This window comes from Cyprinodon tularosa, unplaced genomic scaffold (assembly GCF_016077235.1).
Source record: "Cyprinodon tularosa strain WSP-4 unplaced genomic scaffold, ASM1607723v1 ctg222, whole genome shotgun sequence".
Taxonomy (NCBI): domain Eukaryota; kingdom Metazoa; phylum Chordata; class Actinopteri; order Cyprinodontiformes; family Cyprinodontidae; genus Cyprinodon; species Cyprinodon tularosa.
The window spans coordinates 226,243-289,682 of NW_024038830.1; the positions used below are offsets into that span (position 1 = coordinate 226,243).

A 63,440-nucleotide genomic window follows, 5' to 3' on the forward strand; every position below is an offset into this window, starting at 1 on the left:
AGACGACACAACTTCTGGTTCAAGTGTCAAACGACGCCGTCATCAAATCAGCGATGTCTCATGTTTCCCACTGGTACCTACCTTTTCCCGTAGGTTAATGTAATTGTGTTTTCCTTAATGTAGATAAAGCTTTACTTTATGTAGTTTTGTTTTTCTTAATGTAGTTGCGCTTTGCTTTATGTAGTTTCGATTTCCTTAATGTAGTTGCGCTTTTAGATTTGTAGTTGCAGTTTGCGCTTCAGGGCCACCGTAATTTTCACTTTAATCTCACTATTTAAAATGGCTTTTTTACAAATTTGCTGTCTCACTGTTTAAGTGATAAACAATTTCAGATTATGTAGCTTTGGTGCAACATGCATTATTAAAAAAATGCTTTAACCTTATGGCTTTCACCTTTTATAAACCCAACTTCCCACATCACAAAATGTCAAGAACAATCAAAATTATTTTTTATAGAAAATATTTATTTTGAAAACTGCTGGCCTGACAGAACACAACCATTTACATTCTAAGAGGGGAAGCCACAAAACATATTTGATAACAGAGCTTGAGAAAGATAAGAGGAATGAAAAGCAGGATAGAAAAAAGGGAACATTCAAACTTAATTACAGTAATACTTGCAGCACTGAGAGAACTTTAAAGCAAAGATCGTTAGACAGTAGGATGGAGGACAGCAAATGACTTCAACTGGAAGAAGTCCTTCAAAAGCAACTCATCAAAAACAGACATCATCATATCTGGACTAAAGAAAAAATCCCTTTTTGTGTAAACTTAAAGTTTATAGAAAGAGTGGCAAGCTATAGAATCCAAGTTGGTTTGGATTCATCATTAGGCCTTTAAATATGGTGATGATTTGGGAGGTATTGCATCTGTTTGTGTTTTTCTACTGTGGTTTATGTCTAAAGTCGGGAATGTGGTCTACCAGTACCTTTGGTACTGATGCAAAAGTAGCCTATATAACGTACTGAGGGAATGATTTTTACTCTACACGGTGCCTAAATCAACTACTTTCTGTAAGCTCCTAGCAATGAATTTGATATTAGTAAGTTGTTTTATGGAATTAGACATTATCTGACATCCAAGAATCCAGATAGTTTTAGTGAACCTTTTAGTTATCCAGATAAAACAATTAAACCTTTTAGTCTATTAGTCATTAATGAGTTTAATTTCATTAAAGGAGGATCAAATATTCCAAAAAACAAATAAAAAATATAACTTCAGAATAGATTAATAACTCGTTTGGAGGTGTAGCAGTCCAACTGAGGCTTTGAAATTAAATTAAACATTTAGGACCTCTAGAAGTTGTAAACACATTTAACAAATGCAATTCACTGATGCTCTTGCAGACAAAATAACCAGAGTCTTAATGAGCACGATCCTGCACACTTTCTTTCCTCACAGTCTGGTGAATGGTCGGGCCACCCAGGTCTTCTGCTTTCCAGCTGATTCCAATTAGATGCTCCCATTAAATAATACTGTAATGCTGTGGTTTACTGAAAAGAGAACAGGAGCAAGAGGAAGAGAACACATTAAGAAAGCCTCTCCTCTCCAGAGGTTAATCTTCCATTTTCAGCCTAATTTACAGAACACCAGGAGATACACATGCAGGGAGAATATGAAATATAATCAGATAGATGTGGTTTGATCAGAAGGGAGGATGCATCTGAGCCAAAAATAAGAAATGAAAAAATCAAAAGGACAGAGAGAGAAAAGAACATTTACAAGAAAGGGAAATTAGAAGAAAGGCTGCAGCATCTCCTGAATTCTGACCACGCAGCGACACCACGTGTAGCTAAAACATTTCATTTGATCTCTGTTTGAGTGGAAAATGACTGGTTGTGATCCAATCAGATGGCCTGTCACTGGGAAGTAAGACTGAACGAATATGAGGAAACGTTTACAGACCGGCCCACCCAGCCGCAAGCATCAATCTCCTCTATCAGATTACGAGCTCTGAAATAAATCCAGAGAGACTGGCCGATATGCAGATCACACCGCTTTATGTAAATGACAGAGGAGCTGTCTCCAAGGTGGGTGGAAACTATGGCAGAAACCCTAGCCGGCACAGTCACTTTGAGAGCAGGAAGACTGCTGCAGATGATTGTTAATTCATGACATGAAATGTTTGGGACACAATGCATCATACACATGTCAGATGAGCGAACAATAATGTTGTGTTTATCTTGAAATAGGTCAAGTTGAGTCCAGCTGATCTGAGGTCTTTGTGCAGAAGGTTGAGCTGCATGTATGAGGAGAGTGCATTCTGCTTTGATGAAAAGCCTTGTGTCTGGGTAAACAGCGCCCCCTAGAGGATAATCCCAAATACAAATTACAGGTGCTGGTCATAAAATTAGAATATCATGAAAAAGTTGATTGATTTCAGTAATTCCATTTAAAAAGTGAAACTTGTATATTATATTCATACATTACATACAAACTCATATATTTCAGATGTTTATTTTGTTTAATTTTGATGATTACAAATGACAACAAATGAAAATCTCAAATTCATCATATCAGAAAATTAGAATATTGTGAAAAGGTTCAAAATTGATGGCCCCTGGTGCCACACTCTAATCAGCTAATTAACTCAAACCACCTGCAAAAGCCTTTAAATGGTCTTTCAGTCTAGTTCTATAGGCTACACAATCATGGGGAAGACTGCTGACTTGACAGTTGTCCAAAAGACGACCATCGACACCTTGCACAAGGAGGGCAAGACACAAAAGGTCATCGCTAAAGAGGCTGGCTGTTCACAGAGCTCAGTGTCCAAGCACATTAATAGAGAGGCGAAGGGAAGGAAAAGATGTGGTCGAAAAAAGTGTACAAGCAAGAGAGATAACCGCACCCTGGAGAGGATTGTGAAACAAAACCCATTCAAAAATGTGGGGGAGATTCACAAAGAGTGGACTGCAGCTGGAGTGAGTGCTTCAAGAACCACCACACACAGACGTATGAAAGACATGGGTTTCTGCTGTCGCATTCCTTGTGTCAAGCCACTCTTGAACCACAGACAGCGTCAGAAGCGTCTTGCCTGGGCTAAAGAGAAACAGGACTGGACTGCTGGTGAGTGGTCCAAAGTCATGTTCTCTGATGAAAGTAAATTTTGCATTTCCTTTGGAAATCAAGGTCCCAGAGTCTGGAGGAAAAGAAGAGAGGCACTTCATCCACGTTGCTTGAAGTCCAGTGTAAAGTTTCCACAGTCAGTGATGGTTTGGGGTGCCATGTCATCTGCTGGTGTTGGTCCATTGTGTTTTCTGAGGTCCAGGGTCAACGCAGCCACATACCAGGAAGTTTTAGAGCACTTCATGCTTCCTGCAGCTGACCAACTTTTTGGAGATGCAGATTTCATTTTCCAACAGGACTTGGCACCTGCACACAGTGCCAAAGCTACCAGTACCTGGTTGAAGGACCATGGTATCCCTGTTCTTAATTGGCCAGCAAACTCTCCTGACCTTAACCCCATAGAAAATCTATGGGGTATTGTGAAGAAGAAGATGCAATACACCAGACCCAACAATTCAGAAGAGCTAAAAGCCACTATTAGAGCAACCTGGGCTATCATAACACCTGAGCAGTGCCACAGACTGATCGACTCCATGCCACGCCGCATTGCTGCAGTAATACAGGCCAAAGGAGGCCCAACTAAATACTGAGTGCTGTACATGCTCATACTTTTCATGTTCATACTTTTCAGTTGGCCAACATTTCTATAAATCCTTTGTTTTTATTGGTCTTCAGTAATATTCTAATTTTCTGATATGATGAATTTGAGATTTTCATTTGTTGTCATTTGTAATCATCAAAATTAAACAAAATAAACATCTGAAATATATGAGTTTGTATGTAATGTATGAATATAATATACAAGTTTCACTTTTTAAATGGAATTACTGAAATCAATCTACTTTTTCATGATATTCTAATTTTATGACCAGCACCTGTATACAAAATGTGTGTGTGCTAGATTGTACAGAGGAAAATATTAGCATGTGTATTTGGGAACACACTAAACATCAGGTTAGACTTAACTGAGACTCAATGACTTTATACTTTGGATAATCTGGATTAAACCCTCTGGGACTGTATTAAACACCGCTGGTCAGGCACACACACTCACGCACACTCTCTGTATTTTCTAAGATTACATTCCTGCTTCTAATTCCATCTTTATGGATATTTATGTGGATTAAATCTTTTCATCTCTTGCCAATAACCTTTTTTTCTCTCTCTCAAACGTTTGGGCATAAATATTTCATCGCATGATTACACATACCACCTATTTCTGTTATTCATTTATTCCTCTGGGAGGTGGCACCTCAAACAAACCTCTGAATGATGTTGCATTTGATGGTGCGTTTGAAGGGATATACAACTAAGAGGTAGGCAGTGCTCTGCTTGGCCCAGAGGGAGCATTATAGGTTTGATTGGATTGGGGATTTGTGTTTTAAACTGAGATTAAGATGTGATCCAGCATTTCGCAGGGAAATCCACTCAACAGTAGGAGTCCACTGACCTCCTCTGCGGAGCCTGATTCCTTTCACTTCTGTGCTGCCCAACTGGGCTGTGGGCTACGGATTTATATTTTCAATTAACATGTGAATTTTTTCACATTTTGTTGCTTCAGTTTTCCTTTTACACAAAAACCCTCTGATTTCAGTTTCAACCTTGGATGTTCCACTCAGTTTAATAACACAACAGTGGATAGCAAAACTTTGTTTTAAATCACAAATTTAGCCACTATTTTTTCAGAAAATAAATTTTAAAAAAGTAAAAGACATTTTGACTTTAATGTACTTCTAAAAATTAAGCTAATGTAAAAGGTGTCAAGATGTGAGATCTATTAACAGTATATATTACGGTCTCATTTTATAAATTAGAATAATATAATTTCTTTGTATCCTCAATCAGTTGATGAAGCACATTGAATAGATTAAACACAGACTGTTTTAAAGCCTTTATTTTTTATAATTATGACTTTCTGCTGACATCTAATAAAAAAAAAACATTTAATATTAGACCAAAGAAAAGGTTTGCACACACTGTCTGCTAAGTAAAAATGCAAATAAACCTTCTTTGAAGATATGAAATGCATTTACAAACATGTTTTCACCTGTTTTAGGACAAAGACCTTCTAAAGATCAGAGACAAATACTTTATTTCCATGTGTGTTTCTGTCTAACGTTTTAAAAACTCTTTGAGGCTGCAGCAGCCATGGTCGCTGACCACCTTACCAGCTTTTGTATTTTTTTCCATTCCACCAATTACTCATTATTTAGACTGTTTCATTTCTTCCTGGCTGCTCTATTACCAAGTCTGTTTCAAGGCTGTTTTTTTCTGTTGTGTTTGTTCAGTTTTTTTTTTTTTTTTTTTTAGTTTGTGTCATTTTGTTAAATCCTTTCAGTCACCACAATCTGCTGTTTTCACATCAATATTCAGGTCCTTCAACAGCTTTACCAGTTCTGACAAAGGTTCTGCTTGCATAGATGTGCACAACCTTGAGCTGGTAGTTTTCTGAAGCAAGAAATTAGACAATTTTTATGTTCATTTTCTCTGAAGTTTATAACCGTCATCAGTTATATTTAACTGGAGATAAAACTCTGCTGTCGTATAAGGACATTCCATGCCTTGAGTGGAAGGTTTAATATTGGTTTTAAGGATCAAATATATTAAAATCAACCAAAGTATCTTCAGTCCGCTCACAATTTGATTATGAGGCCGCTTTAAATAAATTACTGAATTAAAATGTTCCATTGGGCACATGACATTCAAAATCACTATTGACAGTCACAGATATTTTTTGGTAACAGTGAAAATAAACTTTGTAATTATGTTCACCTTCAGGGGGAGCTTTGACATTAACACCTCAAAGGTTTCTCAGTTCACAACAGCAGGTAATTTCCGTTTTATTTTTGTTTTTAGGTAGAACATTTAATAAAGTTTCTTATGTCTAGTGGCTGTTGTGCAAATCATTCTTGCTTTAATCCAGTCGGTGCTTAATGCAGTACACATGATCACTGTAAAGATTATTTTGCCTTATTTAAATTCAGTTGAATCTAATGTAATTCATAAATACGCTTAGCCTAGTAAAGTAGCCCCACCTGCCAGCAGCCCAAATCATTTTTGCCTGCGATTGGTCTAGCCTTGATTAATTCCCCTAGGCCCTAGAACTGGCGGGCCAATCACAACATGTGGTTTGAATTTCTGGATGCAAAGCAGGTCAGGTTTTAAGGGCGGGACAACAAAGCTGTGCGACGCTGGAGAAAGCACAACAAGGAAGATGGCAACTATTGAACAGTTCTCGTTTAACTCAGCTTTGGAATCAGTTTTGGAAGTATAAGACTGGGTTTTCGTTGAAACATGAGCAAGAAGAGGCTCTACGCTCATTCATTTTTAAGAAGGACGTATTCTTTTTTAACACTCCCCCACCAGCTTTCTGTCGCGCTTACTACGTTACAGTCAGTTGTGCTCATTGGTCAGAGCGTTGGCCAAAAGGCACAGACATGGTTTGAAAACAATGTGACACCGATGTCTCCTTCATCGGTGCGGTGCCAGACTAAATTACACATTTAATCTCACATTTAGTCTGGTTTATCATGCTGAAATACATCAGTAATTCTGAAGGTAAAGTAAATTAACACAGAACAAATAAAGTTCAAATTAGAAAAGTACTCAGAGAGCACCGACCGCCTCCAAGCAGAAAATTTTGCCTCATATTGTGACTTACACCTATAGCTAAAACTCAAACATGATCTGGATCATTACATATGTATAAACAAATATTCAAAATCAGTGCCATGATTTCCATTTTTTATTATTTTTAATACCTTCGCCAAGGAGGACATGTTTTTAGTGAAGTTTGTGTTTAGGATAACTTGAAGTTATTTTAATGACATTTTTTACAAAGGCGCATCTAAGTCCAAGAAACAATCCATTAAATTTTGGTGATGATCTGCAATATAATGCGGATTCAGAGATTTTTTTTTCAAATTCTTTATCATAGTTTGGCCTAACAAATAGTGTATTGGAATCTGTGCTTAAATGACAACCAAACCCATGTGCACAGGGACAGATAAAACCTTTCAATAAACCAAACATTACCTGCCACTTATCTGACTCAATACCCTATTAAAACTATTTTCATTCATTTTAGATGGAACTATTCACATGCTAAACTGCACTTAAAATATTCAACACTTCGGTCTAAGTACCATTTTCTTTTGAACACGGAGCAGCCAGCTTGCCGGAATCGCGCTGAATCATGGGATACCCAAGGCTATATGTCGGACACACCGGGCTGACAAAACTGGCCTATGGAGAACACGGCCCCTGTATTTGAACTCAGCAAAATACTCAGGAAAGTTAAGCCATGCCTCTCTCAAAGTCTAGATCTGCTGATCAAACACGAAAGCAGAGTGAATAAAGAAGGTGAGAGCAGAACAAACACCAGAGGCTGCAGACACATGCTGTGCCTTATTTGTAAACTTTTGAAATTATTTTAAAGAAATTCTTACCAAAATTGCACCTCATACCAATGAATAGTTGATTTAAATTTGGTAATGATCCAGAACATGTGCAAGTTTTAGCTACCGGTGTAAGTCACAATATGGGGCAAAATTTGCTGCTTGGTGGAGGTCTTTTCTATTTTATTATTATCTTTATCACTTTAAATTTATTTTACTGACTTTTTTCTCTCTTTAATGGAAGGATATGTAAACTTCCAAGCTCAACTTTGACTCATAATACATTCAGGTTTATTTGCCTGTAATACATGCTGTTGTCCGTGGCAGTCTGTCTTCAAACAGAACAGAAAAAAATGTCTTGCTGAAAAGACTCAAAAGCTGTAAGGGAAGGGAAGCTTTAAATATCTAGCATCATTGTCCCTCCATGAATATATGGAAAACAAAGAAGGAAGGCCAAGAAGAAGAAGAATCTAGATCTAAAGCTGAGGGAAGATCTGAAAGGTCACCTGATAAGAGGTAAAAGCAAGCCCTGTTACCCTTGTCCATTGTTACTCTCCCTCTTAAAGAAAAAGTCCCGTCATATTCAGAAACTTCTGAAAGTACTTTGAATATGTAATTATTAAATACTGTTCAATAAATGATAAGTGTTTTTAATTAAGAGTAATTTCATTTGAATGTGTTTTACTGGAGACATCCATGTTTGTCACTGAACACTACTGCCACCTACCGGTTTATGACATCCGGTGGTGTATCGTCTGTTGAGCTAGTCCTGTATCTGGTGTTTGTCACAACGCCCTATTATCCAAGTCATCTTGAAAACATTCTTCTTCGAAATTTTGGCAACGTATTACATGTTTTTTCCTCTGGCCAGAAGTTCGATGGCAAATCCTCCCTCTTCAAGTAGGCAATCCAACGATGAACCAATCCGTGGAGGATCATGAATCACAGAGGTGAAATAACTTCAATCAGTGATCTAACTTCAGACTCAGTGATTGCAACAAAAATTATTGTTCTTAATTTTTTACTGATTAACGCTAAATTCATTAAATCACAGCAAACGTATTGGTTATAGGCATAGATAATGATCCATTGATCATTCCTTGCAGACCAGAATTTTCCTCTAAACCAATGTAAGCATATTTGCTTACATTGAGGGGTTTATTGGTAATAACCCCCCCCCCCCCCCCCCCCCCCCCCCCCCCCCATGGAACTGCAAGGAACAGAGACCAGATATTAAAATGGAACAGAACAGTTAAATCAGAATTTAAAAGTTGTTTTCAACTTAAAAATTAAAGAGTCTATATTTATGCAACCACATTATGCAGCTATTAAATGTTTTAAGTTACAGGATAAACATTATGTCCCATAAAATGTTCTAAAAAGGTTACAATTTATCAGGCAGCTGCTTGTGAGCCGTTTCATCACTTTCATTAGATTTTTATTTTTTATTTTTTTGTGCTTAGGGTCTTTAACTCACTTCTATTTTTGAATAATTAAACTAATTTGGTCCATAGAGATTAATGTTCCTAGCATTTCAGACACAATTGTACACGTTCTTGTATTGACCCATAGTTTGGCAAACAGCTCTTAGCTTCAGTGCAAAGTCACTGCGCAGACCAAGTTATTGAGATGCATTGTTATTGATCTTCTTGTCTGAGTCTCTGCAAGCAAACTATTGAGCATATTTGCAAAAATATTGAACTCTGCCTTCAAATGTAATACCATCGAAGCTGGGTGGAACCACTGTTGACTGCAAAGTAGAATTTGGGGGTGGGGGGCACCAAACAATAACCTATTTTTTTCCCTTTGCAAAACGTTGTTGATCTAACTGATCACACAGCAGCTCTCTGCCTAATAACAACAGTAGTAATTTGAGGCTTCAGTCATATTTCAAAAGGTTTCTAACCACGCGCTCTTTCCTCATGGCAAACATCTGTGTTCATGGCTAAAAACTGGCACTTGCTCAGCTTCTATTAATCAACGACTGGATCGAAGGTGCAGCACACTCAGCAGAGGCATCTAGACTTCCCTTTCCCCAGGCAGCTCCTCTGAGGTCAGCCCGAGGCGTTCCATGGCTAGCTGAAAGACATAGTCTCTCCTGTGAGTCCATTTCTTTCCCCTGGGCCTTCTCCCTGTGGGAGGCGCCTGAAGCACCTTCTGACGGCAAAAACTCCAGGTAGCATCCAAAACAGATTAACGAGCAGGCTCACCTCACTCCTCTCAAAGTGGAAGAGAAATAGCTTTACTTGAGCTCCACCCGGACGGCAAATCTCCAAAAGGAGTGCCATGCCACTCAGAATAGGCAGCTGGTTTTGGCTGCTTGTATCCAGGATCTGGTTCTTTTGCTATGACCTTTGAGAAAGGTAGAAACTTAGATTAATCGTTAAATTGGGTGCTTCTCCTTGTGGCTCAGCTCCATTTTCACCACAGCTGACCAGTGCAGCGTCCATGTCAGCCACATCAGTCCATCTGTTCGTTGATCTTCCACACCATTCTTCCCTCTCTCATGAACAAGACTCCTAGATACTTGAAATTCCCCACCTGAGGTATTAAGTGCTCAAAACTCCTAACATTAATATTAGTTTCTATACACACAACCAGAACCATTCACATTCTTATTGCCTCTGCCAAACACCAATTGAAAGATTTTGAAAATAATTATTTTTTAGTTAAATACTGTAAAACATTAACCATGCTATATCTTTATACATTGTCATGGTAGTGCCCTTTGTTGACTTCCTTCTAGTTACTTCTGTCCACACCTGCTCCCTATCAGCTAATTAGTCCTCCCAGAGTTTTCGTCTCCCGTATATACACCTCCTGTTCAGTTACCCTTTGCTGGGTCCTTGTCATTCTTTTGGTTTATTCCCCACTCCTGTCTACTAGCTTTTTTGGTTCTTTAGTTTTCCTTGTCAATCAGTTTTGGACTTTGGATGTTATATTTTTATGTTTATTTATTAAATCTGCAATGAACCACCTCAGCTTCTGTCTATGCATTTGGGTCCTCTAAAAACCTCCACACAACCTGACATATATGATATAAGAATGTTGTATTTCACATTAGATTTGGCAAAACAATATATTTCTTCCTACTTGCATTCAAAATATAGTTTAAATCTGCAACTATTTTGTTAATGATTCTATAGATTATTATTCAATTAATACGTTTTAACTGTTTCAGACCCATTAAAATTTAAAATAAAAAAGGAATGAAATAATTAGCATGTTTATCAAAGATTTCTTGACAAATCTGATGACAATTGATGCAAATACATGCAGTTGTCACTGTAAAGTCACTGTAGTTTATACAGCCTTGCCTTTAACTTAATATGATTCCTAGATGTCACCTCACTCTGCTCTGTATTCTTCTCAGTTCTCATATTTAACAAGTTATTCAAATTGTGTTTTGCTGGTGAATAGCCTTGCCTATCATCCCATTGGGACTGTAAAACTAATTTGATTCCATTGCATCTGGAAACATGTAATATCCCATAGCCCTTGTGTCATATTAGCTAGAATCAGAATGCAGGGTACACCCAACATAATCTCCATTCAACATTAGTTAATGTTATATTTTCTGCTGTGCTCTTTTACTTGATCTGACTCTTCAAAACACTGAAGTGATGCAATTAACCCAGCCACAGCCAAAATTCTCCAGCCTGATCTTTCTCAGAAATATGAGAACTCTGCTGCACATCTGTTGCCCTGATCTGTTTGTTGTCTAAAATCGGCGAGGTCATGAAAAAGTGCAAGAGTCCCGAGAGAGGATTATCTCTCAAAGAAAATCAAGATTTATTGTAAGAAGAAGGGTGACAACTCTTTATTTCTCTCCTATGGATTCATGTCTTCCCAGGCATGAATCCATAGTATTTACCGTGGGTCGACCTACCAACCCCCCCACTCTCCTATCTGTCTCTAAACAGAGGCAGAAGTATTGGGTCTACAGAGAGCAGCATTGATTTCCTGTCAGAAATGCAAGGGCTGAGGGCCTATTAAGCGAGGACCAGACTGACGGACGGACGCACACGCGCGCGCACAGCCCCCCCACACAAACACACACACACACCCCACTCACACACACAAGATGTGCCCCTTCATGCATCTAAATGACACAGGGTACAAAGTTTGCAATATTCCAGAATTCAAAAAAGTCCTTTGCAGTGAGTTTCTTGAGATAGAATTACTGAAAGACTGTTATTGTTGCATTTCAATGAAGACAGCTATACAGTGTGTATAAATAGAAGCTTGAAAAAAAACATTCAATGTTTTTTCCAGATTGTGCCATGTGTGTGTTACCTCTGACTGCCCCTGTTCTCTGTATGATGAGAATGTGCCATGTTGTCCATATGTCTCACAGGGAACAGCATGAGTCAAAGATGGACACAGTCTCAGAGGACTGCAGTGCACCGTGTTTTGTTTAAGTCATGATGGAGCAAAGCAGAATTTAATGTTTAATCAATTTTGAAAGAAATCCTCTGAGATCTGAAGCAGCAAAGCAGGTAACAAAACCATCATACTACCACCACCACATCTGATGCTGTGAATTTTAAAGAACCAAAGTTAAACTAAAGCTAGAATTCAACCTAAACATGGAACACAGACCAACTCCTTCATCTGCTAATCTTACAGAATGTATTTTTAATTTTGTTTGTGCTATTTTTATTATTTTGTACATTTTTCCATTGCAGATATTTTTCAAACGGACAGGTAATAATTTTACCTGTTTTACCATTTTACAAGTTTTTTTCAAAGATGAAAATGTTTTCTAGTTAATATGAGAAAAGTTTTTATTTTATTTATTTTTTTATTTAAACTAACCTTCGGATTCTGTCAAAGCTCTGTCAAATTGTCGTAACTTCACACATTGAGTTTGCATGTTGTTTACAAGTATCAAAAAGTGGAGAGTATTGTGATCATCTTAAGATATTTCACTTACTTTCTTCATATGTTTCTTAAAACGGCACATAAATAAGTGAAAGTTGGTTTCAGCTCTGCGTTGCATCGTTTCTCCTCTCCAAACTCCAGACACCTTGCTTGTCTTTCTCTCTCTCTTTCTCTCTCTCTCTATCTATGAAGGACATTTGGTTGATTGATGGTGGTCCAGGCATTTGTAAAGAGGCTCCAGGTGGAAAGCTGTTATCAGCTGCAGGCCAAAAGATTACCTCCAACAGCTTCCTGCTAAAACTTCTCTGGACTAAATCCACCACTACACTGGCTGTTCCAAACATGGCACACACAGCACTCATATGTGCTGCAGCTCAAGCTACATCCATGAGCACCAACTGCAAAATACTACTGCAGAAAATACCTACCTGTATGTTTGCATGTTTTTCTTTTAATTCTCTTGAGTCTCCTGTAAAGTTAAATAATTGTTGTCCAGTGAATTTTGTGACCAAATTAAAAAAATGTTATTCAAAGAAATACATTTTCAATGGTTTAAAATTTTAACTGATCTCTGGACAATAACATTAAATTGTTAAAGTGGAATAAAGTCTTCCATTAGAAACTAAAAATAAAAAAAAAAATACACTATTGTAGCACATGGCAGTGTTTGGGTATAAGCCCCAAAACATATGGAGGTGAGGACATTTTTACCAGTCACACAGAGTACAGGTCAAAAAATACTGTATTTTTTATTTTATTTTTAACTCCTGTGTCGATGTATACCTCGATGCAGATGATTGATTGCGGCTAGGGATGTCAGAGGGTCCCTTTGTTAACTGCATTGGCCTGAGGGAAAATACTGCTTCCTGGTTCTTGTTCTTTCCTTACTGGAAGCTCTATTTAGATAATGCACTGTGACCAGTGATGCAATTCCGTCTTTGCCTAAGTGGCTTTACCGATTGAGGTATTCAGATCAAACCTCTGTGTCTCCTTGCAGCACCTGACTTAAATTAATGGATGATTAATCAACCTCTGCCCTTGATAGCATACTGAAAAGGAGCAATCATTTTATGCAATCACACTGGAATAGGGACACACCTAGAGCATCCAGGACAGGGATCCCTTAGATTCAGGGTTGACCACCATGCTAGAGGTAAATTATGTCAAAATATGAATTGAAATCTTGGCACAAACACAAAATAGCTTCTCAGTGCTCATAAATAGCATAAAGTGCAATGTGGGGATAGTTTTTTTTAGAAATCTTTCGGCATACTGATGATGTCAGTCTGTTTTAGGGATGTTACAAAGCTACACAATTTGCTGAACTTTGAGTGATGATGATTTGGAGGTTAGAAATACCAAAAATACCCCAGGGTCTCATAAAAAACAAAACCTGTAAAATGTAATTGTTCTGTTAAATTCTGTTATTCAGCGGTAACAATCTATCTATAGAGAAAAATGAAAGGTGAGAATTACACTTTTATTGCTGATTTTGTGACACGACTCTGACAAGACTAAAAAGCTCTTGCTGCCAGATCTAAAGACATAAAACAATACCAACCAATTTATTCGGCTTTTGAATACAGCAGACCTGTACAGCTCAACAGCACAGGAGTTTCTTTCCTTCATAGTTTGGAAATAGGTGCATAACTATGTTGCATTGAATCAGTTACAGGGATTGGCAGCCTTATGCTTAGAGAGCAGGTGATTGCATCCTGGGTACTCTGGTCTCTTTTGAGTTCAGAAATAATGCTTTTTAGATAAATTTTTGCATATAAATTTGCCCCCTGGAAGTTTGTGGTAATTTCTTTAAATTGGAGAATCATCAATTTAGGGATTCTAAATAAATCTAAAACTGAGTTATGGTTCTTTTCAGGGAGAAAGAAGTCATCTTTCAGGGTGCATTCCGATATATCTTGTGACAGATTGTAATGGTGATATAATTATGTACATCAATATACTTCGCTGAATCTTATTAACTTGATGATAAATCAGCTGTTACTTTAAAGCATCCTGGTCGCATGGCTCCAAGCAGGAGAATGTTGATATGATTTTGTGGATGCAACATATCTGCATCCGGCTTTAACTGCAAACTCTTCATCTTCCTAATCTTCATCCGGCTTTCCTTTTCTACCGTAACGACAGGCAGCTGCTCAAACTTGAAGGAAGATTTAGCACATAAAAAAAGAAACAGAAACAAAAACAGAAGAGCACAAGTGCATGCAGAGAGTAGGGATGGATGAAGAGAGGAGACATACGGTGAAATGCAGTCCAACAGATGGAGAGCTATAGGGATATTTGGAGGATACATGAGGCAGTTATCAGCCTATTTGGTTTCGTCTACAGGAGCGCCCAAGTGTCACTAATGGCAAAGTAGGGGCTGGTAAACACATTTCTGTGACAGCATGACACTGCTGAAAAACTAATCAAGCTCACCCTGCTCCCATTTCACACCCTCTCAACCCTTTTCTCTTTATCTTCTTCAATTACTCATTATTGTAATTCTGGTTTCTGTCTCTATCAGTTGTCTGTCTGTCTTCTCTTCCTGGTCTACTATTTTACAGTCCATTCTTTCATATTAACTTTTGCGAAGATGTCACTCAGTATTTTCTCTTAATTTACCTCCTTTCCTTAATAATTTTTGGTATGTGCATCCAGTAGCTGAAAAACAAGGCCATATGTTAGGGGACAGCAGGCAGTGCTGCTCACCCGATGTTCCTGCTGAGACGGTTAAGAGTCTCTCAGCAGGCCACACCCACTTCATCCCCACACAAGATGTGGACAATCGACAAAGCAACAAAAAAAATAGGATGCAGTTATCTGGTTGCATTTCTTGTAATGAGACTGTAAGCAATAAATTTCATAAAGGTCATTGTTTTAAGTTTCTTCTCTCTGTATGGTGGCTGTTTGAGCTGCTGGTGCAGATCTGGAAGAAAAAAGGTGATGTTTTGTTTTTTCCTTATGAACGTGTACTCAGTTGTCTCATCAGGGTTGACTGCTTATCTCGTTCTTTCAAGGGGCTTAAGCGAAATTTCACCTCTAGGTGGGCTGTTGAGAACTGTATAAGACCAAAACAAGTGACAAGCAAAATCTCCCTCAACCTCCCCTCCAGCTTTAACTAGTGTTGCGCTGATGCCATTTTTTTGGCCCCGATAACGATACCCGATATCTGAAGCAGTATTGGCAGATACCATGTATTTGAAATTGATGTGTGTGTGTGTATATGAAGAACTACATACTACTTGGATGAAAAATAATTGCAATCATGGCTTTGTCAAGCTGCTGCCTACCTTTGTGAAGCACCAAAAAGACTAATACAAAGTGAATCCAATCGAACTTTTTATTGTCTACCTGGAATGGTTGACAATAGTTGAATAAACTTTTGACTCAAAATAGTATCAGTACCCATACCACCATTTTAGTGCTGTATCGGGGCCCCCGCCCAGTACTGGTTTTGGTATCGGTGCAACACTAGCTTTAACCCCACTCTCTGTGCACAGGAATGCACTCTTTGCCTTTTTGCTCCTAGACTATGCTGCTCTCGCTGCATGGGCTTTTAGGGACTAAGCCCTGAGTTACAGTCATTCACATGTGCATGAGACTGAAGAACATCATACAGAAAGGGTTTGTGAAGTCACACCATATTCCTTTAGTTCTTCACATCCTTAATTTTTAGGTCTTTCTACCTAAAGTAATAAATTATCCCTTATCACTTTTTAAAGATGCTTGAATTCCATATAATTTTAACCCGTGTTGCAGAAAATATTGTCATAAATTCAAAGTCTAATTAAAGCCTCTGCTGGCAGAAAACATGCTTAAAGCCACAGTGTGTAATTTTCATTAACATCTAATGTTCAAACTACAGCAACATGAAGATCTACAGCTCAGGTAGATACATCTGTTAGCAAGACAACTGTCATATGTTCACTTCAAAAATCTGCTCATTATGGTAAATTGGCAACAGACTAGCAGTGCAACTGCGGTTTTGATTGAAATATTTTCATCTGTATCTAGATGTGCAAATCTGGAAGACTTCCTAATGTAGTTGTAAAATATGTTTAAACAAAGTATTATTTTAAGGTAATAAAAAGATATATAAGCCACATTTATCAAATTTTAAAGATGAACAAGCATTATCAAATACTGTAACATATGCTACTCAGAACAGACATTACCATAGATTATCCTTGCTAATATAAGGAACTCTAGATGTAGACTCGGATTTTTATATCACCATCGATAAAATTGAACAGGTATAAAAACATTTGTGTTAGAGATGTAACACAAATAAAATGAGATAACTAATTTAGTTTTGGATGCCTAATGATTGCAACTTTTTAATCAGCTTGTAAAATAGAAGGAACAGCAATGGAGGATAAGAGAAGAAAAGTCCAAAACACAGATTTGATGGCAAGAGGGAAGCAGATATACAGTAACACAGAGATAGACAAATAAATTCGCACCTGAAGCAAAAAGCTGATTTGTCTTCAGTTTGGTTTTGAGCTCTTCTTTAGCCATAAAAAAATCTCTAACAGTAATTAAGTGTAAGAAAATGAATGGCAGAAAATGTGTGAGTGCTCTAAACTTCATTTTAAGAAATTTGAGATGTAATCCTACTAAAGTATTTTTATCCCTAACTATCACAGTAGGTTTGATTTGATACAGGTTCATTTATGCAGTTATATGGCGATTACACAGAATGAATGATAACGAACACAACTTGGGCATTTCATTAAGTCGATTCAACAAAGTGGAACAATTGAAAGATTTCCGCCAACATTGACAAGGTAGGTTGTTAGGAGCAGTTATTTCAGCCAAAGCTGCTATTCTGTCATTTCCAACCAGTCAGCCAAATGTCCTCTGACCTTTGACACCAAGAAAAGATTTGTATCCACACAGCTGGTGCTTATTGAATTTTCTCTCCTTTTTTTGACCTCTCTCTGTAAACTTGAGAGATATTTTTGCTTGAAATGTTTCTAAAGTTTCCTTTCTTTTCAGCTGTGATGCTACAATTGAACCAAGTCTGGATGACTAAATACCTCAAGGAGCTGCTTTTCTAGCTGCTTTTACTGTATAATTGACCAAAGTATTCCTTTTTTGCAGAGGAACTGAAACTTCAACTTTTATATGTTTTGAACCACATATAGTGTCACAAGTTCCCAAAATCACAGCAGCACCAACTCATTACTTATATATTCAGTCCACAACAATTTCAGCACTATTTAACAGCTGTGTTGAAAATATTACACACTGGGTTTTAGCTCTCTATCCCTTTTTCATTCTCCATCTCCTCTGTATATAGCACCCTTCATCTATTCTCTTATCAGCAGAGGTGTCAGAGGAATGAGCTTAACACTTAATAAGCGGGATGTGTGTGTCTGTGTGTGAATTTAGAAGGGTGACACTTCAGATCAGCCATGCGGTGCTACAGGGGCTGATGTCTGTGTGTTTGGGGGCTTGCACGGGTCACTAAGTTACTAAGTACTGCAGAGAGAAAGCCAGTAGGGGGCTGCTAATGTTTACAAGGGTCCGAGGTTACAACTGCCATGATCTGACAGAATGCGTGTATGTGTGTGTGTGTGTATCTTAGTGTGAATGTGTTCAAGCCTCTTCATGGACTTTAATTCTTGTGAGAAACATTAGTAACAGACCAGAACGTTCCCATCTGCCATGATCATGTCCTTCAATCTGCTTTCAAACCATTTTCTCTCTTTATTCCATAATTTCTGAGCTTCTCCTTCAAACACTCCTTGCATTCAGTCAAAGGCCTCCATTTGCATTTTATTTTGTTAGGCTATCTATTTATTTTAAAATAGCTGAACCGGTGTCTGTATTTATTTGCCCCTCTTCTGCTCTTGCCTGTCATTAACCGCCTGTTCTTCTTGAAGGCACTCCATGTACCAACGCTCTCAGTGTGCTGTCACCCGCTCCAATCATTCACACACAGAGTTTATTGCACTCATAAGTGCAGAAATCTAAACATTTTTTTTATTATTTGCAACTGAAATACATCCACTGGTGAGAGCTACCTATTTCTTCTACCTCTAAACATCTGTCCATCTCCTTTCCTTCCCTCTCCACATTTCTTGCAGTTGTACACACCACTGCCTCCAACAAGGGGAATAGTCAGAATGAAAAACAATAAGCGTTATCACAACAGCCACTGAATTCAGCGAGATAAGAAATTCATTAAGCGCCGGCTTGCTAATGACGTGCAAAGAGATGAAATTATGGCAAGGACAAAAATGGGTGGGAGGGATGGGGACGCAGGAAGAAGGAGGGGAAGAAAATGTTCTCCAAAATGGGGAAAATGCTGCCTGGCATTCAGGCTCCATCATTTTATAACCTCTGAGTGCCAATGATTGAGAGCTACGTATTATCAAGAAGTTTCCTTTATGTCTTTCTCACTGATATCTGGAGTGCATATCAACTATCTAAAAAGATAGTGGTTTTATAACTCATTTAGGCACATAGCATCTTCAAGATAGAATCGCTCCTATAACTTATCAGCATAATTCAATGTTCAAAATGTTTAGCTTTCAAAAGAGTATTTCACTTTGACAGTGTACTGTACATGGTTAGGGAATGCATTAGCCTTACAAATTTTCCTCTCAATTTCTCCATCGACACTGCTTTTTTCTTACCTTATGAACACAAATCATTTGTCTTTAAAGGTTGAAAAGGAAGTTCTGTCTTCACTTCACAGATGGACAGTGTAGGTAGATCTATTTTGCCCCTGCTGCTAACCTCGCAACACCACTCAGACAAACTGTACATTACATTTCCTTTGGTGACCTAAAGTAGCCGAACAAACAGTAAAAAAAACAATCATTCTCAATCTTGAAGGAAAGAGCTGTGTTCTAAAAAAAAAAGCCTAAGCATTGCCATTTATAAAGATGATGCTAAAAGTTTCATTTCTTCTTTTTATTAGTATCTGAGGTCAGGGGAGGACAAATTGAACATCAGACAAAGAAGGAAGTTCATGGAGATTTTAGACAAAGAAAACTTCAGTTATTCTACTTGTAGAAAACCAATGGTTGTTGTTGAAACAATGTTAAAAGTCATGTAGTTTTATTTGAATAACTGACCTACTTAAAAGAGAGTAACCTTTTAACTATTAAGCAAAGCTAGCCAGAGTACTACCCAAGTTTGCCCTACCATTTTCTTGCATTTATTTATTTCACCAAAACATGTTTGTTTTTGTTTTCTTCAGTTGTGTTATCCTTCAGTTAAAACTTCACTGATCTTTAGACACATCAACACTACAGGTGTGCCAGACTCAGCACACATTATGTCAGTTAATTATGTAATTGTGGCAACGTTAAGCCAGTCACAGTAAAGAGAGGCGAGATGTTTTTTCCCACCTGAGCAATTCCTGTATGGAGAACAAACTGATGGACATGTTACAGTATTGCAGATATCAGGGGTGGAAATAAACAAACTACATTTACTCACGTTACTGTAATTGAGTACTTTTTCTAAGTAATTTGTAATTTTCTGAGTAGTTTTTGAAATATGTAATTTTTACTTGTACTCGAGTAAATTTTAACCTAAGTAGTTTTACTTCGCTACATTTAAAACCCCCTCACGTTACTGAGTAAAAAAAATAAAAAACACTGATGGTGAAAACATTTTACGCGGCCGGAAATTTAAACCCTGTGTTAAATTTCCGGCCTTAATCACCATTAAAAAATAGAAGAAGACTTTTGACTTTTAACAGCACTTTATTTACACAATTCAAACACATAAACAATTGATGTAAAAACAAGTGTCAGTGAAAACCATTAAATGAGGAGCTTGTTAATAACAGTGGCATCGTGTTGCGTTTTAGTTTGATTTCTGGTATCTTTTGGGCATTTAATTTTGTGTGCATTTTGAAAACTTTAAAATGTAGTTTAAATTTCTTTATTCCTGTCATGGTGTTGTCTGTTGGACAGTAGGATTGAAAATTGTTTGCACTTTATGGTACAGGTTGTGACTGTCCTTGTGCTATGAGGAAGTACAGTGGGGCAAAAAAGTATTTAGTCAGCCACCAATAGTGCAAGTTCTCCCATTTAAAAAGATGAGAGAGGCCGGTAATTTTCATCATAGATATACCTCAACTATGAGAGACAAAATGAGAGAAAAAAAATCCAGAAAATCCCATTGTCTGATTTTTAAACAATTTATTTGCAAAATATGGTGGAAAATAAGTATTTGGTCAATAACAAAAGTTCATCTCAATACTTTGTTATATACCCTTTGTTGGCAATGACAGAGATTAAACGTTTTCTGTAAGTCTTCACAAGGTTTTCACACACTGTTGCTGGTATTTTGGCCCATTCCTCCATGCAGATCTCCTCTAGAGCAGTGATGTTCTGGGGCTGTCGCTGGGCAACACGGACTTTCAACTCCCTCCAAATATTTTCTATGGGGTTGAGATCTGGAGACTGGCTAGGCCACTCCAGGACCTTGAAATGCTTCTTACGAAGCCACTCCTTCATTACCCGGGCGGTGTGTTTGGGATCATTGTCATGCTGAAAGACCCAGCCACGTTTCATCTTCAATGCCCTTGCTGATGGAAGGAGTTTTTCACTCAAAATTTGATGATACATGGCCCCATTCATTCTTTCCTTCACACAGATCAGTCGTCCTGGTCCCTTAGCAGAAAAACAGCCCCAAAGCATGATGTTTCCACCCCCATGCTTCACTGTAGGTATGGTGTTCTTTGGATGCAACTCAGCATTCTCTCTCCTCCAAACACGACGAGTAGAGTTTCATCTGACCATATGATATTCTCCCAGTCATCGTCTGGATCATCCAAATGCTCTCTAGCAAACTTGAGACGGGCCTTGACATGTACTGGCTTAAGCAGGGGGACACGTCTGGCACTGCAGGATTTGAGTCCCTGGCGGCGTAGTGTGTTACTGATGGTAGCCTTTGTTACTTTGGTCCCAGCTCTCTGCAGGTCATTCACTAGGTCCCCCCGTGTGGTTCTGGGATTTTTACTCACCGTTCTTGTGATCATTTTGACCCCACGGGGTGAGATCTTGCATGGAGCCCCAGATCGAGGAAGATTATCAGTGGTCTTGTATGTTTTCCATTTTCTAATAAATGATCCCACAGTTGATTTCTTCACACCAAGCTGTTTACCTATTGCAGATTCAGACTTCCCAGCCTGGTGCAGGTCTATAATTTTGTTTAGGGTGTCCTTTGACAGCTCTCTAGTTTTGGCCATGGTGGAGTTTAGAGTGTGACTGTTTGAGGTTGTGGACAGGTGTCTTTTATACTGATAACAGGGTCAAACAGGTGCCATTAATGAAGGTAACGGGTGGAGGACAGAGGAGCCTCTTACAGAAGAAGTTACAGGTCTGTGAGAGCCAGGAATCTTACTTGTTTGTAACTGACCAAATACTTATTTTCCACCATATTTTGCAAATAAATTCTTTAAAAATCAGACAATATGATTTTCTGGATCTTTTTTTCTCATGTAGTCTCTCTAAGTGAGGTATATCTATGATGAAAATTACCGGCCTCTCTCATCTTTTTAAGTGGGAGAACTTGCACTATTGGTGGCTGACTAAATACTTTTTTGCCCCACTGTATGTTCTTTAGCCCAGCTGATCTTTTGCAAGTGTGGATGTCCACTGAAATATGCCTTGAAATCGATTAAAACACCTTGTGGTCAATTCGATTCATGACTCATCCTTTTTTGCATTAAATAACTCAAAGTAACTAAGTAACTTTTACTCAAATTCCATTTTAAATGAAGTAATTTTGTACTTTTACTTGAGTAAATTTTGAGATGGGTAATTTTACTTTTACTCTGAGTAGAATTTAGGCAAAGTAAAGATACTTTTACTCAGTTACAATTTTTTAGTACTCTTTCCACCTCTGGCAGATATGCTTAAGAGAAAGTTAAACTGTGGATAAAGCTTAGCTTATCTTAAATTCAACTAAAGCCTAAAACAAAAAATCTGTCCTAATTTGGAAAGCTGTTCAGCAGGCAAGAAATAATAGAAAAATTAATGTCTCACCATGGGTGATTGGGAAAAAAGTTCAGATCAATATATTATATAATATAGTATGATTTTAAAATCCTTAAAAGTACCAGTCTTACAGAAAGAGTTACTGAAAAATCATCTTTCTGTTACATTTCATATTATCTTATTTGTTTCCCATCTGGTTGTTATGTGGGAAGCAAAAGAAGTTAAATCTGCAGGTCCATCTGCAGCACTTTAGAAACAGACCACCATAATCCCAATGTCGATGCCTAAAATTCACTCTGAAAACACACACACATACACATCTACCATCTGGTGCCTATTCTATCCCACGTTAAACCATTTCCCACACACACACACCTCTGTGCCCTGTGTTGGATTACCCTCTCAGTAGTTACATCTTGCAAATCCAGGCAGCATCCTCTGATAGGGGCGATGTGTAATCTGAATGTTTGCTGTGTGTGTGTTAGTGTGTGTATGTGTGTGGGGGGTGCCTGTAATTTGTTCCCGCTCAGCAAAGGGACAGTATCAGCATCCGTGACATCTGTTCAAGACAGGGCCCACACTGCAGAACTGAGAGCATTATCTGCACAGGGCAGCGAAATACACACACATACATACAGCATTCATTTTTCATTGATTGTTAATGGGCTAATCCTAACCCTAAACACACATACACACCATACACCCCATAAGATGGTTCCCAGCTCAGGTTAGGAGTTGATATACAGTGACTGTACACTCCATTGATCTTCACACCATTGGGCGGCCTGTGCATATTGTACCAAACACTAAACCTAACTGAACAGAATTTATACCTTAGTCCTAAATCAAACTCTAACCCAAAAACATCCCCTTTCCCCACCAAATATTGTTCCCAACCTGGAGCACTTGGTCCTTACAACACAGTATGTGTAGAAAAACTGGGCTTAAGTATGTAGCAAATGCAAGAGCATCCACATACAAAAACCCCTCATGCAATTATTTACAAGCCTTTACATGGAGGCAGGAATAGACAATGGATAGATTTTTAGTACAATTTTTTTATTATTATTTGTTTGTTTTTTTACAATAGTTTAAAGGAACTAAAGGCCGGATGAGGAAATGAAACACAATTGGCGCTGAGGGTAACTGCAGCCACTAGCCAAGCCGACACAGGAGCATGCAGAAACGCTTCACAGACAGACTGCAGTCACAGCTCTGCTCTGCAGGAGTTATGGTGTAAACCTGCTCACTACATGCCTGTATAAATTCTCAGTCATCCAGGTCATGGCAACCACAAACAGGCTGTTTACTATGTGGCGGTTTACTACAAGACCTCCGCACATATTTTATGACAGTAACAAGAACGTCAAGCAACAAATTGTTTGAAACAACTGCTTCTTCTTCCACTATTACTAATGAAACAACTGCAACTCCCAGTATCAAAGCTAATGGGGTTAGTTTGGGGGGCCTGGGGGGCTGCATCAACTAATGTCACATCCATGGGACTGCATGGCAAATCTGGACCCCAAATTGCAGCACTTTATGCAGCACACTTCCTATTCAAGGCAATGGATGGATGGGCTCGTGGGTTTTAGTTTTTAATACTTCATCATTCATTGGCATTAAAAAACTCACAACTCCTACCCCTAGTTCATTTAAATATGGATCTTTTCAGGAGACATGAATTGCATGCATTTCCCAGGTGTAATTTTGATCCGAAAAATCTGAATAACCAGCAATCTTATGTTGTTTTTACATACAATAAGGGCAAGAACATGTTTCTGGTACAATGTTGTGGTCAGCTCATTAGTTTGCCATTATTAAATCCATGAAGAACCTTGGAGTGCTGATTATCTAGATTTGTGTTTCTCCAGAAACAACCCATGTAGCCTACCTCCTGAGTTATGTGCACCCAATTCTTTCAGTTATTTGCTTCCTGATCTTGTTTTCTTTCTCAATTTTTATTGGCTTCAGATCAAGTGTCTCATAACAATATTCTAAGAACTTGCTTTTTCCATAGTGTTTCATCTGCAGTTGGTTTTAGATTTCTGTTAATAATGTGTTGTGAATAAATTCCTTCTTTAGAAGTTCAGAAGAATATCATCTCTAGTATCACGTTGCAGGGTGGTGTGGGGGGCCATTTCTTTTCTAACCATGGTGTCCCTAATGACACCCAAAGAGTTATTTATAACTCATGTATTTTACCAACTATTCCAAATGTTTTACAGATAACTTTAACCATGCTTTCTCTTTGGCTTTTGCAGCAAGCATGCATCACAGGCATTGCAGTGAAAAGAGAAACTTAATGTATTCATAAATATATCCTATCTGTTATTTACAGGTCTTACTGAAGCTGACTGAGTTATACTCTGTTCTAAGACAACCTTATTGAAGGCAATCCATTAGAATTGATACATCAATTTATCCCAAGTGTGGGGAGGATTGCTTTCCGTTACATCAGCAGGCTAGATGGGATCTATATTTAACGACCAACAAGTTCTGGTTCTTTGGTGACGTCTCCTCCCCATGGGCATGAATGGAAAACATCAAAGGGTAAGAGCTGAGAAAGTATCCTGATGGTGTGGTCTGACTTAAGTGACCAGATGATGTTCCGGGGCGCTGCTGAACCTTTTCTAACTCCGCTCTGCACAGTACAGTGCTGCAATGTAATGAGCAACTCAGTAAAAAAAAAAAAGTGAGCAGCACTGGCCACTTTTTAAGTCGAAGTATTAAAGGGTTAATAGAGCTTTACACATAAATGTCAGAAAACTCCTAAAAGGTTAAAAACAATATATAGGAGTTTTTCGGTTTTCTGTCATGTTGAAGCATCGTGTACAAAAGAAACTTCACTAAGCTGAAGCCCATTTATCAGTTCGGTTTCTGTGCACTTCAGCGCAACCGATCCACATACAGACTGTTTGTCATCGCTACTCACCACATTCTAGCCACATTACACGTTAACCCGCTCACAAAGAGCTGATGCAGGGCTGTGACTACCTGAGTCAGAAGTTAGTAGGGGGGGGGCTGGTATGACCTGTCAAGTGGCAAGATCACAGCATGAAAGATGATCCATCTTCTGGACAAACCTCAAGCAGCTCCATGACATAACAGAGCCGTTTTAAATAATTTATTAAAAGTGTAAATAGGCTTTATTACACTATGACAGAAAGGAAAAGGGGCAGGGTTTAATTAAGGATGACCATTGCTGCAAAATAACAACAAAAAGAAAAATTCTTGCAGCAGGTTTGACTGTTTGGGTTGGGGAGAGGATGGATGTTAATTGTTGGCATCTTCTCTATGCTTCTCCTTCATCACGGTAAATAATCAGCAGTCAGTGGTTCTTAGGGAGATCCACCAATCAAAGATATGCACCTTCACTCCACTCTTACATCCATCCATTCATCCACCCATTTTATGTCATGCTTATCCCAACAGGGGTGCTTTTGTCTATCTCTTGTCTTGTCTAGGGGCGAGAGGCGGGTTCCACCCTGAACAAGTTGCCAGTCTATCGCAGGGCAACACAGAGACAAACAGGACTAACAACCATTCGCACAAACAATCACACCTAAGGAGAATTTAGAAAAGCCAATTAACCTAACAGTGAAACCCGGAACCTTCCTGCTGCAAGGCAGCTGTGCTACCCTCTGCCTACCAAGCAGCCCACTCTTACAGTGCATATTAAAAATAAAATCATTCAGAATCTTACAACTGGGGTCTCAATAGAAGATTATTTCAAACACTCAACTTCTCCAACTTGATCCTTCTTCTAAAACCAGTTGTAGCAAAATGGTGTTTTAATCGAATCCCCATGTCGCTTTTGAAACTCCTTACAAGAATGACTGTCTGTAAACGTCTGAGTAGACCTGTGTTTTTTTATTTACTACAGTTTTTATTTGTTTTTTGTTTTTTTTGTTTTAGCCGCAACCAAATCATTTTCTTTCCACTCAGAAACACCAACATAAGCGAATCAAGAGCTTGAACAGTGGTCTGATGGCCTGTCAGTTTCTCGTCAATTGTGTTTGGATGCATACAGAGAACACAAATAAATAAATGGATTCACAGTTCATGCATTCAGGGGAGTGTATGTAGCTGGGATGAAGTGATGATCATCTCTGTTCTTCTCTATAATGAAAAATGATGGCGAGGGAGCTCTGTGCCATTTCCTGCCTGGCACAGGAAGCGCCCATCTGGAGCAGAGCGCCGTCTGTACTCTCTTGTTTTCATGTATGCTGTTGTAATAATTCTTGTTGCTGCTGTTCTTTCTCTCAGTATTGTTTTAATTTCTAAAGCTAGCCGTCAAAGGGGAAACTATGTTTGAGTTAAGATGCTGTGTTGTAAGAGGAAAGATTGAAAGGACAATCAGTATGTAGTGACTCATTTGAGCTGGAATGGTGAACATGCCGGGGGGGGGGGGGGGGGGGGGGGTGCATGTTGGCAGCTGTCTGTAAGACTGTGATGTCCCACCACCCGCCAGAAAGGCAGGAGGAAGCCACTGATCACCAGCGTGAAAACTAACGTGTGGCAAGAGGAGGGAGGAAAGTTATCCATCAACACACGATGGAGGGATGACTGCACCCTCAATCACGCACACACTCACTGCTTTCATATTTCATTTGAGTCATCAGGAGCAACTGTCTCCGAAAGGAAATCTCTGACTGTACGTCGCGCTCTCCTCGCTCGACAACATTATAATGCATTTTCTCTTGTAATGAAGTGGCTGCTGCTGCTCCCCACAGGGCGAATGTTCAGAAGACGCACACAAACTGAAGGCACCAGAGGAGGGAGGCAGCAATTCAAGTGTGAACAGAAAAACAGCCCAGAGCCAAACACTTTCACAGAGACACTGGAAGCAAGAGCATGAATTAATTTAATGGAACCTAACCAGTGATTCCAGAATTTATAGATTTAATCCATAAATACATTGGTGTGTGTGTTTCTTTACAAACATTAAAACAGACTCCTTTAAAAAGTGTTTCCAAAAGTGGCATCGGTGTTAAATTCCTATTCTTGACTGATTCCAAAAAGAAAATAACTGAAAAATTAATGATTTCTTGTAAAATATATTCAGGACATGATGAATGACTACAAATGGGGTTTTGCTGCATTACCCAGGCTTTCATGCAAAGCGTAGAAACTTAGCCCCATCCAGTGGTTGACTTTTGTACTGTCCAACTTTTTCACTGAGCAACAGGCTTGTGTTTAGATAGTAAGTGTGCATGTCATACACACTGCTTTCTTGTATAAGCTCAAGAGGAACTAAAACATCAGCCAATATATAAGAAGTAGACGTGGAGACATTCTTTGTCATGTCCAGACACCTCAAGATGCCACAGTAATCTATTTAAACAAAGATATGCTTGCATTAACACCATGGGAGAGTCCAGCCATCATAAAATTCAGAGAGAGGATGTGTTAATTGTCCTAAAGATGAATGCACTATGTCTGATTCAGACCCAGAAATTAAACAAAAGGCCAAAATAAAAAAAATGTAGAGGAAGATATTTGTGAAGATTCTCTTTCATTCAGGTCATGGTCGAGCTTCTCGGTTTCACGTGCAGTATACAGTATTAATCTCTGTGCACCACCAGTTAAAACTGAAGACGCCTCTAGAAAACTTCTTGTCCAGTTGCCTAAACTGAAATTCAATACAGAGGAAGGTTTTACTCCAAAATTAAAATGAATAGAAAAAGATGAAAATGATGATCATGAGGAAAGACCATCGATATTCAGAAGCAACATCTCAAGACACCAAGGTAAAAGAGAGATTACCGGCCTGTCGCACTGACTCCAATCAGCTTCCAAAAGCTGGTTAAAGAACACATTGTCTAAAGTCTGCCGCCAACATTCGACCCGTTCCATATTACCAACCGACGCAACTGCTCCACTGAGGACGCCATCTCCCCTGCTCTCCACCTGAGCCTGGCACACCTGGAGGAGAAGAACACCCACATGCGGATGCTGTTTCTTGACTTCAGTTCAGCTTTCAGCACATTCATCCCACAGCATCTGATAGGAAAACTGGAACAGCTGGGCTTCACTACAATCCTTTACAATTGGCTGCTAGACTTACTCAGAAACAGACCACAGTCAGTCCGGGTTGGACAGAACACCTCTGATGTCATCAGTCTAAGCACAGGCTCTCCTCAGGGCTGCGTCCTGAGCCCCTGCTGTTCACCCTGATGACACATGACTGCGTCCCCAGGTTCACTACCAATCACATCATGATGTTTGCAGACAACACCACGGTGGTGGGCCTCATCAGAGACGACAACGACCAGAACTACAGAGAGGAGGTGGAGCAGCTGGTGGACTGGTGCAAAGATAACAGCCTGATCCTGAATGTGGAGAAGACGAAGGAGATCATCTTGGACTTCAGGAAGAACCGGCCTAACCACGCTCCACTGCTCATCAACAGCTCAGCTGTAGAGGTGGTCAACAGGACCAAATTCCTGGGGGTGCACAGACACCCTCACCTGGAGTGTAAACACCACCTCAATGATCAAAAGGGCACAAAAGTGCATGGACTTCTTGCAGAAGATGAGGAGAGCCCGCCTGCCCCCACCCATCCTCACCACCTTCTACAGAAGCACCATGGAGAGCGTTCTGACCAGCTGTCTCACTGTGTGGTGTGGAGGCTGCAGCATCTCAGACTGGAAGAAAGTGAGGATGGTGCTGAGAACAGGAGAGAAGCTCATCGGGGCTCCTCTGCCCTCCATAAAAGACATTTCATCCCAGCGCTGCGTGTCCCCCAAATGACCCCTCACACCCCCACCATGGACTGTTCTCCCTGCTGCCTTCTGGGAAGAGACTTCGAAGCATTGGATGCAGGTCCAGCAGCTTCCATAACAGTTTCTTCCCCACTGCCATCAGACTGCTGAATGTTATGTAAAATTGTTTCTTTTATTTTCATTAAAAAAAATATATGTTAGAACTGTAAATATACAGTCATATGTTTATATCAATATTTTTTATGTATTTATTACTGTTTTCAAGGCTGCACTTTAAAATATGAAATTGCCTAGAGCTGTTCTAAATGAAATTTCTTTTTGTTTACACTCGTGTATACAAAATGACAAAGTAAATCTGTCTAAGTCTAATTCTAAGAAGGGCCATGACCCTGAAACCTGCAAAATAGTTACAAAGGTGACAGATTTTATCTTAGGATGTGGGCTGAGCTGAAAGCTTTCTTTTAAATAAACCCAACACCCACAGTCTTTATTGCATCAAATCTTTTTAAAACTCTGAAATTATGATATTATCTCCCATTTCACAATCTGTTTACTAATAAGAATTTAGATCTCTGTAGTGCTGGACTTTATTGTTACACTTCATAGCTAATAGAGTATTCTATTTCTATGCAGAATAGTGCAAATAGTGAGATAATGACTGCTTATTACGGGGGAGCATACTTCCTCACTACCCCTCTTTAAACTCTGCCTACCCTGAGGAGAAGTTACATAGTGCCTGCTTTCTCATGTGGTGGGACATTGCTTCCCCATGGACATTAATGATATGTAAAATTCCACAGAAGTAGTCATTTTTATTACTTTTTATTGTGTGTGGAAAAAGATAAAGATCTCAAATGGAGTGAGCGAGAAAAGCCTGACCTCAATGTTTTACTGGCAGGAAGCTTGCAGGGGTTTATGCAGTGATAACCAACAGGCAACCCTACAGCCTGAGGAACAGCTAGAATAATGAATGAGTAATGAATAATAGAGGAATAATGAAGAATAATGGCTCTTTGTTAAAATACACGATTGTGGAAACACAATCGGATGTGCACACTCCTGAGAGCAGCTCATTTTACAGGATTACCATTTGTCTTTCTCTTCTAAACAGCATGGTTCCACTCTCACCTGTGGTGTCCTGTTCAGCTGTTTTCCAACACGGGATGGAAACAACTTTAATTTTACTCTTTTGACCTTATTTTTAGAAGCAAAATTTGAAAATCCTCATTTAAGGTATTTGTTTATAACTTAAGATGTTTATTTAAAGGATGTTAAAGTGATGTTTCATTTGCTCCAAGGTCAATAGAAAGTTACAGTGAGGTAGTAGGAAAGGCCACGGCTGCAGCAAAAAAAAAGGAAATTGTGGGTGTAAGCATAAAAAGGTTCACAGTGCAATCGACAGAAGTAATGGAAACAGTTTTACAGAAAACAACTTCTGCTTCAAAAACGTGCCTAAATAAAGCTTTACCGATTTCAATGGAATTTTATGTGATATACAAACAGAATGTGATCCACAATTGGAAGTCAAATTACACATGGGTTTCTGTAAGTTTTTGAAAACATAAAAGGAATAAAATAAAGAAAACCTTTGCATTTACTTCAGTCCATGTGCATTGGATTCAATCTCAGTATACTTTAGCTGTTCTATGCAGACCTATGAGGTTTGTCAGAGATTAGCTAAAACAGCATGAAAAAGAGAAAGGAAAAATCAGGAAAGGAGAAGACATGTTTGGAGAAGTTCAGGGCAGTTTCTGCTTAGTATAACAATCTTCCAAACTTTGTTCATACTTTTGTGCTCATAGAGCCGTAAAGAGTATGGAACAATTGCAAAACCATGGCGTTTTAGCCAAGCTAAAGGAATTGCACAAAGGTCCATGGTATCTCTTGTCTAAATGTAAAATATGCATTTTTTTTCATATTATTATTTGCAAGAAGTTCAGATTATTATCTTTGATAGGCTTCCTGCTAAAGAAAAGCTGCTTCACAGCATCGTCTTTTGCATGTATGGTTTGCCCCGTAAAGGTCTGATATTGATCTCCCCTTTCCAGAATACCTGAAATTACCTGATATTACCTGAGACCTTAAATAACACTCAGTTTTATATCTATTAAAGCAACTAGAGAACTAGAGCCCTGGTTTATAGTGGCTTAGTGGTTTCTGTGTACAGGGAGATAAATAGATATTCACACTTTACTTTTACCATTCCTTTCCGTTATGCGCTACCTTTTGGTTCTCCACCACACACCCGCCCCCACAATACATTCAACTTTGTGGCTGTTGTTTTAAAAAAAAAAAGAAATCTAGGTTTCATGCATACCCTGTCAACGAACTGCAGACTGTTTCAAGCAAAGAAGTGCTTTGAAGATTCAAACTGAGTCACAAAAACATAAAAGTAACTGAGCTATTTTAGGTTCTGATTAGGACGGTCAAAGGATAATAGAGATCATGTCTAATACTCTGCAACAAATTATTTCAAAGACTTAAACACCCTTAATACTAGAAAGGAAATGCACATATAAACATAGCTCCAGTAGTTTCATGTTGAAGTCTTTAAGTTGGAAATCATGTACAACAGTTCACAGAGAACCATTTTTTTTGTGGTTTGAGGGTTGTTTTTCTCATGTTCTGAACAAAACCATAAAAACCTACGTGCAATGCATGAGCAAACATTGTAAAGTGGTGCAGCTTCTAATGACCTGTTCTCTTTAGTTTAACCTACTTAAGAAGATTTGAAATGAGTCGAATCTTAGAAGAAAAGCAAACAAGTGCTCAGTACAATGTAACAAACCTAAAAGTCATTGAGTTAACATACATTAAACTAACTTTTAACACTGTTGGTGTTAGCTTAATATGAACTTATTTGGGTCTTTTGCCACTGTGTGTTATGAAACCTATATCTGTCTTTGGACACTATCTGTAAGTTTGTTTTAGCAACACTTTACTGATGCAAGACAAACCACTTCCTTTATTGTAGGAACATTACAATATGACAGTAACTAACATCTAGGGCAGTTCCTCTGATAATTACACCTTTTATTATATTTAGCTAGTTCTGCATGATTCTTCTTTTTTTTTTTTTAAGAGTAAGAGAGATATTTCCCTAACTACTTCAGTGCAATATTTACATCTTTCAACAACATGATACCTTAAATAGAAGATCTTCATAGTCTGGTTGAATATATTCCTGCTGCATAAACCAAAAGGGTTTGAAGTTAATGTTATTGACAGACTTTTAGGATTTCTGCTAAAGAACAGGAATGATGATTCCATCAATAACAACAAGATGTTGGTCTGAGTTCTTTTGGGATGAGCTGTTGATGTCATTGTCATAAACGGACAAATTAGGACTTTAGAAATGGCTTTGTAACCCTTCCAGACTAGATGTCAATAATTGATTTTTTAGATCTTTTATTCTGCTTCATGTTGCAAGACAGGTCCTGCTTAGCTAGTTTCTTAAAACTGGTTTTTGCAGTAAGGTGTAGTTTTTAATATCCAAGAAAGGTTCCAGTAAAAACCTTAATTACAGGTAATTTGGGATTTTTAACATAGAGGGAGATAAATGTTTTGTGACGAGATAATTTAAAAACAGTTTTTTTCAGCGTATAAGATCTTTTAAAATTACAAAAGTTTGGTTTACAATTTATTTCAGTTTATTTATATTTCACCAATTTACAAAACATGTAATCTCGATGCACTTTTCAGATCATACGATCAGATTGGTTCCAAGTTTTCTTAGGAAAACCAGCTGATTGCATTGACTCGAAGTCAATCCCTCACATCTAGCATGCTTGTAGAGACAGTAGAGAGGAAAACTCCATTTTAAAAAGAAGAAACTTCCAGCAGAAGCAAGCTCAGTGTGAGCGGCCCTCTGCTGAGCACAACTGGGGTTCAAGGAGAAAGAAGCAGACATGCAGAAAGAAAAAAGATACTAAAGGTAACTGTCAACCAGCTCCACAGGCGGTTCCGTCCAGGAAACACACAGAATGCAGACAAGCTCCAAGCCGTCTTCCACAGAGCACAAGTTAGTTACAATCAGAGAAACAGGACTGCACAGAAAACAGGCCGAGCTTGAACATCTATAGACAAGGGCCTTGATGGCAGCAGCAGAGCTGATATTTCTCTGCAGGATGGAGTCACAGCCAAACAGGAACACATCAGATGAAGCTACTATGATAAAATATTGAATAAGCAAATACTGTGAAATGGGAAATTAACTTTTTTTCACAGTTATATACATAACAGATGTTAAGAAAATATATTTTTAAAAACTGTTCTAAAAGTTCCTGAATGTTTGAGAAAGTGCAGACCCAAAGGCAGTCGCCCTGCAAATGCACATCCATTCTGAATATTCTGGATTGGAATTTTTTGTTTTTGTGTAGAGGCGTTTAAAATCCAGTTTACTCGTGGCAGCCAGTAAGCAGCTGCCTCAGGTGATTGCTCTAACCAGCTACTTGCCAGCTACAATCTGAGCTCCCATCTCAGCCTGAGGGGACTTCTGTCAGAGACTTTGAGACCAAATGTGATCAGCGTCTGATACACTTGTCTGCCAGCTTTTAAAAACAAAAAAAAAAGTGCAATAAAAGATGGTTGAAAAAATAAAAACTGTTCCTTCTGCAGGTTATAACTAATTGGCAGATTTTAAATGTTAGAAACTGGCAACTATATTGTGTTTTTCTAAAAAGTCTCGTCACTGCACATGGAAATCACCTGCTACTGTTTTGCTCCCTTTGTGGAAACTTGCATTGTTAATCATTGTATTGTTTTAATACTTTTTTATAAAGGGAACTTAATACTTCTCTTCTGATAGTTTCCCTGTCTCAAACTTCCTCCTGCCACACCAGGATTTGGAGTACAGCTATAATTCAGTGTTGGGCATCACACACGGATGAAACAGCAGCATATTTATCAAATACAACATGCTTCTTGGCTCGGTTCTATTTCTTTCTCTGTGTATGATCACAGGTAAGCAAAATGTTTACACAAGTAAGGTAGAAAAAGAGACTGGCTGAGACTGTTTTGGTTCTTTCTAACCTGTATTTGGTTTCTTTTCAGTCAAATCCCAGCAACTAACTTCCAGTACCACATCCATGCCAAGTACCATGACTAGATTGCCCACGACTACAACAGCAGGTAGGACAGAGTTGGATTTTGCCTTTGGCTAATTTTAAACACAACATAGCTCTAAAGCGTAAACTGATCTTCTAAGATTTAGAGCCGCTGAGATTTGTTGGGAGTATTATCAATAACTAGGAATGTTGGAAAGCTTCCCTTTGATGGACAACCTAATCATGAATGTTTTTTGAGAAATGAGGAATCTTTTTAGTTTTTTTCTGGAAAACTGACTATGAAGTTTTAGTTTTTTTAAATCACTTTTTGCTATTTAATTTGAAGAGGTGATGTTGTTTTCATATTGAATTTTAATCATCTTTATTTTTCATTTGCAGCATCTGAACTTGTTTAATTCAAATATGAGTTAGCTCATGCTGAACTGACTCAGCAGTTTCATCTTTGCTTGATTTATTAAAAATATTTCTAAATCAAACTTTGAAATTAACAAAATTCTAAAAAAAAAAAAAAAAGCGATGAAATAGTAAAATAATCTGTTTTTGATGTTGAATAGAAGTTAGTTAAGGTTTCATGGGGTTGCATGATATCAAGGAAACATGAGATAATGTTGTTAAATGTTACAGTGATGATATGTTACAATAAATCAACAACTTCACAAAATATTACAGCAATATTGTTCTTCTTTGTATTTATTGTAGAATGTAAGCAAAGCATGAAAATAGTCTAGCCCTTAGACTTGCTAAAGAAGGCACATTATTATATTATTTACAGTTCAACCACATGGTTTTGATAAACATATTGCATGCAAGTACATCCACTCTATTGGCATAGATAGTATAGCTTCTTTGTGGTTTCATAGATAGATAGATAGATAGATAGATAGATAGATAGATAGATAGATAGATAGATAGATAGATAGATAGATAGATAGATAGATAGATAGATAGATAGATAGATAGATAGATAGATAGATAGATAGATAGATAGATAGATAGATAGATAGATAGATAGATAGATAGATAGATAGATAGATAGATAGATAGATAGATAGATAGATAGATAGATAGATAGATAGATAGATAGATAGATAGATAGATAGATAGATAGATAGATAGATAGATAGATAGATAGATAGATAGATAGATAGATAGATAGATAGATAGATAGATAGATAGATAGATAGATAGATAGATAGATAGATAGATAGATAGATAGATAGATAGATAGATAGATAGATAGATAGATAGATAGATAGATAGATAGATAGATAGATAGATAGATAGATAGATAGATAGATAGATAGATAGATAGATAGATAGATAGATAGATAGATAGATAGATAGATAGATAGATAGATAGATAGATAGATAGATAGATAGATAGAAGTAAACTTATAAAACTATTAGATGTGCTCAATGTGCATGAACTTGACTTTTTCACCAGTTTGATAACCTACTGTAACAGACAAAAATCTTTAGTGCTTTCAGATTATACAAGGTGATTTTTCACAGACCATTCTATACAAACCAACTAAATTTGGTGTTTGAAGTGTAGGTCAGACACAGAGCTGCTTTGACTTTTTTGTAAAATACTGCAAATATCTTTTCAAAATAGGACTGATAAAAAATCCTTAAGGATAGGCTTCTCTAAAAATGAAATATACCATACTTTAAGCTGTAGAAACCAGCAAGGTGGGTTTTGACAAAATATATTACAGTTACAAATCAAATTGCTTTAAAAAGAAAAAGAAAAAAACACAGCTATTGTGAAGCATACCATAAAAATCCTCTACACATCCTATCTTCTGTATTTGTTTCTCTCCACCATAGTTCCAACAACATGGATGATGGATGTGCTGCACCTTGAAGCCATACCCGACTACCCAGTAGCTGCTGGTCAAACAGTCCAACTGAGCTGCAAAAACATCTCATCACAAATCATAACCTGGTCCAGGTTCCACCTTCAAAATCAGAGCTGGGAAAATGTGGGTTCAGGTATGGTTCTGACTCTCACTGAGCCAAAACAAAGTGGAAAGTACCGGTGTGAGACCCACAATGTTTTCAACGTGAAGAGCATGAGCCAGAATCATACTGTGTACATCGTCTCCATACCAACAATCGGTCAGTTTTTTCCATCATCTAAATGCCTTACGTTTATTATAGCCAGATATTTTATAGTAACACTTGGGGCCTGATCTTAGGAGCGCTAAATTGCATAGTCAGATTCTAAAGTTGGCCCGTGCAGAAAGTTTGTGTGTTGTGGGTGATCTGCAATGGTTGCAAATAAGAAAATAAGATGTGAAAACTGGCAGGCAGCGTAATTTTGCTAACTATTTGAAAAAGTCATAATATTTATAATATTTAAAATTATTTATAGTGCACTTCACGTGAGTATCTCAATGTGATACAAATGAAAATAAAAAAACTGATGAAAATAACAAAATATAAAAGAGAAAATGTCTTTGTCTGCTTAACTAATACCCCTGGAACAAGCAGTTCCTCACTAAGCCTGTTGGAGGCAGCAGTGATACCATCATGTTGAATTTCCTACTTTTAACGCTGATTAATTAATCAAAACCGATTTAAAAAATTCAGCAAAAAATCATTCACAACAATATACTACCAATAAAGAGGACTAATACAGAATGTTTGCTCTTTTATGAATTATTTTTTATGTTTTATAGGCGAGAGTTGGTTTCTGCATTCATCAAGGAGTTGCTCAATCCATTTAATGTATGAATTATGTAGAACTATACATTCATTGAAACTGCACCAAGGTATAAATATGCACATTATCAGGAAGGTCTCTAATGAAAATCTGGTCTGTCTTCAGTGATTCTTCTTTCATTTTCTTCTTGGCTTATTGTGATCAATATAGATTGACCATAAAATGTTTTTGGTGCCTATCAGATTTTTAGCCACCTCTCAGTTTGCATTGGCCCCTGCCTGACCACCCATATGAACATTTTCTGGAATCAATCAAACCAAACCATTGAAACTAACTAAATTCACCTGAATATAAATAGTAACAAAACCCTCTGCCAAATAAACCTGTCGATATATACAGCCAGAGAAGTGACATCAATTTATGTAGATTGTCTGAAAAGCGGTATGAAGAAGTAAAAACTTAAGAAATCCTAACCTTTAACTACAATCTTTAGATTTTAAAGGTTGCAGATTCCTGCTCTGAATAGATTTACCTCCATCAACTCCTCATAGCAGATGCTTGACCCCATATGCTGCAAACAAGGTACACCCATAATAATCTAATATCAACCATAACAGTGTTACCCCATAACTTAATGTGGGGGGAAAAATCCTTTTGATACAAGTTAGAGACGCACAGCGCCCCCCAAACGAGTGTCCTCTTCACAGGTGTTAAATATATTCCATGATCCATCACATGACCCAAGGACATGCTGCTGTTGATTCTCCTCACGAACCTCCTATCTGCTAATTAAGTTCACAGGACTCATACCTAACCCAAAAGAAGTCTATAGTCAAATACAAGCAGCGCCCCCTACGGGGGTCAGGATATTTGAATGATGTAGATGTTTTTCTCTACATCACTATTCTACTAATGTTATTTCTGACTTTCCATATATGCTTTCATGTGCAGAAACTTTCTCCATCATCTGTCATTGTAACAATCCCTCCTTTAAAGCCACAGTGACTGCAGAAAGTTTTTGCACTTAATGCAAAAAATGCACCTGGATTTTAGTGAAAAGCAGTACCGGTAAATATAGATTAAAAACCTGCATCCCTTAACGAGCTTAAGTTGAAAAACCACTTTGCATGTGGTGAGTAGTTACATTTTCACATCCTCCACCCATATATTTTCATAGTTTGGTCATAAGAACATGTTCTGCATATTAGTAAAGGCCAACATGCAAATAATATTTCACACATTTAGGCTAAATTGCTCTCTTCGCATATTCTAGTGGGAAAAAATATTCAACTATTTACCCCAGTTAAATAAACAAAGATCGATGGATTTCACTCAGTCTGCACTTTATTTTCATATCTTTGCAAAGAGAGAACAGTTCATCATACGGCCCTTATGCAACAGTAATCTGCCCTGTTCTAATTTAGACAGAGTTTGCCTCCCTTACTCAAAATGAAAGAAAATAAGTGAAGGTTGTGTCAGCGTCAAAACAACTTTGGTTAAACAATAACAATTCTTGAGAAAGAATTTGGCTTGTTATTGGATAAGTTTTCCTTGTATGCAAAACACTTCTCACTCAGACAGTACTAATTATGAGACAAGAGAAATCTACATTTTCGGACCACAATCCTCTAGAAACACCTCTTCTGTCTGTGCAAACGAGTTGGGACATGTTTTGATTACAGTAACACCAAAGCTTAACTCAAACAGCTGTTCTGGAAGCAGTTCAATGACGTTTAACTGCAGGAATGTAAAGGACAAGGAACTTTGAAAATGACAGGAGTATCTCAAAATATGTATTAAATTAACTTAGTGTTTAGTTTTACGTAGGTTAAAAAGGTTAAACTTCTTGGGTCAAATTTATATGTCTTCTATCTATTTAGTCTTTTTTGGTTGATTTTTAGGTTCAGTTTCTCAGCAATAATCTTCCCCTTAAAAGAGATAAGATCACATAACTATTTCAGGTATTTCCCTGCAATAACCTAACTAACTTTATCCTGTCGTGTGCTTTCAGGCGGTAATAAAAAGGAAAATTTTCAGGTGGAAAAACTTTCAAACAAATAGAAGAGTAAAACAGTTTTGAACAAAGAAAAAAAAAAGCTTTTAGTCCATCTGTTGTTTATAGGTTACAGTTGTTTGATATCTCAAATGCATCTGGAGATCTGGGAGGCTTCTTGCTGTCTGCTGACATTCAAATAATGGAGGTCTATGGTGCCCGAGGCAGAAAGGTCCATAAAAGTCCACAAAAAACGTGTCAATATTCCTCCATACTGCTCGTCCAATGTATTCCAAGTGTCCTGAGTGGGTAGCATCCAGAATTTACTCGAAACGAAGTCATTTAGAATGTTTTTAGAGCATAAACAGTAGTATATAGGATTTCCTGAAAGCGCGCATATGCGCGTTCACGACGCTACGCAAGCCGGCAGACCAAACCAGCGCATTCAGCTCGGCAAAGAACTCATGCTCTTCCTCAACACTGAGGTCCTCAGAACTTTTTTCTTTTGTTGTTTCTTTCTTTGCACGGGTAAACAGCACATTTCTTCTTCTACGCTTGCATTATTGGCAGAGCAGACGCTGAATGCGCACTTTCATCTGGTTTGGTCTGCCGGCTTCCGTAGCGTCGTGAACGCGCATGTGCGTGCTTTCAGGAAATCCTATACACTACTGTTTATGCTCTAAAAACATTCTAAATGACTGCGTTTCGAGTAAATTCTGGATGCTACCCACTCAGGACACTTGGAATACATTGGACGAGCAGTATGGAGGAATATTGACACGTTTTTTGTGGACTTTTATGGACCTTTCTTTCTCGTGCGCTATGGACCTCCATTATTTGAATGTCAGCAGACAGCAAGAAGCCTCCCAGATCTCCAGATGCATTTGAGATATCAAAAAAGAACTCCAGAGTGTTGTTCAGCATGGGGGTGAGTAGAAAATGAAGGCTAATCATGTTTTGGGTGTACTATTCCTTTAAGTTCTTTCAATTGCCCTTTCTTAAACTTTTAAAATCTAATATAATTCCTGCTGTTTAGTATAACCACAGATGTAGTTCTCCTTGTTGCTGTTTTCTAGATAATATACAGTAGTTTTCTTCAGCGTGTGAGCTTCTGTATGCTTTCTGTACTGAGCAACCTTAGGGAAGTCTTTGGCTATTTTATTTCTTCCTTTTTTAAACCCAGGGCGGTGTGTTTAGGAATCCAGCCAAAATGTTGCACACTGTTTGAAGTGGTGCACTTAAATCACATCAGACCTTTAACCTAAGAGCATCATTTATAAAAAAAAAAAAAAAACTTTGCTTAAATTTTGTCAAGAGGTGCTTTTATATACAGTATAAAATGCTTTTGTTTTAACAGGAAAAATGCAAAGCTACTTAGAAGAACTTCTAAAAAAAAAATTCAGATTGTCAGTAAGCACGCATCAATTTTTTCAATATATTTATTTACATTGTCATGGAAAAACCATTTATCTTTACTGTAACATTTAACATGAGCAAGTCGAGGTAAAGTATTCATTACAGATGTAAACAATTTATAAATTTACGCATTGCATGCTATGGTTTAATGGTTGATAAGCTCACACTAACCCAACACTTGAATTATCAGTACTGTAGCATCACACTGACAACAATAATACAAACACAATATTTAGATTATAAAAAAGCTTAACCACTGTATTTACTTTATTTGGATATTTATTCAGAATTTCCACCAGTTCAAACATTGTGAATCCACAAATGTTATGTCTGTAGTAATACAAACATTTGCTTAACTGAAGTGTTATGCATAATCAGTCTTTCATACAAATTTACTCATGTTAAGATATATCACAGCAAGTTATAAACTGAACAGCTTTTCCTCTGGTTTTCCATTCCCATTTGCTTCCTTCATTTTCCAGAATAGAATAGAATAGAATAGATACTGTAATACCTTTAATGTCCCACTGTGGGGAAATTCTGGTGTTTACAGCAGCAAAAAGTTTATAGAAAAAAAATGGTCACAAAAATGTGGACCTTAGAAGAGCGTAGAGAGAGTGTTCTTCACTGGTTCATATCTACATTCATACATCTATAAAGATATGCATACACTTATGTCTATATACAACCACAAATGTTGATTATTTAGACACCTACAGAGACATATACAAATAAACTTATTTTTAAAAAGTGTGATGAGGGGTAGGACGTAAGTTACCATGACTTCAGTGACAACTAAATGTTAATCCACCTGTTAAGCTCTGCTTCAAAAAGGTATGTTAATTTCTGTTAATTTCTGTTTACTCTTAAAAGTTATGTCTCTATATTTTAGTCCCAGATCGGTTATGTGGCACGAAAACAATTTAATTTTATAGCCTGAAATAAAATTATAATCAGCTAATGTTTCTAATAATGCAGTACTTGATGTCACGGGTTCTGTTAACTAAATCAGGACATCATCTGCTACAACTGATGTTATTAGTAGCCATACAGATCTGTTGCCTTTTAAATTATGGATGTTTACTTGGATTGAATGTGGTTCTACTGCTAATGCAAACATCAAGGATGAGAGACTACAAACTTGCCTTGTGGAGCATTAAAAGATAATTTTACAAGAGATGTAATTATTTCTTGTAATTTAAGCTGTAAGAATCATTGTGTAACATCTTAGCAAATTCACAGAAGTGAAGGGAAAAGTCATTCTATTTATTATGTCAGTGAGAAAAGGAATTTTTATACAGCTAAAAGCTTTCTCTCCATCAAGAGATATTGCTATGGTTGGAGAATCATATGTTCCAAACATATGATGATGCTAAAAAAAAAAAAAACGTTCTGACATGAAATGGAGAGAAATTCTAAATAAACTCTCTTCGGTTTCTATTAATTATATCTGGGATGTTTTTTCACTAATTGTAATTTGCATTCTCATTTTCTATGGTCCTTCTGCTGCAGTCATACCAAAAAGGTCCTGTCAAATTGACTCTACTGAAATGTTTGGATATGGCGAAAGCAAAAGCCGAGCACCTCCCTTTGCAACAGGGATTTTTCTCCACCCTTGATTTAATAAAGCATAACTGTGCTTCATGCATGGCTTTATTTTATTTTACTTTATTCATAGCACTTTGGGGCCTTTATGGTGCTTTGCAAATATTTTTTTTGTATTATCATTATTAATATTTTTCTATAATGTTCAGTTTTATCTCCATCATCATGACTTTGAACACCATCTTTCTTACCAGTCACTGTCAAACTGCCTGTAAAACATGCAATCTGTTATTTTTAATAGGCGGAAAGATGTTTTGCACATCTTAACATTTGTAGATCACCCACAACATGCCCACTTAATGCACATACTTAAAAAATGCACATACAATTTAGCTGTCTTATGTTTTTAATGTTCTTTTCCAAAACTTTTGTCTCAAGGACTTTGTACCACTTTAAATGTTTCGAGAAAGACTGACTTGAAATTAAATGGTCAAAAAACCTAGTGCCTATAATCAACAGGGACAACCGCAGCCATAAGAGAACTGTAAGCCAACTCAGAGGGAGTGGGCTGTAATGGGCTCAGTCCATCAAGGGCATCCATAAAAATTGCATAATAGATATTCAGGACATTGGCTTCACCCCAAGACAACAAAAATGTGTTTTTTATAGATTGAAGTAAATTTTTATCTCCAACATCGAAATCAGGTTTTTAGAGGAGAAATAAAATCCTTTTAAAGTCTGAATTAAAATGTGTTTGAATTGTATTATTTGAGCTGATTTAATTTAGATTTATCACCATAAATATTCATTGCAATTATATTTAGTGATTGTTACAGCTAAAAGGTCTGAAGATCTAAACCATGCAGGTCAACTTACTGTCTGTTTTCATATAAACTATATTACCAAGAGTATTTGCTCATCTGTCCTGTCTCACATATGAGTGACATCCCAGTCCTAAGTCATAGGAGCTCAATATGTTGTCTGTCCACCCATTTCAGCAGCTCTAACTCTTCTGGGAAGGTTGTCCAAAACGTTTACGAGTATGTTTATGGGGACTTTTCACCATTATTCCATAAAGCACATTTGTGAGGTCACACACTGATGTTGGAAAGGAAGGCCTCTCACTCTCCACTCTAATTCATCCCAAAGGCATTCTTTCAGGTTAAGGTCAGGACTCTGCACAGACCTGTCAAGTTCATCCAGACCCTGTCTTTAGGTGCCTTGCTTTGTTCTCTGGTCAATAGTCTTGGAAGAGGAAGGGCCCAGCTCCAAACCATTCCCACAAATTTGGGAGAAATTAATTGTCCAGAAAATCTCGGGGTGCTGAAGCATTCAGAGATCCTTTCACTGGAAGTAAGGGGACAAGCCCAGCTCATGAAAAGCAACTCCACTCCATGATCCTACCCAGTAGTCTAGTTGTAAAAAAAAAAAAAAGGGGGGGGGTGGATTTTTTTTCACTTCAATTCAATTCAAGTCAATTTCAATTCAGTTTATTTATATAGCGCCAAATTCACAACACATGTAATCTCAAGGCACTTTACAGTTCAAGCAGATCATACAGTCTCTTCGTTTTTGGAAGCATGCATAGCCCAATTAATATAATCCATTTACCTAAAGCAATATGCATGGTATGGCTATTACATGTCAGGTACTCCAGTCATCGACCTTGACCAAGGCACCTTACAGTAGAAATGCAGTTAGTCCATGGACTGGCATGGCTATCACTGCCCCACATACTGTAGTTAGGGACAAATGCAGAGGAAAAATTTCCCACTGGGATCAGCTTCATGGTCGTGGTTGGTCACATCTGATTTTTAGATGAAGAAGTGTGATTCATCACTCCAGAGAATGTATCTCCTCTGCTCTGAGGTCCAGTGGCAAAATGCTTTACACCTCTGCATCCAGCACACTTCATTACACCTGGGTATATATGACTTGGATGCAGCTGCTCGACCATAGAAACCCATTCTATGAAGCTCTCTGGTCTAGAGCTAATCTAAATTCCACATGGGGTTTGGAGGAGTGGAGTAATTAACTAGGCAAAATGTTGCTGACCCCTTGCACTATGCATTTTAGCATCCACTGACCCTTGCTCTGTCAGTTTATGTAGCCTACTACTTCAGGACTGAGTTGCTGTCGTTACCAAGCCCTTCCATTTTTAGTTGGTAGAGAGGGAATTTCACGACTGGATTTGTTGCACAGATAGCATTGTATCACATTTCCATGCTGGAATTCACTGAACTCCTGAGGGCAACCCATTCTTTCACAAATCTTTGTAACAACAGTCTGCCTGCTTAGGTGCTGAATTTTGCCACAGAAGTGATTGGAACACCTGATTCCATTAATTTGTATGGGTGAGCAAATACTTTTGGCAATATAGTATATGTTGTTGTTGTAACATCAAAGTCTCCCATCATCCTAATTTGCTTTTTCCCTCATCTTGCTGCTATAGGAGAGAACTTAGGAAAAGCAGCATTTGCTCTTTCTGTTCTAATTTGGATTGTCATCATTGCTGGTGTTGTGTGGCTGTGTTGGCAAAGATTTTCTAACAAATTGAGCGCCTTGAACGCGCCAAAGAAAGGTAAAGAGAGCTGCTATCCACTTCTTATTGAGTGCAATTATAATTTAAATCATATCTGAAAGTTTTAAATGTGATCACTTTCTATTAGATCTTCCTGCTCCACCAGAAGGGATTCCAAAGTGAGTCTTTTACCTGTACTTATGCCACATGCTGTATGGGTAAACTGTGCCCTGTATGCAGACTAATTAAAAATGTGCTTTCTCCAGGATTTTGCCACCAAACAATGATTCTGATGCGGATGTGTACATGAACTACACAAGCACTAAGGAAGACTACAGTAACCTTGATCCTTCCAACATGACAGGGGATGAGTTTTACTCAACTCTGTCATAAATAATGAAATGACCTGTTCTGGCACCCTTTAAGTGATTTTGCTTTGATTGACATGCACATCCTTCCAGCACTGCGGGGATATACCCATATCATGATTTCAGTTAGTTTGAATCTACATTTTTTAACAAATCTTTCTGCAGTTTCTGTCCAGGTTGTAGAAAAACATTTGTGCTTTGGTCTTAGTTGCATGAACAGACATCTGTTATGTTTGAAATGTTTTAAAGGCACTATTTATCTTAAAGAATACAAAAAACATATCAGAGTAAAAAGAAAAGTTTATTAAGCAATGTGTATGTTTTTTTAAGATCCCTTTCACTCTGTACTGAATTTACAATAACACTAAACAAACATTTGAATACAATTTTAATGAATTCAAGAAGGGCTAAAGCGACAGATCACAGTATTTACAACAAACCCTGAGTATTCTTGTAAATGTAAACAGAGTTGTAAAAAAAACAATCAATTCTTTCAAATTTGTTCATTTTTTTTGCTTTTTTCACACAATCCATTTCATTTCAGGATGATATACGTAACAAAAGATTAGAAGATAACTTGAGTGACAAAAGAAGGTAGTTTCCAAATGGGGCTTTCATTTATTAAAGATTAAAAAAAAAAGCTGGTTTGGCCTTATATAAAAACATAAGTATATTGTTTTATTATTTTATTTAGATTTTTTGTATTTTAGTATGAGTACAGCACATCATGCCCACGTCAGACAATGAAAAAACAAAGTTAGCAATGTAAAGTGCGTAGGTTTGGAAATGAAAATGTGTCAAAGGTGTTAAGACTCAACAACATTTCTGTTGAACCCTTATCAGTGGTGATCAGCTTCCCAGAAGAGGCTGTCTACCTACATAACTGCTCATGCCACATGCTCAAACAACACCTGGGCACTGCTGGCCTCACTTGCCTGAAATTTAAAGCTTAAGTTTCCAGTTTAAATAAATGGTAGTAAATGTATTCAACAATGATTCTGGATCCTGATAGTGTCCAAACATCAGTTTGTGATCATGAGTTCCATTTAAGGAAGGTTATGGAGCAGGACGATCACCCATAGCACATCAGAAGTTCACTAATGAATGGCTCTCTAAAAAAAGAAAAAATAAATACATTTTTGAAAGGTTTTCTAGTTGCATAGTCAAAGCATGGACTGAAATCAAACAGGCCATTCATGTTCAAAAACCTTTTAGTGTGGCTGAATTAAAACAATGCTGTAAGGAAGAGTAATCCAAAGTTCCTCTACGGTGATGTTAAACACCCATTACAAGTTACTAAAAATGGATGATGATGATGATATCGCAACCAAGGGTGGCAAAACTGGTTTCTAGTTTTAGAGTCAGTTTGGTTTTGATAGATTTATTCCTACAATTTGCTTTTTGTATTAAATTAAGATATCTTTGGAGATACATTTGTTTGACAATCTGGAGCAAGTAAGTGGGACAAAAAGCGAAAACAGAACAAATCAGTGAGTGAAAAGAAAATGGATTTATCTGCTTAAAAGATTTACCTATGTTCTAAAAATCATCCACACCTTGGTTTTTGGTATTTTTTTCACATAAGCATCAAGATTATGAAGAAAAATACTGTTGATCACAGAAATAGTTATCTAAAAAATAACATTTTAAAATGTTCACTTTTTTTATGCCCTTCTGTTTAAAAAAAAAACAACTTCTCCTTTTACTTTGAAACAGGAAGAGCAGAAATATGAAGCAATTCACGGTTCTGCTCCTTTTATGGAAGCAGCAGCTAAACATTGTTTTTCATAGACTCTTACTGACATGGTGACTTGGCAAACTAACTATTAGCAGAAGAATTTTCCAATTTTATTATGTTACACAACCTTTCTTTATTTTAGCAGGATTTCATAAGACAGATCACTACAGAGCAGTGCATAACACTACATTAATGAAAAGTTTGAACTCTCTGATGCTCCTTTATAAAATATAGTGCAAACAGCTTTCAGAAGCCTATGTGCTGCAGATAGTCTTCTCTTGTGTAATTTATTTCATATGCAAATCCAGTTTTTCTGTGAAGGCTTCAGAGGTTCGTTAGAGAAAATGTGAAATATCAAGAGCAGTGCAGACAGGTGGTGGAGAAGATCACTAAGGCTAGGAAATGGAAAGAGTACAACAAAACTCCAGACCTACCAAGACATAGTTGTACGCTAAATGTAAGAGGTAGGTCCAGGAGAACATTAACCAGAGAAGCAGTCAATATATTTATATTAAGTCTACAGCAGACACAGAGGGAAGGTTATTCATGCTCTACACTAAAATACCATGAAAAATTCAATTTTTAGAAGTGTGTTTAAGATTTCCTGTTTCCAGTTTGTCACAAGCCATGAAGAGGAATTGCAAACACATTATAGAAGGTACTCCTGTGGCTGCGCTGCACTTTCGCAGCTGATTAAAGCAGCTGTGGTCAGTCAAAGTTGTGTTACTAACTGTATAGATGTGGTAGCACTGACCGCTTTTTTAATTTATGCAGCTGTTCTATATTTGCGGCTAACCAGACCAAACCAACATTAATCAGGCGCATAACAGATCCTTTGGAGAGGAAGTCAGTTGATGGAAGAAAAGCGCATATGATCGTATTTACAAGTAAAAGAATCACTACAAGCTTTGGATGTGAATTCCTGGGCTTTTATGTAATAATTTCTGCTCGCATAGTTCACCAACAACCACAATGTATACGAGTTTGGAATTTAAAACATAATAAAAAAAAAAAAAAAAAAATATCTGAGCTCATTTAACCAGGATATGTCCAAAACAAAAAGATAGATAAATACCAACCAGGCAGAGGTGATCTGCACTAAAACACTTACAGTAGAATATGGTGCCTGGTAGAATAGATAGCACTACTGCTCTGCTTTCACATTCATTGTAACGGAAGAATGACACTTTTTGATAATCCATTTACCATTTTGGCAAAAAAAATTATTAATGGATTCAGAAGGCCAATACCAATATTGATCAGGAACTTTAAAAACAATTATATCTGATACATTGGTCAGTCCGTAATTGGCTGACATGCGATATATAGTGATAAAAATATTAAAAAACAATTGAACAAGGACATACAGGGGATATAGAATGACCAACTATGGTCAAACTCAAATTCTCATAATAACCAAAAATATGATTCAAGACAAAGAAATAGAATATAAAATTATAAATGTTTGCCTTAATGATGCTGGAGCCAACACCTGTTACATCCTTCATGAGGTGGCTCTAAGCCTTACTATTCCCCTCGGGCCATAGACAAAAAAAAGTAAAATAACTAAATATATATATATATATATATATATATATATATATATATATATATATATATATATATATATATATATATATATATATTAGGAGTGTGCAAAATAATCGTCATGACGATGCATCGCGATTAAAATTTTTGTGATCTACTGCATTGATTCTTGACGCCAAGTATCGATTCTTAATTTGTAAAAATGAACAAATAAAATACATGTATGGTTGGCGCACATCAGCCAAACCAAGTGGAAAACAACTTCCAGTCCAGCAGATGTCGCTGCGGATGTGTTGACGCCCGCTGCCTTGTGTCACAAGCATTTCTGGCCGTGGGATACTAAGACGAGTCATATGAAATAAACATGGCGGACACTATGAAAATTCGCCCGGCGGCTCCATCACATTTCAAGTAAGATGCTTGGATGCATTTAGGCTTTAAAAACAAAGGTAAAAACGAAATTGATATGATGCACGTAATTTGAAAAAGGGGAAATATAAATTTGAATGTTTTCATTTCACAGCCAGTTAGCCACTGGTAAGGGCTGTATCCTTTTCCTACAGCTTTCAGTGAAAATATCGCGATGCATCGCAATATTTCAAGTATCGTGATGCATCATGATAGAATCGCATTGTGGCATGTGAATCGTGAATCGAATCGAATCATGACTTCTTTGCCAATACCCACCCCTAATATATATATATATATATATATATATATATATATATATATATATATATATATATATATATATATATATATATATATATATATATATATATATATATATATATAGATATAGATATGAATAGATAGACCCTAAACATATGAATATAGTAACAGCCATCTGGTGTAAATCACACTATATCTATGTTAGAAAGTCTGAGTCAAAGTCCACACCAAAGTTCAATGGAAACAGAACTAAAATGTAATTTTATAGACAGTTAATCCAATCTCAATGAGAAGGAATGCTTTTGCAAATAAAATTTCAGTTCTTATATATGGATATCTCGTAGAGGTATAACCTAAAAGGTATACAGCTCCCGTTGCAATAAAAAAAAAATGCAAACTTAGTCTTTGATTTTGCCAAGCCCTTGTTTAAAGTGTACATTTTAGCTAAGCAAACAGCTTACAACAAATGACGATTCTTTGGCAACATCTTGGTCAAGGCGGAATTGCAGTGGAAGTTTACTACATGCAGTTTTTTTAAAGATCAAAATGATCAAAGAATCAAAAGTTGGAAGATGGAAAAGATTAGGGAATCTTCATAAAGAGGCTTGGTGTAAACAATTGTAAAAAATTGTAAAAAAAAAAAAAAACAACTTACAATCTTCCAGTGCATTTTTCTGCAAAACCTTATTAACAGCTATTTTAAGACAGCTCACTGAAATGCTTTTAGACAGCAGTCATGCATTATGCGTATTATATCATTATGAAAGTGGACTAAAATGCAGGCAAGGATAGTGATTATTTAATATGAAAACCTTTGTATCAAAATGGAATATAAGATAAAAAGGCAGAACCAAAACAAAGAAATTAAAAATCTGCCAAAAAAAAAAATAGGTACATGCAAAATCACATTCAAGATCTACCAAGGTTAGACATATAATAAAAAGCTGATGTGGTATCTGGTAAATAAAGCTAGGTGTGTAAAAAAAACATAAAACTCGCAAAACATGAAATCAAAACACAAATATATAAAATCCCAATAATTTACTTCTTATTAAAATCACAGAAATAAAAAGCCATGAGTCGAGCCATGAGCCGTGAGCTTAAAGTGGGACTTGTGTCAAAGACAGGATGTCTGTTTTTATGGGTTTTTCTGTCCGAAATCATTCAGTTATTCCTCGTTCGGATGTTGTTGGATACTGTGGAGTCTTTGACTAGGGTTTCTGCTGTCCATGGATATCTGTGTGTTGGCTGTATAGGAGCAGGCCTCACCCCTTGATAACTTTCTCATGTGCTCCATGATGAACCTCCTGAACTTCCTTGTGGCAAAAAAATACACCACAGGATCCAGGATGCAGTTAAGGCCCATAAGAACCCAGGTGATCTGATGTGCATCGTTTAGTGCCTGCCGTGTTTTCTGGCCCCATGTCACATGGCCCCAGCCCTCTGTTATCTGCAGCACAGCCAGGGTCCAGGGGCCCTGGACTATGTGGTGAGGCACAAAGCATAACACAAACACCCCCACCACTGCTATGAGCATCCGCAAAGCCTTCCTCTTCACCCCTCTGGTCTTTCTGGGCTTTTTACATGAAGACGCTGTTGATCTGTTGGACTTGATTGTCTCAGAGTACAACTCTGACTGTGGTGCACTTTTGTAAATCAAGGCTCGGGCAATGAGGAAGTTGCATATCACAACAAGAAAAAATACAATAAAAAACATCCCAATTATTAAGAAATGCGTCACTGCAATATTCCTTTTTTCATCATTTGTTCCATTATGGTATCCCTCAAAGCATCGAGTTTTGTTTTTGGTATTGTCTTCATTTATACCTCTAAATGTCAAGTAGGGCATGGACATAGATATGATAGAGGCCCATATTAGGGTACACACAATGATCCCGCGGCACCTGTGGTCTGAAGAGGCTGCGTCAAGAGGGCGAGTGACCGCCCAGTACCGGTTAAGACTGATTGCTCCAAGGAAGAGGATGCTTCCATAGGTGTTGATGAAAAAAAATGATCCTGTCACCCTGCACATGAAGTCATTGAAGATCCAGTCCCCCTCATGTCGGTAATAGCTAATCCAGAAGGGGAGTGCAGACACAAAAAGCAGATCAGCGATGGTCAAGTTGGTCATGTAGATGCGGATTTCTCCCATAGCCCTCGCTTCACGGAGGCGCCACAGGACAAACAGCACATAAAGGTTAGAGAAGAAGCCCAAAACGAAGAAGATGCTGTACATGACAGAAAAAAGCACATAGCGAAACTCTGAATCCAGAAAGGTCCTGTTTACAGCAGAGATTCCTTCAGACGTGTTGGTGAAGTTTGCCATTATGTCTACCTGAGGGAGATGAAAATAATAATTAATATAATGTCCAACCACCACATAAAGACTTCAACAGACTTTGATTAGGATGTGAAAGTAAAATAGGTCAACAGGTTCTGTATAAGCTTGGAGGAGAGTTGCTAAAGTGTTTTTACATATCAGAAAGCAATGAATTGTTACCTGATGGATAACAAAGATGAAAAAATATGTTCTTGGTGAACAAAGTGCAAGGTATAAAGGGGGAGGGGTAGCACTGAGGCTAGCTGTACTCAGTGCCTACAACAACCATTAGTTTTCTACAGGTAGAATAACTTTTCTCTTCATCTAAAATCTCTACAAAAGTAGTAAAATGGCAGAGCTCAGTCTGTCTTAGAACTAGAGGGACCAGACGTCCCTGATTTACGGGAACAGTCCCCGTTTTCGACCACCTGTCCCCGGCTAAAGCTTTTCCCCGGAAATGTCCCCAATTTTACCGTTTTATGAATGAAGGGGGAAATGTTGCAAGTAAACTGTTATTATGGTATTATGGTACGCCCAAATATTTTCTTTTTGTTGTGGATTTTTGTAACAGGGATAACTAGGATCATACAATCTTTACATTTACATCCTATCAAAATAATAACAGCTTATTTAAAAAAAAAAAAAGCACAGCTATATCTATGTACACATGAATAGAAAATCAGCTTTAGGATTGTGAAAATATATTCCTATTAGGTTTCACTATAACTTTATTAAAGGACACATTATTTTTATGCTCGCCCTAAGAGCTTATTTTTCATTTATCGATATGTGTAATGACAAAACATGTATTTTTGGTGTCGCTGCTTCAAGCTGCTCATGAGAATGATCCAGATTTATAGATGTGTTTTAATGGTTGTAATTTAATCTGAATATAAAAATCTAACATACACTATATTGCCAAAAGTATTTGCTCACCCATCCAAATTATTGGAATCAGGTGTTCCAATCACTTCCATGGCCACAGGTGTATAAATTCAAGCACCTAGGCATGCAGACTGTTTTTACAAACATTTGTGAAAGAATGGGTCGCTCTCAGGAGCTCAGTGAATTCCAGCGTGGAACTGTGATAGGATGCCACCTGTGCAACAAATCCAGTCGTGAAATTTCCTCGCTCCTAAATATTCCACAGTCAACTGTCAGCTGTATTATAAGAAAATGGAAGTATTTGGGAACGACAGCAACTCAGCCACGAAGTGGTAGGCCACGTAAACTGACGGAGCGGGGTCAGCGGATGCTGACGCGCATAGTGCGAAGAGGTCGCCAACTTTCTGCAGAGTCAATCACTACAGACCTCCAAACTTCATGTGGCCTTCAGATTAGCTCAAGAACAGTGCGCAGAGAGCTTCATGGAATGGGTTTCCATGGTCGAGCAGCTGCATCCAAGCCATACATCACCAAGTGCAATGCAAAGCGTCGGATGCGGTGGTGTAAAGCACGCCGCCACTGGACTCTAGAGCAGTGGAGACGCGTTCTCTGGAGTGACGAATCGCGCTTCTCCATCTGGCAATCTGATGGACGGGTCTGGGTTTGGCGGTTGCCAGGAGAACGGTACTTGTCTGACTGCATTGTGCCAAGTGTAAAGTTTGGTGGAGGGGGGATTATGGTGTGGGGTTGTTTTTCAGGAGCTGGGCTTGGCCCCTTAGTTCCAGTGAAAGGAACTCTGAATGCTTCAGCATACCAAGACATTTTGGACAATTCCATGCTCCCAACTTTGTGGGAACAGTTTGGAGCTGGCCCCTTCCTCTTCCAACATGACTGTGCACCAGTGCACAAAGCAAGGTCCATAAAGACATGGATGACAGAGTCTGGTGTGGATGAACTTGACTGGCCTGCACAGAGTCCCGACCTCAACCCGATAGAACACCTTTGGGATGAATTAGAGCGGAGACTGAGAGCCAGGCCTTCTCGTCCAACATCAGTGTGCGACCTCATAAATGCGCTTCTGGAAGAATGGTCAAAAATTCCCATAAACACACTCCTAAACCTTGTGGACAGCCTTCCCAGAAGAGTTGAAGCTGTTCTAGCTGCAAAGGGTGGACCGACGTCATATTGAACCCTATGGATTAGGAACGGGATGTCACTTAAGCTCATATGTGAGTCAAGGCAGGTGAGCAAATACTTTTGGCAATATAGTGTAACTTTTTTAATGGCGACACAGATATTAATACAGGCTGGAGGCTACCCAATGCACTGCAGCTGTCCAGGATGCAGTATAAACAACTGGAGGCCATTTCATTTTATAGTTATCATTGTGTTGAAAAAAATATGTTTTTAAATTTATCTATGAGCTGGAAAAGTCCCAATTAGATTGCAGAAATCTGGTCACCTTTCTTAGAACACAGTGATTTCCTTCAAGACTGAGAATGATTGTTTTCTATTTTCGGCTACTTTATATCCCCAATGAAATTTAAAATAATATAAAATAAAGGTATTAATATGTTGAGAATATAAAAGAGGTCTGATTCTTGAGAAACGGGTGAAATTTTGTCTGAGTGGTGTTGCCATATGAGGGCGTTATAAGAAGGGGAAGGGCCCGGAGCAGATCTGACTACCCAAGCAGATCTGTAACCTACACCGGAGGTCCAAAAGCAAACCAGCACACTTCACAAGAATCTCCACACATAAAAATCCATACACTGGAGTTACAACCATCTTGCCTAGATCAAACAACTGTTTAACTGTGGATAACTTATTTCATTAATTAAGGGGTTGCTCATAATTTTCATTAAACAAGTGTACAAAGCAGCTTTTGTGTCACTCATTTTCTTATGCATACCTTTTAAGCACTCTCTTTTGTTTTGTTTTTTTATTAATGGAAAAATACTGAAAGACAGGTTACAAACAAAAACCACCCTGTCTTCCACATTGACTTTAGAAAATGTCTCCATTCAAACTCCAGAATAAACTGAAACAATATTTGGTTATGATCAAGAGATTATCCAAATGTGAATATTTTATGATCCTGGTGTGTTGTGATGAAAAACCTGCTGATGCTGACACACCTCACTGGAGTTAAACCTTTAATGTAAAAGGTCTTAATTTATTACCAGAGAACACAGTAAGCTATCCACAGTAGGTGTATGTACCTAATTTGGGATTGTGCTAAACTCTTGATTGTCTCATGTATTTACACTGGAGGAAGCTACAGGTTCCAGCATGAAAAAGGCTTTATCTTGCCTGAATGGTTAAGATAACCTTTCAGGGGAGTGGCAGCCTAGTGGTTAGGACATTGTGCTTGGAATCCAGAGGTTATGAGTTCAAGCTTGAACATTGTGCAGCTCCCCGGTTGCTGCACAATGGCAACCCTCTGTTCCCCAAGGAGATATGTTAAATGCAGAGAATAAATTTCGTTGTTCTGTAATTGTGTAAGTGTAATGACAATAAAAAGCTGGGGGAAAAGATGAATTCTCATGGTATTTGGAGATTCACATCACACATGGCAATCTAACTTATCCTTCTTCCACTTTGACCTTTTAAGACCGGCCCAAAACAGGTTGGCCAATCACATTGCGATGATATGGTTTAAGGCAAATATATGGTTGAGACAAAAGCAAGAGCTGCCGAGCCAAAAGCAGAGCCAAAATGAAAATGGCAGCGCAGGAGCACGTCTATGTCGGAATCAACAATTTTATCTTTGAAAGAGGAGACGCAAATCTGTTTCAAGGGTTACTTGAGGTTTCTCATAACGTCCATTTCCATTTGTTAATGTGATTGATTAAAACCAGACTTTTGCAGGCGGCACAAGACATTGCTTCACCCTATCAGATGGGAAGGTAAATGTCCCTGCCTTTCCAGAACAGATTTGATCGGAGCAGATCCCGACAATGTGTAAGGGGAGTGGTGACCTAGTGGTTAGGGCATAGAGCTGGGAATCCTGAGGTTCTGAGTTTGAGCCCCACTCCTACAGACTCCCACTCTGGGTTCCTGAGCAAGACCCTTAACCCCACACTGCTCCCCGGGCGCCCCACGATGGCAGCCCACTGCTTCCCAATGTGATGGGTTAAATGTAGAGGTAAATTTCTCCAATGTGAGATCAATAAAATTCAATTATTATTATCAACTAAACCTAAGTGCTAAACATTAAATCAATCTGGCTTACCAGGTAAGATTTATCTGTTTGCAAAGTAAGTTCTTGCTTAGTAAAGGATTCACACCTAATGGAAAAAGATCTGGGCTATTGGTATTCAATACACCTCAGCAACAATTTATTAAAGTTTTAGGAACAGTTGTCTGACGTCTGATGATGTCACTATAAGGAGCTTATCTGAGCACAGCTTTGGGACGTGTGGCAAGCAAATAAACAAAGTCTAGAAGCTTCAGCAAAATAGGATCATTCAAGGCAGGTTTATAGAAGTGCAAAACAAGATCAGAACCTTCCAAGTAAGGTGTTCTCATTTCTAATTGTCTACCTTTCCAGTATAATTAGCTGTGTAGAGAATCCCTCTACAGATCAATGACTGCGAGATTTAGGATTCACTATGTCCCTAAAATTAACCCAGCTTAAACAAGCCACAAAGCTGATCCATCGACAATGAAATCGTGTCAGTGTGGTCCAGCCTTAACAGTTTTCCCCTTCCCTTTTTTTAGCCTTGCAAATTCTGGTGAAGATTCTCAGTCATGCATATCAAAGTCATTCCAAAAAAGTTTTAAAAAAATACTGGACACTGTTTCCAAGCTTGGAGACGTTTCGCTTCCCATCCAGGAAGATTTTTCAAAAAACAAATTTAATTGAAAAAGGTTCCTGGATGGGAAGCGAAACATCCTCAAACTTGGAAAGAACGTTGTTGTTGTTGTTTTGGATAGCCTTACAAATGCTCCTCCTAGAATTTAAAATTATAATCACATCTATCACCAGAACAGAAGTCCATCTTTTGTTCTGCTGATAGATGTCTTTCCTTTTTTCAACTACAATAAAAGACTGGATGAGGAGGTCTAATTTACACTTGGGACTGAAATGTTTATACTGTTACATCATGAGGAATATGAGATTTCTAGAAAGCACAAACTCATTAAAAGCAATGCATTAGTGCATTAGTGCTTTACTGACAGTAGGCACACTTTTTTCTCCTTTCTCTTGATGACTAAACTACCCACACCATGAGGCCCATTTTCTAACACTTTCCTGCCTGAGTTAACACTTTGACTATTTTTTTTTTTTTTACAATTATTAGTTTACTGGAAAGGAACCACAGGAAATGTATAATTTAAATGTCAAAACAATTATACCTTAAAACAGGTTGCAGGTATAATTGATCTTGAAGCAGAATATGTTAGTTCGCTATCATTTCATATTGAACAAAAAACAAAACATCATCCAACTTCTATAGGTGTTTGCCAGGGTCCCAGGGAGCCTTGCCTTGCAGTTTAGGGGATAAAGGCTTAAAGCAAGCTTGACAGGTTGCAAGTCTATCCCAAGTTTCCTTATGCTCATCTTGCTCGCTGCAAGCCTGTTTTTCTTTTGCTAAAAAAACAAAAACCATTTAATTTATGCAGCTATTGTAATTTATGCAGCTATTTTTATGAAAACAAGGGGTTATTGTGACAAGGTAATCATTCATGTATGTTTTCTATAAGAAAAAAAACTTTGAATTACTAAAATAAAGAGCAAATTAGAAAAGGTTTGAAACGGTTTGTTTTGTTAACAAAATCAGTGTTTCTGGAGTTCTCTTGAAGACCTTGTTTGACTGCAGTAGCATCTGTAAGGAAACAAAAATTACTGCCCTTTAATTTCTTACAACCCTTGCATGAAGCTGTTACATAGCTTAAGTTGTCCTTTAGTGAAAAGCTTCCTAGAAACACAAAGGACCGCTTCCGCAGAGCCCCCCTCCAGCTGTTGTTAAAATGGAGCCTAGGCAGAAGTTGTTTCTCAGTTCCCTTCTACCTCCAGTTGCTATGCTATTTCAGACATTTTTGTTTTTACACCTACTTATTACTTAATTACTTAATTCATGTCTGTATCTGGTTCATGATTTTATTATTTTGCCTTTGTTATTTTTGAGAAATTGACTTATACCGCCATTCCAATGCACCAAAATGCAAATGATAAATAAAAAATTCTCCTAAGCTTTCCTGAATGCATATTTATTGCAGAGGAAAATCACGTTTGTCATGGTGAATTTCAAATATTTCTTAATTATAGGTGCTTGTGACATTTCCATGAACATATCTTCAATATTTACAGATTGCAAAATGGAGCCTAGGCGGAAGTTCAATTGAAGAAACTCATTCCTTTCCTACATCCACCTGCGACACAGCCAATCAGCTTTGAACCACAGCTCCATGAAAGCCAATCGGCATCCAAAGTTTATCTTAAAAGGCCTCCGATACGCACTTGTCTGCTCCTGTGCGTAGGCGGTGGATGCGCTGTGACTTCAATCGGATGACACCGTTTCAACCCACCTCCAGCAGCCCCTCCTCCACCTTCGTAGCTAAAGCTTTATCAGAGTGTCATTCCTCCCAGACTATTACAGCGTTCTCTGTCTCATCTTAACCGGTCCGGCAGAAGACCGCCAGTTGAGCCTGGTTCTGCCAGAGGTTTTTTCCCAATGGGGAGTTTTTCCTCTCCACTGTCGCTTCATGCTTGCTCATCATGGACAGGTTCTCTCAACCTTTGTTATCCAACATGACTTCCATCTTCCAGGTCCCTGAGTGAAGCTCTAGTATCAGCTCACTGACAGGCCACTGGATCTCCCCATAAAGCTCAGCATACCGTCTCGCTAACAGCAGTCTACAGACTGACCAACTTCATCTATCTCCACTCCACCACCAGTTTCAGGCCTGGGGGGAAAATTAATTGCTATGTTTCCTGCCGAGGTTTGAGAGCCAGAGACAAAGTAATTGTATCAATACATTTCTCCTAATTGTCTCTTTGTGTGTGTTTTTCAGATTGAACTCTATAATGTTCCTTCTCCCAACAGGCCTAGTAAGTGCCTGCTACTAGTTGCATGGTTTCCTGATCTGATCAAGAATTACTAACCTCATTTCCTATTAGCGCAATATGAGCCTTACCAATTCTAAGGACCAAAGATGCTAAAGATTATATACACTGATTTCCGTTTCAGTTGAAAATGCAGAAAAAACAGAAACACAAAAAATTTCTTTTAGGGTTTCCTGTTTAATTAATTCGCAGTAGCCTCATATTCTTGGTGCATTAAATAAAAAAAGACTTTGTTGGGCAAAGTCCACTAATAAAAAAATAAAGTTGCCTTAAATGACCCGTGTGGCCAATTCAGATAAGAACCTTTTTCAAACTCCAAAATCTCTAAAAATGCTTTTTCTGTGGTTGCTTTACAGTCGATTAATGTAAAAGAAAAACGTGTAAAAGTGTTAACTCAGGCAGAAGGATGGTTGAAAACAGGCCTCGCAGTGTGGTTAGTTTAGTCATCAAGAGAAAGGAGAAAAAAGTGTGCCTAAGGTCGGTAATGCACTAATACATTGCTTGTGATGAGTTTGTGGTTTCTATCATATCTACCTCATAATGTAACAGTATAAATATTTAAAATCCCAAGTGTAAATCAGACCTCTTCGTCCAGTCTTCTATTGTAGTTGAAAATAGGATAGCCAGATAAATATAAATATAAATACTAATTTATAAGATATTCGTAGGTTTTCAAAGTTCATTCACTGTTACAAAGGTTTGGACTCCTAATAAAGTTTGATGAGTTCTAATGCTTAATCAGGAAACATCAAATATAGAGAAAGCCTGGTACGACTAAAGAAGCCTTTCACTGGTTCGTCTAGGACTAAATGTGTGGCTTATGAAGAATTATTTTAGGTACGATTTAGTTATAAATGTAAGTAAAACCATCATAGATTTGACTTTTTTTTTTTTATTAATCTCATTTCTAGTGAGAGTTTAATAATTTCATACCTCTTTTTTTGGTTGTCTACGAGGGTAGTAATAATATGACTGGCCTATGTGGGAATTGACCCTTAAACTTATATATGAATCACTGTTTCTGGTTTATGCTTCATAGGCAGATAAAGAAACAAAGTAGGACTTCTAAGACTGACTTTGTTTTTATGGTTCAAGGATAAATGTTGCAGAGGGTTTTTTTTTTTTAAGAATCATCCATCCTTTTCTCTGTAGGCAAATTGATTAGAACAACAGGTCAGCCTAAAACCTTGATCAGACAGCAACAGATAAGCCAAATGCTGCAGCCCACCTTCTCACTCCTGCTTAGAAAGTGGGAGACATCAGCCCAGTTCTAAAGTCCATCCATTGGCTCATTATATGTATCGAATGCACTTGAAATGCTCCTTAATCATTTAATGGCTTAGCTCTGAAATACCTTGCAGCTTTCTTGTTGTTGTAGGAAAGGCACGTTTATTTGCAAAACAATTTTCGTGCCCTGATTATATCAACCTTTCAGAAAATTGTGGCGGAAGTCCACATCATCCAAAAACCAATAGCCGACAGTGATGCAGCATTCCTTTCATGCACTTTTATTCCTGGACATGTTTTGACAAGTTTGCACAGATCATAATACGCCGAGTTCTTTTACATGGAAATTTAAGGGAAACATATTATTGAATGATCTTCTCTACAAATCAGAAAATAGAAAATTCCTTTTCTAATTTCTAGATATATATATGAATAAAAATACATTCAGTCTTAGACAGTTTGCTAATTTGTAAAGGGGATCATCAGTCCTATTATTACCACTGTCATAGATGACCAAAAAAGAGGTGTGAAATGATTTAAGTCTCACTAGAATTCAGACTTATAAACAAAAGTCAAACTATGATGGTTTTACTTACATTAATAACTAAATCGTACCTAAAATGATTCTTCATAAGCCACACTTTTTTTTTTTACTTTGTTCTCATTGTTTGTTTTTGTTTTTTCTTGCTTTGTATTTTAAGCAGTCCAACTTTTTTTCTGGCTTTATTATGCTGCTGCAGTGCACTTTGAACTGTTCCTGAAGTTTGCTATATTACTAAACTTCCCCTGACCATATGCATATGGTCCATATGAATCCATGCATTATAAATTGGCCATATTCAATTTTAAAAAGTCCGTTTACTTAGTCTCTAAGATCAGAAAATTATTTGGTTGATTTGGTGGACAGAAACAGTAAACTTTGCAGCATGCCACTAAAAACCCATAAAAAACCTAACTTGATTACATCGTTATTCATTTTTGAGAAATTGTAACCAAAATGCTAAACTCCTCCATAGATAACCACAAGAAATTATTCATTTTGCTTAGCTCTCTTGTCACAGCTTTCATTGCTCTACTTTAACGCGTCTTACTATTGCGTAATTTTGCGTAAAAGTAACAGTAATTTATTTGTTCAATGAAAACCTATTGACTTAGCGTGACCTTAATCCTTAAGCTACCAATTTGAAACTGATACAGAGTAAAAGAAAGTAAACTAACCGTTCAGCTTGTCTCGGGATGACTGAGTGATCCTTTCCACGGCTGAGTCCGGGGTGTGTCTGAGTGCGTAAACGCGCTGTGTAGGCTTTAGAGGAGGAAACTCCTGTCTGAGGCAAGACGCGTGTCATTTTATAACTTTCATATCACTTTGTAGCTCTAGGCCTCCATAAACTATAAAGACGCCCGGGGTGTTGCAATCCTGGAAATAATTATCTAGCTTTTCATTCCTGCTTCTCAAGAAGTTACGTATTTCTTCCTCTAAGAAAATGAACAGAACAACTGTGATAAGATATCTTCTAAAGCATTGCAATCCATATGCAAATCATACACTTAAAACAAAAACATGTTATTGATTGTTAATCTTAAGATATAATACAGATAGAAATGAAATATCATCCCAAAAGATCGGTGGGAAAACGATTCTTTTCTATAACTCTCACACCCACTAAACTTTTAATTTAGCTCAGTGTAATTACTAATTGATTACATTTTACAATGTAGGCCTAATGAATGACTTTTTGAGTTTGTCACTCACAGTTCAAGATTTTTTTTTTTTTTTTTTGGAAAATGTTTTTAAGTGGTAGGTGTTGGAGAGGTTCTTCTTCACATAACTCCTTTTCTTCTTGCTTTTTTAAAAAATTGTATTTTATGTTTTCCCTTTTTTCCATTTCATAGGATGTGTTTACACTTCCATTTCTTATGCAACTTTTGGCATGATTTTGGTCTTTCAATGCCCTTGCTATTATTTTGTGCCATTTTTCTTTTCCTATAGCTGATTTGAACAACAGACATTGAGGTAGCTTCAGCGTAATCACATAGGTGTAGGTGAATCAAATAACAAAACAGGTTAAATTTTACAGAATTTGTCTTTGTGCTTCGTCATTATGGGGTCTTGGAGGTATCTAAAACCGCATGGTTGAAGCTACTATTAAAAAGGCACCTGAGCTGCCATTTCACTGACTCTACTTTTGACTTCCACATTACACAAGAGGCTTTAAATGTGATCTTAATGTGTGAAAGCAGACATTGGGGGCGGATGCATCAAAACAGGAAGACATGAAAAAGATGACCCTTTTGTAGGTGAAGAGCAGGCAGGGAGTGAGTCATTTATCTCAGAAGAAAATTACATTTGTTTGGGGTTTTCCACTTGCATTCAGGGTACCAGTGGAAAGTGTAACTATAATAAAAATAAACTGAAATCTTTGCATCCAACATTTTATCAGCGCTCTTTTTCATCCTTCATTCTGTCTATATATTGGAAATGACAAATGTAGTAGAGAATTAAGTTATGTGATCAGAAATGGTAAACAATTTATATAACTTACCCTGCAATATGTGCAGGGTTCATCTTCATCTGTAGGAAAGTGTTTATTATTGATGTTTTTGTTTATCATGTTTGTTGTGGTGGGCACTAAAAGACAAAAAAAGGCCTATAGTCAGACTTTATCAGCACTTTTTATATACTATTCCAATGTTCCATCCTTTACTTTGAGGAAATAAAATGTCCCACTCATAGAGGCACATCAGCACATGCTCATTCTGATCACTGGGGGGAGCCAGAGACTTGAAAGAGCTCTGTGATAAACTAGTTAGTCAAGCCTCATATATGTTCAATTTGTCACAGTGCATCTTCAGTGTCTTTTTTAACACAGAATTCCGTTTCAATCTGATTGTATGTTTGAATATCACAAATATAGCATTCAATTGATAAATAAAGTCCAGCTTTATGTAACGTTAGCTCATTACTCGGAGGAGAAGCCATCTTTGTTTGCTGTTTCACTACAGGTTATTTTTGCACATTGCTGTTGTATTTTGAGCCAAAGACTATAAACTGCATGGCATATCCACTCTAAATATATTGCATCAAACTGTGGCATCAGTTTGTGATCATATGTTCCAGTTCAACTAGGTTATAGAGCAGGACAATCATCAATAGCGCAACAGCAAGTTCACCTCTTGATGTTTTTTAGTGGCACAGTCAAAACCTGAAATAAAAACAGGCCATACCTGTATAAAAGCCCTTAAGTGTGGCTGAATTAAAGCAATTATGCAAGGAAGAGTGATCCAAAATTTATCCACCCATTAAACAACCATTACAAGTTACTTAAAATGGATGATGATGATGATACCGTGACTAGGTTGGTACAACTGGTTACTAGGTTTGTTTTGACAGGTTTAATTCCTCTAATATGCAAAAATGTCTTTTAAAATTTGCATAAAATCAATTTGTCTTTAGACACAGTTATATTTTTCAACAGATTTCAAACAGAAGAAATTTGTGAAAAATATGTTGAAATATCAAAAGGAGAAGAAGACTCAGTTCTGTTCTCACGATTCTCTTTACCACATAACTTATTCAGTAAGTTATTCATTATTTTTATTGTTTTATCTTTATCTGCTTAAACAGTTTGCCAAAGATCTAAAGTCATCCTCATTTGGTTTTTGGTATTTGTCCTTCACAAGCCTCAACATTACAAAGAAAAATTGTGTTGATCAGAGAAGTGGTTATAAGAAATAACATTTTCAAAAAGTTCACTTTTTTATAGTCTTCGGTTTATTAAACTTCTGCTTTTGCTTTGCACAGGAAAAACAGAAATATGACACAATTCACTGTTCTGATCCTTCGATGGAAGCAGCAGCTAAATATTCTTTGGGTGATGTAGTTTGCACTCTTTTAAATAGCATTTGACTTATTTAGTGTCTTACAAAATTAGTTGTTGGCTGGCTATTGATAAATGCATTAGCTGCAGCCCGTTAACTCTGATGCTCCTTAATAAGTTTGTGCCAGCAACTGTTTTCAAAAGACTCTGGGCCGGATCTATCAAAGGTTTGCGTGTATAAAAACGTGAGCTATTTCACTGCGCACACTAAAAAACAAATCTGATCTATCAACAGCGTGCTAAAAGGATTTGATCTGTAAAACGTGCTAAATAGCGCTTCTTATCCATTTAGTACTTTTTCTGCAATGAATATGCTATATGGGGCGTTTACACACAAAAGTGCGTCTTGTGGGAGGAGAACATGTAAATATATTAATTTAGCACTCGCAAAGTTATTTATCAAACCTGAAAGCAATTTTGCTAACGGTATCTGACTCTATATTTAACATGTTTCAAAAGAAGGTGCAAATGGTCTGTAT

At 37.6% G+C, this 63,440-nt stretch overlaps 2 protein-coding genes across 3 annotated transcripts; one reads left to right on the top strand and one right to left on the bottom strand.

The window, feature by feature from the left end:
* Positions 1-33,889: 33,889 nt before the first annotated feature.
* On the top strand, positions 33,890-47,905 carry LOC119784244. Its single transcript, XM_038286201.1, has 6 exons — positions 33,890-34,005; positions 34,096-34,173; positions 35,940-36,230; positions 44,184-44,312; positions 44,401-44,431; positions 44,519-47,905. Exons 1-6 carry the CDS (start codon positions 33,960-33,962, stop codon positions 44,643-44,645), a joined length of 702 nt encoding a protein of 233 aa, XP_038142129.1. The 5' UTR covers positions 33,890-33,959; the 3' UTR covers positions 44,646-47,905.
* Positions 47,906-49,220: 1,315 nt separating this feature from the next.
* On the bottom strand, positions 49,221-60,412 carry ptafr (platelet-activating factor receptor). Of its 2 annotated transcripts, none has more exons than XM_038286207.1 (2): positions 60,302-60,412; positions 49,221-50,909 (listed from the first exon to the last, which is right to left on the bottom strand). In XM_038286207.1, the coding sequence occupies exon 2, from the start codon at positions 50,902-50,904 to the stop codon at positions 49,747-49,749; it is 1,158 nt and encodes a 385-aa protein (XP_038142135.1). In that variant the 5' UTR covers positions 50,905-50,909; positions 60,302-60,412; the 3' UTR covers positions 49,221-49,746. The 2 variants fall into 2 exon arrangements, with proteins under 2 accessions (XP_038142135.1, XP_038142134.1); XM_038286206.1 differs by having other exon boundaries at positions 49,221-50,913; positions 60,302-60,411.
* Positions 60,413-63,440: the final 3,028 nt, after the last annotated feature.

Excerpts from the sequence above, each read along its gene's own strand:
- LOC119784244 (XM_038286201.1), top strand. The coding sequence starts at position 33,960 with ATGCTTCTTGGCTCGGTTCTATTTCTTTCTCTGTGTATGATCACAG. Across the intron at positions 34,174-35,939 it reads GCCCACGACTACAACAGCAG|TTCCAACAACATGGATGATG; the intron begins GTAGGACAGAGT and ends TCTCCACCATAG. Across the intron at positions 44,432-44,518 it reads CCACCAGAAGGGATTCCAAA|GATTTTGCCACCAAACAATG; the intron begins GTGAGTCTTTTA and ends TGCTTTCTCCAG.
- ptafr (XM_038286207.1), bottom strand. The coding sequence starts at position 50,904 with ATGGCAAACTTCACCAACACGTCTGAAGGAATCTCTGCTGTAAACAGG.